The following is a 71,757-nucleotide window of genomic DNA, read 5'->3' as shown; positions in this document are numbered from 1 at the left end:
CCGCCACATACAGGAGCAAGGGTTCTTTCTCGATGGGAGCCGCAAGGACGGGCGACTCAGCTAACTGTTTTTTGAGCTCCTCAAACACCTTATCAGCCGTGTCACTCCAGACAAAATGATTTGTTTTCTTCATCATCTAGTACAAGGGAATGTCCTTCTCTCCCAGGAGGCTTATAAACTGGCTTAGAGTCGCGATATGACCTGCTAGGCGCTGAACGTCATTGACACATGTCGGCTTAGCCAATGAAGTTATAGCCTTGATCTTCTCCGGGTTAGCTTCATTGCTCCTCTCTGAGACCAGAAAACCCAAGAGTTTGCCTGCAGGTGCACCAAAAACACACTTGGACGGGTTAAGCATCATCTTGTAGACCCGAAGATTATCAAAAATCTCTTGTAGATCATCCAGGAGAGTCTCATTTTTCCTGGATTTGACCACAATATCATCCACATAAGCATGCACATTACGCCCAATCTGACTGTGAAAGCAATTCTGTACATATCGTTGGTAAGTCCCCTGGTCACTCTTAATCCCAAAAGGCATCGAAACATAACAGAAGGCTCCAGAAGGGGTGATAAAAGACATCTTCTCTTGGTCCTTAACTGCCATCTTGATCTGATGATAACCAGAATAAGCATCTAGGAAGCATAAACTCTCACAACCTGCCGTGGCATCAATAATATGGTCAATGCAAGGGAGAGCAAATGGATCGGTTGGACAAGCTTTGTTAAGATCTGTGTAGTCAACACACATACGCCAAGTGACATTCTTATTAAGCACCAACACTGGGTTAGACAACCACTTCGGATGAAACACCTCCACAATAAACCCGGATGCCAAGAGCCGAGCCACCTCTTCACCAATGGCCTTGCGTCATTCTTCATTGAAACGACGAAGAAATTGCTTGGCCGGCTTAAATTTAGGATCCACATTAAGAGTGTGCTCAGTGAATTCTCTCGGTACACCCGACATATCAGAAGGCTTCCATGCAAAGATGTCCTGATTCTCACGGATGAACTCGATGAGCGCGCTTTCCTATTTGGTATCCATATTAGCCCCCATTGTGAACTATTGAGATGAGTCGCCAGGGACAAAGTCAACCTGTTTAGTATCATCATCCGATTTGAACTTCAACAAAGGATCTTGCTTAGTGGTGGGCTTCTTCAAATGGGTCATATCCATCGGGTCAACATTATCCTTATAAAACTTAAGCTCTTCTGTGGCGCAAGCCGACTCAGCATAAGCAGCATCTCCTTCTTCACATTCCAAAGCAATCTTCCAATCACCATGAACCGTGATAGTACCCTTACGCCCTAGCATCTTAAGTTGTCAATAAATATAACAAGGCCGAGCCATAAACTTGGCATAAGCCGGACACCCGAACAACATGATAAGTACTTCTGCTCTGTAGTCATGTTCATCACCAAAGGCTACCTCTAAGGATATTTTTCCCACAGGATACACCGACTTACCAGGCACTACCCCATTAAAGACTGTTTAAGATGGCTTGAGATCCTTATCGGTCAAATTCATCCGCTGAAACATGTCATAATATAGGATGTTAATATTGATGCCACCATCAATGAGCACTTTAGTGAATTTATAACCCCCAATCTGAGGGGCTACCACCAACGCTAGCTGACCAAGATTATCAACCTGGGGCAGGTGATCCACCCGACTCCATGTTATTGGATGCTCTGACCATGGCATGTACTGGAGTACCGCCGACTCAACTATATTGACCACGCGTTTATGAACCTTCTGATCCCGCTTGCAGAGGTTGGTTGTGAAAACATGGTATTGACCCCAATTGAGTTGCTTCGGGTTACTCTGATATCCTGACTGATGTTGCTGGTTACCCCGACCAGACTGCTGGTTATAACCACCTTGGTTACCCTATCCTTGATATCCAGAAGTTGAGCTGCCTCCACCAAAGCCGGGCCCCTGCGAGCCGGATCCTGACCCGTGAGGTGGGCCATTATTGTTGCCATGATTTTGATTGCTGTTGGAATTCTTGTACTCTTTCATGATGAAACAATCCTTCCAGGCGTGAGCCGCCGGCTTATTGGGTAGACTGTGTTTTGGGCAAGGTTCATTCATCATCGCCTCAATATTAAATCTTGGCCCTCCAAAAGCCTGCCTACCATTGCGGTGCTGGCCTTTATACCCAGTGTTGGTGTTAGCTACAAGATCTAACCCGCCATCGGGGTGCCTGTGTTTAGCACCGTTACCTTGGCTGTGACCGTTATGCCCTGTTGCGTTCTACTACTGACCCTTACCATTACCACTCTTATTGCCCTTGTTGGATTTTTCATAATCAGATCCAGGATCTTTAGTGGTGTCTGAGTCAGAATACTTGATGAGAGCCTCCATGAGTTCTCCCATGTCCTTGCAATGATGCTTAAGCCACCCAAGCTTCTGCTTAAGAGGGGTAAAACGACAATTCTTCTCCAAGACCAAAATAGCTGAACCTGTCGCTATGCTATCTGATGAATGGATAATAGTTGACATCTGGCGAACCAAATGGTGGGCCGACTCATCCTCGTGCTGCACACATTTATCCAGATCAATAATCGTCAGAGGCTGCTTACATGTTCCCTTAAAGTTCTGAATGAAGCGTGCCTTCAACTCGGCCCATGAATTGATGGAATTGGCGGGTAATCCTTTCAACCAGGTGCGAGCCGGTCCGTCCAACATCATGGTGAAGTACTTGGCACATACATCATCATTGTCATCTAGCATCTCCATAGCTAGCTCATAACTCTCAATCCAAGCCTCGGGAGGAAAATCGGCTGTATAACTAGGCACCTTACGAGGGCCTTTAAAATCCTTGGGCAAACGTTCATTGCGGAGAGTCGGCACAAGACACGGCACACCAACTGTTCTAGAGATCATCCCAGCCTCAACAGATGTCGAGGGGTTTACTGGAAATTGCTAATGAGCCCCCAATTGAGCCGCCAATTCCGCCTCACGACGGGCTCTAGCCCGATCCACAAGGGCCTGAGCATTGTTTAGCATGTTGTCATCCTGGGGCGGGTTAGGTCCCGTGGGTGGGTCTGCATTACGAGGCACGTTACGACACCACTCGCTGCGGGAAACCGACGGCGACTCAACGCGCCGGATGTAGCTTTGACTTGGGAGGGGAGTTGAATGAACACGCTCATGACTCTATGAATAAGCCGACTACTGTTCCACAGCCGTTTGAAGAAGTTCCACAGCATTTCGGGTCTCTATTGCAGCTGGAGACTCGCCTTTGATTGGGATAACCGCCAACCGTGTGGCCGATGCTATCATGTTATCCACCGGGTTAGAATAATGACTAGAGGGCGTTGGAACCTGTTGAGGTGCGTCTGGTACACGAGGTTGAGCCGCCGCCCTAGTCCCTGGTGCCTCGGCAGCCCGGATTACAATGGGCAGGTTACTCGGTCTTGTCCCGGGGGTGTTAAAAAGATCCCGTCCCTCAAACTACGAAGGCAGGCGGCTCTGGCGCTTCCTTCGAAGAACAACATTGGACACACTCTAATCCAGGCTCAGACGAAAAGCTTTTGCCCTTATTCTCTGTGACTCGGCCTCTGTCGAAGCCCGTTTCATCGCCATCCTGGTGTTTTCTGCATTAAGATCTTCTTGGGCTTTGGCCAGCTCATCTCTCACATTTGCAACTTCTGCATTATGTTGTGTTTGATTTGCTGGAGTCACTTCCTTGGCTAACAGAGTCGCCATAGTACCCAAGAGTTCAGACAAAACTTGAGCCGCCGGCCGAACTGAGCCGCCGCCCCAACTGTCACAACAGCCGTTGACCTGGATGTCATGGCAGCAGTTGTTGATGTATTTACCATCGGTTGCATACCAGCCATAAAAATAGCAGACCTACTTGGCGGTTCATAAGGGTACGAAATACTATCGTTGTCGGAATAGCCCCCAAGCCCGCTGTTTTGAAGCTGATAGATAGATTCCGTCTCTCTGGTCGAGGACTCATCACTTGAGTAGATGGCCGTCTCACCTTCAGATGTCGACTCTTCCTCAAGATCCATCCCATGAACAAAGCCAATGAAAACGTTGTTCGGCCGGGTTGAACCTTGGCGGGTCGCGCATGCTGAGCCATCTCGACGATGTTGGTGCAGATGTCCGGCTCAGGCTCTGACTTGTCGATCTTGCCGATGAAGACGTGAATTCCGCCGAAGGGGACCCGGTACTCGTACTCGATTGAGTCGGCCTCGGGGCCCCAACCAGCGTCGTTGAGGTAGATTTTGCCGTGGCAACTCTTAGTCATCTGGCCCACGACATATCCTTTGATCCATGAGAAGTTGCCTCAAGAACTCGAAACCACCGTGCTATGGCCCCACGGTGGGCGCCAACTGTCGTGGTTTTGTCACGACAGATGCACTTGTGAAAGGACTTAGGTGTAGAGCCATCGCAACGTAGGTTAGCTCGAAGGGGTTGAACGGGACAAAGGACACATAGGTTTACCCAGGTTCGGCCCCTCGCAATGAGGTAAAAGCCCGTGTCCTGCTTCTAGTTGTATTGCTTGAGTTTCAATTACAAGGGAGCGATCACGCTTGACCTAGTTATCGATCCGTTGTTTCTTCGTCCTAACCCGCTGCAGGGTCTCACCTTTATATACACAGGTCGAGACCCTAAGGCTTACAAGAGTCGAAGTCAGATCACACAACGTGACCAACCTGATTTCTAAGTCGCCTTGCCTTGTAGGACAAGTCGCCCCCATGGCGGCTCACACCTTTCGGGTCTTGGTAAATCGCCGGGTCTTGGGCCTTCAACCGGCCCACCTTGTAAGCCGCCACCAATCTCCACTTCCCATCTTGATTCTACCTGGGCCTTCTTCATATTGAGTCGCTAACGGTGTGACCCGGCCCCTCCTGGGCGGCTTATACCTCAGGGTTATATCCCCAACACATGGCGAGTTGTTACTGATTCTCTACCTACTTGGGAAAATAAGCACAAAAGAACTCTGGAGATTACGAGCGTATGTCCGATGTGTGGTCTGGAACCGAGGGACAACTTTCATCCAATGTGTCACTTCCCTATAGCTCGCTATCTTTGGAGATACATGGCGGAGGTTTGAGGAATCTACTAGACGTTGATAGAGTCGAACACACAGGGAAGAATTTTCATGTGTTGGAACCCTTGCACGATATTGAAAGGAGCATGCTGCTCATGACACTTTGGCGATGTTGGTTCATACACAATGAGATTGTTCATCAGAAGAAGCCTCCCCCACTGGAAGTATCAAGGAAGTTTCTCGTCAGTTATCTTGAGTCCTTAATTGCTGTTAAGACTAACTCGACTGTTGATCTGAGGAAAGGGAAATATGTTATTAGCTTTGATTGCATGTTGCACAATACAACAGATCGAAGTGTGGAACCATCGCCTTCTTGGGCGCCACCTCCTGCTGGTTGGGTGAAAGTTAATTAGGATGGATCCTATTCTGGGGAGAATGCTGGAGCTGGCATGATTTTGCGTGATTCCCAGAGAGCCATTATCTTTTCTGCGTGCAGGTCATTCTTCTCGTGCCATGAAGCTCTGGAGGCAGAGCTGGGCGCGTGCATGGAAGGCTTATCTATAGCGATCCAAAGAAGCAACCTCCCGGTTGTCATTGAGATGGACTCACTAGTGGCAGTAAAGATGATCAAAGGATGAGAACAAGATAGATCGATTTGTGCTTCCCTAATTAAGGAGATTAGATATGTCATGTCCCTTTGTGAAAGTTGTATTACTCATGTTAGTTGCCTTCAAAATAAGGTTAGTTATTGCATAGCGAATTTTGCTCGTATAGAGGGAAGAACAATGACATGGGTAGGCTTTGGTCCCTCTAATGCAGTTGAGCTAGCGGTCTCTGATCGTAATTTGTTGGTGGTTGAGTAATAAAATGTTTCACTCGCAAAATTATTTTTTTTATAAAAAATCTAACCTATGCATGAAAAGTTAAGAGCAAAAATAGCGAGACTTCGCCTTATTAGAAATTATTATTTTTTGTAAATTGGTGATAGGTTTCGGATGAAGATAATTACCATATATTTGCATTGCTCACATATCCTCATGTCTAGATCGAAGTGGTGATTCAAGGATACAATAGTTATATTAGTTTTTGTTTGAACATGAGAAATAGCAAAACGATAAGAGATTGCAATCTTTTTTTTGAGGGGGTAAAGAGAGTTTTATTGCAAGATTATAGAGTTACGGTCTTGAGGCCACAAATCCTCAATACACGGTGGTACAGAGCCCAACCACACAACAATAGTCCGCTCAGTGCGGCTGTACATGGCCAGTCGGTCGGCAACTCTATTTTCATAACGGCTAATTTTCAGAGGAAGAAACTCCCTAGTACCTAACAAGTCCTTAATTTCCAATACTAAGTGGCCATAAGCTGACCTACAAAGCGCATTACTAGACAGGCTGGATAACGCTTCAGAGGAATCCGACTACACCACCACCGGGAGGTCTGAATGTTGTATTGCCAGAGCCATGCCTTGCATTAACGCATGCAGTTCCGCCTCCAAAGAGTCATTGCAGTGGAAAATAAATCGATAAGCTGCGAACAGGATTGCACCCTCACTGTTGCTGAGAACCATACCAGCGGCAGTAGATCCGTCGTCCTCGTGGAAGGAACCATCAACAGATAGGGCCACTGTTCCGCCCGCCGGGGCCGGCCATGGAGCTGCAGGTGTATTGTCAACATTAGCCGCCAAGGTGACATCTAGGGTAGGCATCTTACCCTTTAAGATTTCTTCTGTTGAGAACCTCCCGGCTAGCTTGATTGACTTGTAGTAACTGTCCAAAAATTCAACGGTAGCAAGGGCGGAGTATCTTGTCCATGTAGCAGATCATTTCGCAGCTACCAAATCCTCCATACTATCATAATCAACATATCGCTAACATCTCCAGAACACTTGCTAAGTAAAGTCATGAGCCATTCCTTTCCAGAGTCAAGCAGGAGACCATCAGTTGGTAGTGGCCATCGTCGATGCATATTCACCCAAAGGATTCTAGCATGTGTGCATGCTACCATGGCATGGAACGTGCCTTCCTCCTCCACACCGCATAGAGGACAAGTCGACCTTGTCGATAAGTGTCTATAACGTTTGTATTGCTGTGTTGCCAGTGTCCCGGTCACAGCCTTCCAAGCGGTAATCTTCATCTTCTGTGGAACATTAGAGTTCGAAACCAGATTCCACAAGGAACGTTCACCATCAGGGTTAGTGCTGGATGAGCCATCAACAAAGGCATTATTGTGTTCGTGTGTGGCCAGCCTAGCTATAAGCACTTTTCACCGTAAATACTCTGCTCTTCTCTGGGAACCATGATAAGAAATCACATCATTGGCGTGGTGATGTTCTAATTTTCAGAATGTGGCTCACATCCATTGGCCAGAAGAACTCATACAGTTGGTCCGATCTCCATGCACCATTATCATCCAAGAAGTCTGAAGCCCAATTTAAATGACAGTTTCTTTTAGGAGTAATTGGAAGAAAGGAGGTAGGTCTCGGGATCCAAGGGTCCCTCCACGTACGTATTGTTGTACCATTCCCCACACTCCATATCACCCCTTTCTTTACCAGCTCGAGACCGTGTAGAATGCCCTTACAAACCTCTGAGCCAATGCTCGGGAAAACAGTGTCCAAAAGCTGACCATGAGGGTAGTACTTTGCCTTTAACAGCCGTGCGCATAAGCTGTCCGGAGAGTCCAGCAGCCTCTAGGCTTGTTTAGCTAACATGGCTTGGTTAAACGCCCTCATGTCTCTAAAACCCATACTCCCCAATGATTTAGGAAGTCTTAAGTTGTCCCAACTCATCCAGGCCATTTTCCTCTTTCCATTCTCAACTCCCCACCAATATTGGTGAATCATACGTGTAAGTTCATCACATACTGATGCAGGAAGTTTGAACACACTCATCACATAAGTTGGAATGGCCTGGGCAACAGATTTGATTAGAATCTCCTTATTGCCTGATGACATATATTGCTCGCTCCAATCTATAAGCCTTTTCATCAATCGTTCCTGGATAGTTTCAAAACTACCTTTGTGCATTCTTCCCTCAGGGATCGGCAAGCCCAAATATTTGGGTTCAAACACCTCCTGAGTAATCTCCAATACATCCTTCACCTCCTGAGACACATTAGGAAGGCAATGATTCGAGAAGAGGATGGAACACTTCGACGGATTAATTAATTGGCCCGTCGCCGTCGCGTATGTGTTCAACAAACCTTTCACAAAAATTGCATGCTGCTCTGTTGCATGGAAGAATAGGAGGGAGTCATCCGCAGACAAAAGATGAGAAATCTCTGGAGCACTTCTGCTAATTTTTACCCCCTTGAGACCATCCTCCCTCATAGCTTTGTTAATAATAGATGAGAGAGCATCAGATACAAAAAGGAAGAGGAAGGGCCACAACGGATCACCTTGGCGGAGTCCCTGGAAAGGGAACAAGCCTCCAATAACTTGCCATTAAACTTAACAAAATATTTCACCGATGATACACATGCCATCACACGAGAAATCCAAAGTTGAGAGAAACCCCATTTAGCTAGAGCCTTCTCCGAAAAGCCCCAATCCACCCGATCATATGCCTTAGATAAATCAAGCTTGTACGCACATAAGGCGGGTGAATTATTTGTTGTTGTTTGTATGTGATGGATACATTCAAAAGCAATGATGGAATTGTCCGATATGAGCCTCCCCGGGATAAAGGCACTCTGATTCTCCGAAATGAGCACAGCTAGAGGGGGCCGTAATCTGTTCACCATGCATTTAAACACAATTTTGTACACCACATTACACAGGCTAATTGATCTGAAATCTTTTAGTTCCTTTGGATGAGGAACCTTAGGGATTAGCACAATCGCCGTGTCATTAACTCCATCTGGCATGATACCGCTGACAAAGAAATCCTGCACCGCAGCCACAATTTCATCCTTCAACATCGCCCAATTCCGCTCGTAGAATCTAGCCGGAAATCCATCACACCCCGGGGCCTTCAAAGGGCCGATTTGAAACAGGGCATCCGAGATTTCTATCTCAGAGTATGGTTTACAGAGTGATTCGTTCATCTCATCCGTAACCTTAGGCATAATACACTCAAGAACCTCCCCTGGGGACAGGGTAGGGTCTTTCGTGAAGATCTCCTTGAAGTATGATTGCGTCATCCGTTCCATATCTGTCGGGATGCTGCACCATGACCCATCAATATTCTGCAGCCGCTAAATAAAGTTTCTGTGGGCTTGCCACACTGCCCGTCGATGTAGATACTTTGTGTTGCATTCACCTTCCTTCAACCAGGCAATACGGGATCGCTGGAGCCATAACATTTCCTCTCTATAGAGCAACTCATCAAGCTGGTTCATTTTTGACCGTAAAAGAGTGTGGTCTTCCCCCGACAATTGTAGTTCTGCTAGCTGTGACTGAAGCGACTCAATTTCCTTCAAAACATTTCCAAAGTGTGTGCAACTCCACTTTTTGAGATCCTTCATCAACTCCTTCAGCGATTTTGCCACCGACCCAAGGTTGCCAGTGGGTCTATGTTTACTCCAGCTCCCGACAATCATATCCGGAAGTGTCAGATCATGTTCCCACATAATTTCATAATGTTGAGTAGTTGCCCGACGTCGCTTATCCTGCACCCCCTCAAATTGGATCAAGAGAGGACAATGGTTAGAGCAAGAAGTGGCAAGGTGAAGGACTCTCGCCACTGGAAACATGTCACGCCATGCTTTATCCACACATGCCCGATCCAAGCGAACTTGGACATTACGGTCGGATGCCTGGCCATTATTGTATGTGAAGGGGATGCCGCAGAAACCGAGATCCTCCAACTCACACACCTGAAGGCAATCTCTGAATGACGACATCTGAGATTCAGAATGTAGGGACCTGGAAAGATGCTCGTGCTGCCACACGGCTTCATTATAGTCACCACAAACTAGCCAAGGCTCTCTAGAAGTCGCCCGAAGCCTACACAAATGTTCCCACATACGGTACCTGTACTCCACTCTCGGTTCACCATAAACAAAAGTACCTCTCCAAACAATGCCAGTACACCCATCCTTGACACTAACATCAATGAATCGGCTGTAAGAATCCAGAACTATTACCATCAGCGACTCATCCCAGAAAAGGGCTAAGCCGCCACTTCTACCATCACTGTCGACACCATGGAAGCCCTTTATGAAGGAAATATGCCCTAGAGGCAATAATAAAGTTATTATTTATTTCCTTATTTCATGATAAATGTTTATTATTCATGCTAGAATTGTATTAACCGGAAACATGATACATGTGTGAATACATAGACAAACATATAGTCACTAGTATGCCTCTACTTGACTAGCTCATTAATCAAAGATGGTTATGTTTCCTAACCATAGACATGTGTTGTCATTTGATTAACGGGATCACATCATTAGGAGAATGATGTGATTGACATGACCCATTCCGTTAGCCTAGCACTTGATCATTTAGTATGTTGCTATTGCTTTCTTCATGACTTATACATGTTCCTGTAACTATGAGATTATGCAACTCCCGTTTACCGGAGGAACACTTTGGGTGCTACCAAACGTCACAACGTAACTGGGTGATTATAAAGGAGTACTACAGGTGTCTCCAAAGGTACATGTTGGGTTGGCGTATTTCAAGATTAGGTTTTGTCACTCCGATTGTCGGAGAGGTATCTCTGGGCCCTCTCAGTAATGCACATCACTATAAGCCTTGCAAGCAATGTAGCTAATGAGTTAGTTACGGAATGATGCATTACGTAACGAGTAAAGAGACTTGCCGGTAATGAGATTGAACTAGGTATTGGATACCGACGATCGAATCTCGGGCAAGTAACATACCGATGACAAAGGGAACAACGTATGTTGTTATGCGGTTTGACCGATAAAGATCTTCGTAGAATATCTAGGAACCAATATGGGCATCCAGGTTCCGCTATTGGTTATTGACCGAGAATAGTTCTAGGTCATGTCTACATAGTTCTCGAACCCGTAGGGTCCGCACGCTTAACGTTACGATGACAGTTTTATTATGAGTTTATAAGTTTTGATGTACCGAAGTTTGTTAGAAGTCCCGGATGTGATCACGGACATGACGAGGAGTCTCGAAATGGTCGAGACATAAAGATTGATATATTGGACGACTATATTCGGACACCGGAAGTGTTCCGGGTGATTTCGGAGAAAACCGGAGTGCCGGAGGGTTACCGGAACCCCCCCCCCCGGAGAGTTAATGGGACACATGGGCCTTGGTGGGAAGAGAGAGGGGCGGGCAGGGAGGGCCACGCACCCCCTCTCCCTCTGGTCCGAATTGGACTAGGAGGGGGGGCGGCGCCCCCCTCTTTCCTTCCCCCCTCTCCCCCTTCCTTTCCCCTCCTAGTAGGAGTAGGAAAGGAGGAGTCCTACTCCTACTAGGAGGAGGACTCCTCCTCCTGGCGCGCCCACAAGGGCCAGCCGGCCTCCCCCCTCCCTCCTTTATATACGGGGGCGGGGGGGGGGGGGCACCCCAGAGACACACAAGTTGATCTACGGATCGTTCCTTAGCCGTGTGCGGTGCCCCCCTCCACCATATTCCACCTCGATCATATCGTCGCGGAGTTTAGGCGAAGCCCTGCGCCGGTAGAACATCATCATCGTCACCACGCCGTCGTGCTGACGAAACTCATCCCCGAAGCTTTGCTGGATCGGAGCCCGGGGATCGTCATCGAGCTGAACGTGTGCTGAACTCGGAGGTGCCGTACGTTCGGTGCTTGGATCGGTCGGATCGTGAAGACGTACGACTACATCAACCGCGTTGTGCTAACGCTTCCGCTTACGGTCTACGAGGGTACATGGACAACACTCTCCCCTCTCGTTGCTATGCCATCACCATGATCTTGCGTGTGCGTAGGAAATTTTTTGAAATTACTACGTTCCCCGACACTTTAGGCCTAGCCTCCATCGCAATTTTTCAATCCTCAAAGACACTTGTCTAGTCTCACAAAGGAAGACTAGCTTGGGGTTATTGGCTTTTGAGAGGGCCAAAACCTCATGAACTGTCCAGCGCCCCCCCTCCCCCCCGGCAGTTCCAAGAAAGGATATTCATTGCATCCGACGGTCCTCCTCGAGGGAGGCCGCCGATGTATCATTGGTATCATTATCCTTTGTGAGTTTTGCCCGCTTACTGCTTGAAGAGCTACTAGTAGGTGAGTTACCCTTGCCAAGATCGTTCCCACTACCGTCGGTAATGGCAAGTACTGGCTTCGGGGAGCCAGGGTTTCTATTTACATCCACCAGAGCACTATCCATGTTCAACCTCTTCCTTGCATCCCTATCCACTTCCATCCTAGCCCCTGAGTGTTTCAAGGGGCTTGTCGTTGTGTCCAACGTTTCCGGGTCAATCCCTTTCTGACTAGGGTATGGAGTACCTGCAGGGCTGCCCTTCTTCTCCGGTTGACGAGGACCGGACGACTTACCCTGATTGGGATCTAACCTTGATCTGTTCGGGCCATCAGCATATAGCCAATCCCCATACTTGAGCTTTTTTTTTCATCATGAACTCCCAGCCCACACTCCTTGTGCTCATGACCAATCAGACCACAAACCTTGCAGAACCGAGCCAATTTCTCATAACGTACCAAGTAAACCTGCCGCTCCTTGGCACGGACAATGCTCATAAATTTGTAAGGGGCTGTTGGATATCATGGTTCACCCTCACCCTTACGTAGTCTCCACGGGTATTCCCATTCAGGTGCATCTCCAGAATTTCACCAGCCCCCTTCAATAGTTTCTCAACGATGTTTTCCTTACAAAAGGGGTTTGACAGCTTATGGACCTGAAGCCAAATCGGCATATGGACGAACACAACGTCCTCAGCTCTACTGAATCCATCATACGGGCATAGCAGCACCGCCATGTTGCGAAAGAGTCATGGCCCCTGCATCATTCTGCGTTCCCAATCCCCCAAGCAAGAAGCTTAGACAACAAATCTATTAGGACCAACAGGCCAGAATCTCACCAGTTGCGCAGGGTTCCAAGCAGCCCTCATATCCTTGTAGAAGGCAGATGGAGAGAAGTTTTTCTCGATATGAACCCTAGCCAGGGCTAGCCATCGAACGCTTTCCTTGATCTCCGGGTCATCCTCATCAATTTCCACATCATTAAACTCTTCGTCATTGAGATCAAGCTGATCGAAGAATTCTTCCAGATTAGGGTTTGCCGCCGCCGCCGTGCCGCCCCTCGTGGTCGAGTTGGCATCCGCGGGAGAAGCCATCGTAGTGCAGACTAGGGAACCACCAACGACGCAGGCCGACGTCTACGTAGATCGCTAGAGGGATGAACTCAGGGCGACCGAATCTCCATAGAGGAAGAAAAACCTAGCCGTGGGAGCGTAGGGGAAAAAGAAAGTTGCATATGATAAGAGATTGCAATCAAAGGACCGCTTTCCCGCACCTCATTTTCGAGCGGTTTAAAACATGGATTGACATAGACCTCATCTTTAATTTACTTTTTGTACCGTGAAGGCGCAACTTCTCCGCAATCCGCAGTGCAACTTTTGTTGCACCATCGGCGTCACCTCAGCAGCCACATCGCACATATATTAGACCGTCCATCCCATCCCAAGAACAACCGTGTCGCCGTCAAAAAAAAAAAGTAAAAAAAAAAAGGAGAGCAGCCGTGTGGAGAGCGCAGCGCTACTAGTCAGACCGAGGTCAGCATGGCAACCACAGGAAAAATCACCACCAACCAACCAGGCCAAAACCATGGCCCGGCCCCAACCCGTCGCGTCGGATGATGGCACGGGTGCGAACGGGAGAGGCAACCGCAACAATCCACCCCGACACTTTCTCCCTCGAGGAAACGAGAGATTTGCGTGGGGGCACCGGGCACGCGGTCCCGGCAAGGCAATCCAGGCTTCCGGGAGGTTTGAAAGTCCAACCCCGAGCCATATCGGCACGGGCAGCAGCGGTCGCCCACCCGTTGAACCGCGGCGGACGCCTCCTCCCTCCTTCCTTCCTCCTCCGCGCCACCCCGACGCTACCACAGTCAATAGAATAAAGCCGCGCGAATAAACTACTGGCGCTGCTGCTTACTAGTAGTGCCAGCAGTGGCACCGGTCAAGGCCCTTCGCTCCTCCTCTCGCCCCCCTCCCACCTGTTCGTCGTCCGAGCCCCACCAACCCACTCGCTCGCTCGCCGCTGGCCGTGCCCCGGACGCCGCAATCGTGAAGGAGCGGGTGGAAAGCGCCGCTGGGCGGCAGCAACAGTGGCTTACAAAAGGCGGAGGCCCCCCTTTCCCTAGCGGGTAGCAGTCGCCGTCGGGGAGGGAGCGTCCGCGTCCGCATTTGCTCGCCCGCGCCCGACCTCTCCGGTCGCCGTCGCCGTCCTCGGCCAGGTATCCATCCGCCATCCCGCCCGCCGTCCTCCTCCTCCTCTCTGCTGTGTCGGCCGAGCTGCGCTGAATCAATTCAGTTCAATTTGCTGTTTGGGAGTGGGGTTTGAGGCCGGTTTCTTCGGTTGGTTTGTTACTGTCTCTCTTCCCCTCTGCAATTCTTTCTTCGCGATTTTTCTGCCGGGGAAAGGAACTCACTGAATTTCCGGTCGCGAGTTCGCTACAGTTTTTTTTTCCCCTTCAGAGTAAAGTTTCAGTCTGCAGGTTAAGGTTACAGTTTTGTTTCCCCTCTCTTCTTCTTCTTCTTCTGTCCATTCATCATAGTTTTCTTGGTTCCTTCTCATTTTTGGATTCTCGTACTTTTCCATTTCCACCTTCCATTTTTTCAAAGGTAATCTATCCGTGTGTGTCTGTGTGTGTGTGTGTGGAAACTGAAAACTAACAAAGTAACTTTGGGAGATGCCGGTGATATCAAGGCCAATACTTTGCGGAAACGTGCATGCTCTTGCCGTGACAAAATCCACCTGCTTTTAGCCCTTTGTTTACCACCCACTCTGTTTACCTTGTGCGCATACGCGTCATCGACCTTATTAGCACGTCGGCTCCAAGTCTGGATTGCTGATTAGGATGGTCTTGTTGTCACTGTCAATGCTTTAATTATATTCACCCGCGGTGTTTAACAATTAGTAGTATGCGAGTTGCCTTATTTTTCTCTGGTCAATGAAAGAGAGTTGCTTCATTTTGATCAACCCTCCCTCCGGGCCAAAGCAGAGCTGGGTCAGGCACGTTGTTAGTATTTGTTCTTAGAATCCGGTTCTGTCGAAATGCTTTCACAACTTGCTTCTTCGGAGGCATCAATCTTTTGCCACTGATACCAAGCTGCTCCTAATTCTTTTGAACAGACATGGCCAGCTTCGGAGGGTTCCCGTATGCGGCAATCCTGCTTGTTTTGTGCATTCTCCATGTGGACGTCGTAAGGGGACAAATCACTCACCCTACTGAAGGTAACCTCTCTAGTTGTTACTTGGAAATTGCTCATCCCAGAAAAGAATTTGAATTGGCTCCTGATTGGTCACTGTCAGCTTATCGAAGCATCGGATCCCTTTAACTTCTACATGCCTTGCCTGCACAGATTTAGTTAGATTTATTTGTTTGTATGTTTGGACATATTGAAAGTACCTTTGAAGAGCTCATTCTTCTCATCTTGTGAAGATTCCACTTATGCGATGTATACTCCAGTAGTATTCAGTTATGCTGATGAACTAATCAAACTAGTTCACAGACTGCACCCTAACCATACATATAGCTCTCAGTGATACACATATTATTCTAGTAGTAGTTAGTAGCCTAGTGGACATGAGTTTAACTACATGATGATTTTTGTTGAGATCACACATTAATATTATCCTGCTGAAGACTAAATAATTGTCTCTTTTACATGCAGTAAGTGCTCTCAATGCTATCAAAGACAGGTTAATTGATCCTATGAACAAGCTGAAGAAATGGAATAGAGGAGATCCATGCACATCAAATTGGACAGGAGTCATCTGCCACAAGATACCCAATGATGCATATCTTCATGTAACAGAGCTGTATGATTGACACACCATCCTTATTTATACCGCACTTTCCTTTTTTTCTCCACCATGTTAATGGTTACCCACAAAAAAGGTATTCCGTGTACTTGTACAGTGAGCCCTCTGCTGAAGCAACTAATCTTGCAAGTCGTAACAAACTGCTGCTCACAAATAATAGCAACAACCACAAAAGGAGCTCCCAAGTTAAATTATGACTGAAATATCAATCGTTGTTACCTAGAGATCTTCCACATCTCCAATTTTATTTGAAGGATATTACCGAAAAAGGGTTTCCCCCCGCTTTGTATTACAAAGCACCAACACCGATACATAGGAATGCTCGGGCGAGAAGCACAACAAGCCCAAAGGAAAGAGAAAGAACAAAGAAGAAGAAAGAAATGCCAACAACGGCAGCGCGACAAAGCGCGGATGACCCGCCACCGCTGCGCCCTCCGAAATTGACCCACCACAGACCCAGGATCCAACCCGCCGCGTACCAAGCAGCACCTCCAGCAAGGGATGCGACGTCGACGACGCTGCTGCCCGGACGTGTCCTAGGGTTTCCCCCGGCACGCGAAAGGAAGTGGGGGATGGATACATCCGACACCCTCCAAGAAGGGATGGTGGCAACCTCAGCTGTCACCGCATCGGAGCCGGAAGAGAGCCGGCAAGGGATTTCTCCCGCACTCCAAACCCCACCGCCCAACCAGGCCGGAACCAACCAGCCACCTCGCCGCCCACCAGCATGCGCCACCGCGGTCTTGACGCCACCCACGCCGCCTCACCGAGATCACCACCACGAGGCCAAGAGGATGGAGAGAGACGCACGAGGCAACAGGAGCAGCGGCACCGGAGCCACGCGGGAGGGAACTACCTCCACCGCCATCGTGCGGGAGGCCGAGTCTCCGGCACCGTCGCGGTCGCCGTCCGGACGCAGCAGCAGGGCATACCAGGCCACCCCTGGCCCGGCCAGGCCCGATTTGGGCTCGTAAAGCCCCGCCGGCCACGCTGCAGCAGGGCGGCACCAGCACCGCCAACATCCACCCGCCCATCGCCGCTCCCCTGCCTCCCGGAAGCCACACCGACAACCCTCCCCGCCGCCGGCCCGCCCAGACCCAGTTGGGGCCCAAAGGGCCCAGATCTGGGCCGAGCGGGCGCCGCCAGATCGCATCGCCGCGCCGCCCCGCCGCCAACGGCAGCGCCGCCGCCCAGAAGATCCCCCGCCACCATGCCGGAGAGCACCGCCGCCGTGCCGGACCGCCGCCGCCTGGGAGCACCCCGCAGCGCCGCACCGCCCCGCGTCGGAGCGACCCGCGAGGGGAAAGGCCAGAGGCCGCCGCCGCCAGCGCCGCCCGGGCCAGGCCCGGCGCCGGACGCCAGCGACGGCGGCAAGGAGAGAGGGGAGGGGGAGGGCTCGGGGAGGAGGGGCCGGAGGCGCGACCGGTCGCCCGCGGGGACTACGCGGTTGCGGGAGCTCTCGCTTTGGGTCGCTGATAATCGAAGGATATTTTCTTACACCAAAGACTGCTACACTCAAACTTTGTACCAAACCTTACAAGTCACCAAATTCCCCCAATATTTAACACTGTTTTTAGCATTACAGTACTGTACTCCTCTTGTTTACTGTTTCAGACTAAGTTTGCAATTCCTGGCCAAAATAGTGGTCATTGGCTGATGCTTTTATTGCTTTAACCTATTCTGTCTCTTAAAATCTGCTTGTTATTCATTTATCTATCATTTCTGTATAATGCATAATATAATGATCATGTGTCATATTCCCTTCTGCTTAATAATGCATACCTTTTGCCCACGTAGGGAGTTGTTTAACATGAATCTTTCTGGAACTTTGGCACCAGAGGTTGGTCTTCTGTCTCAGCTGAACAAGTTGTAAGTATAAAAAGCTGCTAACTGAATTTAGTGCATTCAAGTGGTTCTTTAATATTACCTGAAAAACAAAACATGTTTTCCCCCAATATTGCACATCATGGCCTCCACTTAATGTTTTCTTGCTGGAAGGGACCACTTCATGTTTTTTTAATGTAAAGTGGCTTTTGAGCAAGACTCGGATTCTCTGGCAAAATAAGCTTACTAGAGTGACATATAACAAGACAAAAGAATTGATAGATCTTGTCCCATTTGAACTGTTTCTTTCTTTATTCTGCATCTATGCTTTTCAGGCTGTTCCATTAGGTACCCAACATATATTGAGCTAACTTCTATATTTTTCTGTTTTGGAAGGGATTTTATGTGGAACAATTTGACTGGTAACATCCCGAAAGAGATAGGCAATATCACAACACTCACTCTTATGTAAGTTCCTCTTATCTAAACTAACTTTTGTACTCTTTTTTAGTATGATATGACCACGGTACTGTTTATCTTGCAAGGCTACAGAAGTTTAAGCACTGAACCCTGCATGTTGAAAATGGCACAACATTTACCGTCCTTTTCTCCATCAAAACAAAAATATGGGCCCATGTATCTGATTCAGCATTTGGGGTTAGCATTTGTGTTTTGGTCTCATCCTTTTTTATTGTTTACACAGGCACAGTGGTCCAATCTTCTATTTTTATTAAAAAAAACCAGTAGATGGGCTAAAACAACGTGGCTTTGGACTACACATATTTTCTCTCAAATATACGTGTACACTAGCACTGAGCCCATGCGTTGCTACAAAACCAGAAGATAGGGAGTGACATGGATGATCGTTGGGGAAGCATTTGTGTCGTCAGGTCACTGCATGGTTCCAGTGAGGGAAAATAAAGCAAAAGGATGTGGGGGAAGTTGCAGACAGAGATGCCCCGGAGCAACTGAAATGGCCATGTGAGAGCCATTGTTGAAGAGAGATGAATTTCCAATTTTGAAACATCGGGGGGGGGGGGGGGGGGGGGGGGGGGAATAGGGGAAGAGATACGGCCCGAGGAGTGGTTGGGTAAGAAAGAAGGTAGCAGGACGTATGAGGTCTTTCGTTGCGTTACAATTAAGTAAAATTGTTCGCTCCTGTATGCTACAGTATACCCCATGGAGAGTTGGTTGGGTGGAGGGCTCGAACCCAGAGAACTATTTTTAGCTGGTGTCTCATCCTGCATTTGTTTAATTGTGCAATTTACATGAGTGTTGCGAGTAAGAACACAGTGTACCACATCTTTGAATCTTTCCTCGTCTTGTGGCAATATTTGTTGTGTGGGTTAATGTCCTTACTCTTCTATATTCACTTTTATCCAAACATAAATATGTGCTATTGGTAGGGCTAGGGTTCCTACCGGCTCTACTCCGTAGGTTATACGGGCAGAATAGCGAGGGTTGGGGGCGAGGGCGGCGGCTCCGGCGTGTTGGCGCCGTCGCGAGGAAGAAGAAGGCCGGCGGCGGCTAGGGTTTGGTGCGGCTAGGGTTCCGGCTCCTCTGGAGCCGGGCAATATGATAGAACTATCTTTATTGCTTAATCTCAAACGATGTCTTACAACTAGTATTTATAACTTTAGCCTAAGATAACTTTCCTAAAATAATTTGCCTAAGATAACTTGTGGGTCAAGCCCCTAATACTAAGGCCCGGTGGGCCTCTTTTGGTTATAGACCAAACCGGTCATAACATCTCTCCCCGCCTGCGCAAACAGCTCGTCCTCGAGCTGAAAATCTGGATAGTGTTGGCGGAATTCTTCATGCTGCTCCCAAGTAGCCTCCTCCTCCGGAAGGCCTGTCCACTGAACGAGGATGAACCAGACGCCACGACGAAGCTGTGCCTGCAACACCTTTGCCGGCTCTGGAAGAATGCGTCCATCGGCGATGGGAGGAAGCGCCGGAGGAGCCGTCGGTGGCTCGCCACGGAAAGGCTTGAGCAGCCCCACATGGAAGACGTCGTGGATGCGAGCGCGAGCTGGAAGCTGAAGACGATAGGCCACCTTCCCAATGTGCTCCAAGATAGGGAAGGGCCCGGCGTAGCGTGGGCCGAGCTTGCGCCTTGCTCGCGGGTCGAGTGACTGCGTAGAGCGGTGGAGAAGACGCAGCCACACCCAATCACCCATTGTGAACTCCGCCTCGCGATGATGATCGTCGTAGTAGTGCTTGGCCAACTGCTGGGCCTGAAGGAGACGCTAACGAACCTCAGCAAGCATCTCGTCACGAGTGCGGATGAGTTCACCCGCAACCTCTGTCCGAGCTGTCTCCGGATCCACCGGAAGGATAGGCGGGGGTGGTCGCCCATAGACCACCTCAAATGGCGTAGCGCGCAGGGCGGAGTGATAAGAGGTGTTGTAGCAGTACTCCGCCCAAGAAAGCCAGTCCACCCAAGCGCGAGGCCGATCACCTGTCACACAACGCAAATACATGGCAATGACCTTGTTAACCACCTCGAACTGTCCGTCCGTCTGAGGATGGAACGCCGTACTCAGGCGGAGCTGGACACCCGCCATCCTGAAGAGGTCGCGCCATACATGGCCCGTGAAAACTGGGTCCCGATCACTGACGATCGAAGTAGGAAATCCGTGTAGACGGACGATGCCGTCGAAGAAGGCCCGAGCCACTGATGCCGCCGTATATGGATGGCCGAGCGCGATGAAGTGGGCGTACTTGGAGAAGCGGTCGACCACCGTGAGGATGACCGACTTGCCACCCACCTTGCGAAGGCCCTCAATGAAGTCCATGGATATATCCGCCCAGACCTGAGATGGCACCTCCAAGGGCTGGAGTAACCCGGCCGGCCTCAGTGTCTCGGTCTTGTTGCGCTGGCATGTCTGACAAGACCGAACCCAGTCGCGGACCAGGGCGCGATCGCCAGGGATGTAGAAGTCGATGCGAAGACGATGAAGGGTTTTCTGCATACCCTCATGGCCCGCCGAATGGGCGAGCTGTAACACCTGGTGACGGAGATCATCATGCGCCGGAACAAAGACCCGGCGCCCATGTAGGAGCAGTCCGTCAGAGAAGCGCCAAGGCTCCTCCAGGTCGCCGGTCGTGAGCTGCTGCTGAAGACGGACGGCGTCGTCGGCCGTCGCAGTGGCGCGGCGAATGTCGGCGAAGAGGCCGAACGTCGGCCCAGAGCGTATGCACAGGGCCGCCCCGGCGGACTCGTCGGTGGAGGAAACAAAGTCGGAGTCGCGACGGGACAGTGCGTCAGCCACTGTGTTAAGGCGGCCCGGTCGATACTCGACGGAAAAGTCGAAGCCGAAGAGCTTGCTGATCCACTGATGCTGCGGCACGGTCGACAGCCGTTGATCCAGCAAGAACTTTAGGCTGTAGTGGTCGGTGCGAATGAGGAAGGACCGGCCCCACAAGTACGGCCGCCAATGACGAACGGCCTGTACAAGACCATTGAGCTCCCGCTCGTATGCCGCCAGCTTAAGGTGACGTGGAGCGAAAGGCCGGCTGAAGAAGGCGAGGGGCCCATCGCCCTGATGAAGCACGGCGCCGAACCCTGCGCCTGAGGCGTCACAGTCCACCACGAACGGGCAGTCGAAGTCGGGCATCTGGAGGACGGGGCCCGTCGTGAGGGCCCCCTTGAGGGCCTCGAATGCCGTTGTCGCCTCGTCGTCCCAGGCGAAAGCGTCGCGGCGAAGCAACCGCGTGAGGGGTGCCGCGATGAGCCCGATCTCCCGAATAAATTTCCGGTAGTAGCCGGCGAGGCCGAGGAACCCGCGGAGAGCCCGCGGCGAGTGAGGCGTCGGCCACGCGGAGACGGCTGCCACCTTGTCGGCGTCCATAGCCACCCCGTCGGCGGAGATGACGTGGCCCAAGTAGGCCACCGAAGGCGTCCCGAACGAGCACTTCGAGTGCTTAAGGTGGAGGTGGTGCGCTCGAAGCTCGTTGAAGACGATGGCGACGTGCTGGAGGTGCTCGGCCCAAGACGCGCTGTAGATCAGAATATCATCAAAGAAAACGAGCACAAAACGGCGTAAGTAGGGCCGGAGGACGTCGTTCATCAGAGCCTGAAAGGTCGCTGGGGCGTTGGTGAGGCCAAAGGGCATCACCAAGAACTCGAAGTGGCCGTGATGAGTCCGAAACGCCGTCTTGGCGATGTCATCCGGGTGCATGCGCACCTGGTGGTACCCCGACCGAAGGTCGAGCTTGGTGAAGAAGCGCGCCCCGTGTAGCTCATCGAGGAGCTCGTCGACCACCGGAATAGGGAACTTATCCTTAAGTGTGATAGCATTAAGGGCACGGTAGTCGATGCAGAAACGCCATGTGCCGTCTGACTTGCGGACGAGAAGCACCGGCGCAGTGAACGGCGAAGTGGAGAGCCAGATGATGCCGGCTGCGAGCATGAGCGCACACTGCCGCTCCAACTCATCCTTCTGCAACTGCGGATAGCGGTAAGGGCGGACCGCCACCGGCGCGGAGCCTGGCAGAAGATGTATACGATGATCATACGTGCGGGCGGGCGGCAGCCCCTGTGGCTCGGTGAAGATGTCATCATGCTGCTGTAGGAGGTTCTCCAAGAGTGGGTGCTTGGCCGTTGCGGTGGTCGCGGCCAGCTGGAGGGGTGGTGAGGGTGCGGTACCCCCAATGCCGTCCCACCGAATGCGGCGGCCCAACCGCCAGAAGGTCATCTTCAGCGCATCGAAATCCCAGAGAATAGGACCAAGAGTGCGCAAGAAGTCAACGCCGAGGATGAAGTCGAAGCAGCCCAAGTCGATGCCAGCGCATGTGATGGAGAAGTGCTCGCCGCCGATAGTGATGGGCACGTCACGGGCGAGCCCATGGCAGTGGAGACGGTCGCCATTAGCGACTGTGACTCGCAACTGCTCGCCGCCGGTGGGCTGTAATGCAAGGCGCCGCATGGTGGTCTCTGGCAGAAAGTTATGAGTGGATCCCGTGTCCACGAGGGCCACTAAGCGCTCGCCCTGGATCATGACCGGTAAGAGCATCGTCCGTTCATCACGGATACCGGCCAGCGCGTGTAGGGACACCACGAGGGCGGTGGCCGGGGCGGGCGCGGGCGCCGCTGCGGTCTCCGCAAGGGCTGGGGTGCCGAGGCCATCCTCCAGAGTCTCCTCGCCCGTCTCGTCTGACGTCTCCAAGTAGAAGAGGCGGGGACAGACATGGCCCGGTGCATAGGGCGCATCACAGTTGAAGCACAAGCCCAGGCGCCGGCGTTCCAGCTGTTCCGCCTGAGTGAGACGCCTAAATGGCCGCGTCGGAGCCGAGGTGGCCGCCGGGGCGGCCGTGGATGGCGTCGGTGCTGCCGGAGACGGCCGAATAGGCTGTCGGCCCCCACGTGGCGCGGATGGACGCGTCAAGGCCTGGGCGCGTTGTTCGAACGCTCGGGCATAGTACATGGCCGTCTGAAGGTCTTGGGGCCCCTTCATCTCGACGTCCACGCGAATGTGGTCGGGAAGGCCACCGATGAAAAGCTCCGCCCGCTGTAAGGCCGTCACACCGGGCGCGTGGCACGCCAGGGCCTGGAAGCGGTCGGCGAAGTCTTGTACCGTGGAGGTGAATGGCAGGCGGCCCAACTCGGCCAGGCGGCTCCCGCGGACCGGTGGCCCAAAACGAAGAAAGCACAACTCCCGGAAACGATCCCACGGGGGCATGCCGCCCTCGTCCTGCTCGAGGGCGTAGTACCATGTCTGGGCGGCCCCGCGGAGATGGTAGGAAGCCAGCCAAGTGCGCTCCGACGCAGGCATGCGCTGTCCGCGGAAGAACTGGTCACACTGGTTGAGCCAGTTAAGCGGGTCGTCGGAGCCGTCGTATGTGGCGAAGTCGATCTTGGCGAACCGGGGCGGCTGCTGGTGTGGCGCGCCCTGGCCCACTGCCTCGGCGGTGCGGAGGGCGGATGATGGTGCGCGGTCCATGTGGGAAAGCCCGGCGTAGTTCCCGGTGGCGCCCGACGCCTCGGGCTGCAACGGAAAACCGGACGGTGGACGAGCCTCCGGGTAGGCCGAGGACGGCCCGTGGAGCCAGCCGGGAAGTGGCGAGGGTGACGACGGGAAGCAGACCTCTTGGATCGGAAGCCCGCTCGGGGACGACCGGCCCAGGTTAGGGCTGGGCGGGGGCGGTGGAGGACCCTGCTCCAGGGCCGCTGGCAGGGACGGCGCGGCGGAAGACGGCGCGGCCGGCGCAGTCCAGGTGAGCCACTGCGGCCCCGTGGTGGCGGCGAGTGGCGCGGTTGGCGCCAGCTGCGGCGGCCATGGTGGCCACAACGGCGGTGCGGCCACCTGGGCTGGGAGCGCCGGGTAGCCTCCGGTGACGGCCCCCGGTACCGAGTACCACGGCAGCGCCTGCTGAGTTGCGGCCATGGCTGGATGGAGTGGTGGCGGCGGCCCATAGGGACTCGCCAGGTAGAGACGGATGCCTTGTACCGCGGCGACGAGGTCGGTGAGGACGCCGGCCATGGCCTCCGTGGTGAGCTGCGTCTGCGGGGGAGGTGATGGCGGCGGCGTAGGTTGGACGGGGGCTGGTGGCCGCCCGTGGCCCGGCGCGGTGCCGGGTGCCTGGAGGGGCGGCGCCGAGAGCGACGCCGTGACGCCCGCCAGGAGCGAGTCCGTGGTGCCCGGCGTGGAGGCAGCGGCGGTGGAGGAGTTAGCGGCAGCGGCGGTGGTGGAGTAGACGGGTAGCGGCGGTGGTGGCGGCGGTGGATGCGGAGGTGGAGATGACATGGTCGAAACCCGGGTACCTGATACCAAATTGGTAGGGCTAGGGTTCCTACCGGCTCTACTCCGTAGGTTATACGGGCAGAATAGCGAGGGTTGGGGGCGAGGGCGGCGGCTCCGGCGTGTTGGCGCTGTCGCGAGGAAGAAGAAGGCCGGCGGCGGCTAGGGTTCCGGCTCCTCTGGAGCCGGGCAATATGATAGAACTATCTTTATTGCTTAATCTCAAACGATGTCTTACAACTAGTATTTATAATTTTAGCCTAAGATAACTTTTCTAAAATAATTTGCCTAAGATAACTTGTGGGTCAAGCCCCTAATACTAAGGCCCGGTGGGCCTCTTTCGGTTATAGACCAAACCGGTCATAACAGCTACTGTCTAGTATTTTTCTTCAATTCTAGCATGGAAGATGAGTAGAATTTTTCGGGATACAAGTAAACATTCATAACCCTTCGTAATAATCTTCACTGTTGCTACCTCATTTTTATGCAGAACTCTGAATGGTAATCAACTATCTGGTTCCCTACCAGATGAGATTGGCTACCTCCAGAAATTAAACAGATTACAGATTGACCAAAACCAAATATCTGGACCCATACCTAAATCATTTGGTAATTTAACAAGCATGAAGCATTTGTAAGTTTCAGGATCATAATCTTCTCACTTTCATTCCTACGCTGCCTCTTATTTAAGCATTGTTATAATCTTGACTCTTCTTTTATCTCTAGTCACATGAACAATAATTCATTGAGTGGGCGAATTCCAACTGAGTTGTTCAGATTGCCTGTGCTCCTTCATCTGTAAGTGGGCCTCTGCTTTTATTTTGAGTTCTGAGCTTTTTTTTTTCTCCCTGTTATGCATTATTCAGCATGAGTTTGTGTTTTAAATTGTCTCATACTATTAACTGTGCAGGCTTGTGGATACCAATAATTTATCTGGGCCTCTTCCTCCAGAATTAGCGGAGACACGTAGTTTGAAAATACTGTAAGCCCATCTTATATACCCAATGAGATTTCTTTGACATAGAGAATGTGTTCTGGTTTCTCTCAGAGAATATATGTATGCTGGTTGCCTGATGGTTACTTTAGTTTTGCTCATCTGAGGTGATTAAATAATGCTGCAAATTTCAGGATTATATTATGATATAACTTTACTGGTGTATTAAATGTCATTTAAATCTAATTTATTCTGCCTACTAAACAATAACAAATATTTTTCTCACTCAGAATGCTTCTCTCCATTAAGATTAACTTGATACTGCTATCAAGCTAATAACATGCATTTCTTATCTGCATCTTTCTACTTCTAGTCAGGCTGATAATAATAACTTCAGTGGAAGTTCCATCCCTGCTGTATACAACAACATACGGACACTTTTAAAGCTGTGAGTACAACACCTTTCTTCATACCGTCCTATCCTTTATTTTAGTGTTTGAGTAAGATGCAGGGGACTGCATATCATACATAATCATATTAAGAAATATGCTTACATAGGTAATCATAAGTTGAGTGAATACAAACTTTGTTTGAAATGTATGTGTCGAGACTTGAGATATGAGTAAGCCAGAACCATATCTGTGCACTGAGGCTTCAGGTGTACTAGTGTACTAGAATCCAAATTAGCACCTCCGGAAGTATTGAAAAACTCCAATGGAGAAGTCGGTAACACTAACACAACCTGCATCTAAGCTTGTACTCAAGATCTTATATAATCACGGAGAAACAAAAAGGGAAATCATGCTATGGATGCTGGATAGTACTAAACTAAAAGTTCTTCTGGGTATGTACTATTAGCAGGATTTGTAGTTTTCGTTTCTCGATGTGGATAATTCAGATATGAAAAACTGAGGCATGGTAGATGATGTCTTCTGTGTCTGTTGTGGAAAACTTTTCAATTTTTTCTTGACTTCTAGACATGCTAATATTTTGGGCATCATTTAATTAAGAAGAGAAGTTTTCTAGTTACAAGTTGTTTGGCTGTGTGGATTACATGATGCAGAGGCCGGAGGTTATCCTCCTCGAAATTTTTTTTACAAGAGCTGTGCAAAGATACTCCAGGGTCTGATAAAAGGGAATAAAGCATTGCTCTCATGGCAAGCATATTAAAGGCTACTCTCATGGCGGTTCATGAAACCGGTGGTGTAATGCACTCCGCCAATGCTCGGTCCCCACCATGATGTCTAAAGCCACTGCCTCATATCGCAGTTCTTCCCCTGGAAGACCCTCATATAGCAGCCAGATCAGGATGCACTCGGTCCACATCTCTAGAGATCTCTATGATTGTAGTTACATAGGTTATTTTGTTTCTCTCGAGGGGCAAGCGTTTGGATGGACGTAATTTCTTTTGGGTTTGTTGAGTTCAATAAAAAGTACTCCCTCCGTTCACTATTATAGGATGTTCTAACTTTTTTCTGTTTCGGATGTATATAGACGCATTTTAGTGTGTTTGTCCACTCATTTAATTCCGTGTGTAGTCCATATTGAAATATTCAAAACATCTTATATTTATGAACGGAGGGAGTATATCTTAAGTATTTGTGGACAAGTGCCTATCCAATTAGGCCCTGTTGGATAGGGGACTTTTTCCCAAATACCTAATATTTTCATTTTGTATGAACTGAATCTCAATAACGTGCATTCTCTATCATACTTAAATTCAAAAATGGAGACATATATTGAAGTTCATAATCCTTTTTCATCTCCCCAGGAGTCTTAGGAATTGCAGTTTGCAAGGAGTTATTCCTGATCTAAGTGGCATACCCGACCTTGGCTATTTGTAAGTCCAGATCAAATAAATGCTGCACTTCATTTTTCATTCTTACTGTTTCTGACCCTACTATCAGAGATTATCCTTTTTATTGTTAGTTCATAGCACCAATTTTGGAACAATTGCTTTGTCCAGAATATGTTTTCTAAGTAATTATCTTTTAATAAGAAGATTAGTCATTCAGCTTATGATATCTAGGAGATTATTCACATCTCTTTGCTAATTCTGGCATCCACCTGCAGGGATCTTAGCTGGAACCAACTGACAGGATCTATACCAACTAATAAACTCGCTTCAAATGTCACCAAGATGTATGATGCTCTTAGTAACTTTTTATACCTTTTAAAATAACCAAATTAACTTATATTTTCTGACAGTGATTTGTCGCATAACTTTCTTAATGGAACTATTCCGGCAAACTTCTCCGGGCTGCCTAATCTTCAGTTCTTGTAAGTAACTTGCTTTTCTGCTTAGTGAAAAGATGAGTAAAGCTTTTGCACAACCTCTAAAAAGACCGGTCCTACTTTACAATTACAAGTATGTCTGCCAGCACTATGCTATTTATTTTGTTAGAGATATATGAAGAAGTCGTTTTACAGGTCGTTTGAAGCGAACAATCTCAGCGGCGCTGTTCCATCGACAATCTGGAGTGGTATCACTTTTACGGGAAACAGAAGCCTTCTTCTGTATGATACTCTTTGTGTATGTACTTTCTACTAATCTGTTTGTGGTATGCATGTGTAATGTATTCTCTCCAATAATGCAGGGACTTCCAAAACAACATCCTTGACACTATTCCAGATGCATTTGAGCCTCCAAAAGCTGTCACTCTACTGTATGTTCTTTGCCATGGAAAATTTCGTTGACAGTTTGCACTTCCTGCACATGCATACACATAGCCCAGGTTCAGCTGTATAATTTGTTGGGAGTATGGAAATTTGATTGCTACTAGCTAGTGCATACTGATAAAAGAAACGGATTCCTAAAAAATGATTCCTCATAAAAGAAATATTAAGGTTAATAAATATCAAATAATACAGACAAATATAATATTGATAGAGAGAACTCCACTCTAACCCATGAACTTGCCCATGGGTTCACATTACAAGCCTGAAATTTGGTTCAGTTTACCCCCCTGAACTCGGAAAAACGTTCACAATACCCTCTCCTTCTCAATTGAGAGTTTTACCTGTTTCACTCTGGTTTCATGTTGGTCAACAATGCCACGCCAGACTCCCTCACTCCCCCCCCCCCCTCCACTATGCTACGCCATCTCTTTTCTCTCGTAGGTAGATTTTTTTTTGAAAAAATCGAGTTGTGCAGGAAAATTGTAAACATTCCAGTAAATCAGAAATAATTCAGTGACAAATCTGGTAAAATTCAGCATAAATTGACATAAGGTTCGAGAGAAATTTGTTGTTTGAGTTCCAAAACTGAAACTGCATAAAAATAATGAAACAATTCTAGTAAATCAGGAATATTCAGTGACCAATGTGTTAAGATTTAATCTAAAATTAACATATGGCTTGAGAGAAACCTTATGTTTTAGTTTGAAGTTCAATTTTGGGTCCAAAATTCAAACTGCACACAAAAAATTGAAAAATAAAGCAGTAATCAATAGTAATTCAGTTACAAATCTGTGAAATTTCATCTCAAATTGTCATAAATTTTGAGAGGAACCTAGTGTTTTTGTTTCAAGTGCGAGGAGAGAGAAAATAGATGATGTAGCCGAGAGGAGAGAGAAAAGATATGTTGTGACAGAGAGGACATTGAAAAATCTGCTGAATAGTCTGAAACCGGTCTGTTGAGAAGGAAGGGGTATTGTGAACATGATCAGAGGAGCTTTATAAATCAAACCATTTCTCTTTCTGATGTGACAAATAATCGTTACCATCATTGTGCTGCAGGCTTTTTGGAAACCGCGTATGTGACACTTCTAATCCAGCTCGAGCAGCCGGACTTTGTCAACCCACATTTGTAAACGACGCACCATCTGGACATGGGCCACAAGTTAGTTTGAACTGCGCTCCTTGCCCGACGGATAGAAATTATGAATACAGTCCATCATCCCCTCTACCTTGTTTCTGTGCTGTGCCTTTGGGAGTTGGATTTCGGCTGAAGAGTCCAGGGATCGCAGACTTCCGCTCCTACAAAGAAGCCTTTGAGATCGACTCGACCTCTGTATTGGACCTGAGTGTTTACCAGCTATACATTGAGCAGTACACATGGGAGGCTGGTCCAAGGCTGAATATGCATTTGAAGTTATTCCCAAATAACACTAATTTATTCACGATATCGGAAGTTATGCGGCTCAGGCAATTACTTGCTGGATGGCAAATTACTCTATCAGACATTTTTGGTCCGTACGAGCTTCTCAATTTCACGCTTGGTTCCTATGCAGATGGTATGTAAACTTCACTTTGCACCAAGGGATGCCATTCGTAATTCTAACATACTAGTGTGTTCCTTGTCTGTATTTATTTTTCTAAGACAGGCGATGGGATATTAGCAGAACTTCTGTTGCTGTTTATATGCTAGTAGAATTAGAAATCCATGAATTATTAACTGATTCTCCTAGCACATGGAATAATATGCGTTATTATGTTATTACAAGTGTTTAGCGCTATTATGTTAAATATTGATAAGTATTGCATGCAACATAATAATATTATTATTTTTGCCTTCATCTGCCTATATGCCATGAATTTTATGGTGTTTTTATTAAGGTATTTTTCATAACATGAAAGTTTGAAAATGGGCGTACCCTTGTTAATATCTCTAGAATTTCTCAAAGAACGGTCCTTCACGAGGCGCTTCGGAAGGTAAGGGAGATTGAGGAATTTAGGATCCATACCCTAATATGTTTCCACGGAAATGAAAAATTCTGAGATCTTCTCAAAAGGCATACTAACTTAATGAGGAATTAGATTATATTTTTCTTATTTTAAAATTCACCACTCGATGCTTCATACTTGCACTGAAATACTCCATCCAGTTCTATGATCCACTTGTTTATTGTTTTGCCTCTGTTTTTTTTTTTGCAGATTTTCCAACTGTGGTGTCATCAGGTTTAAACAAGGGCGCACTAGCTGGGATTTTGGCAGGAACAATAATTGCTGCTATCGCAGTTTCAGTGGTTTCTACACTTTTTATAGTGAGAAGACGCTCAAAACGTCGAACAGTTTCGAGGCGGTCATGTAAGTCGGTATATTTGTTTAGCAAACATAGCTTTTCACGTGCTGTGTATTAAAACCTTATTGTCTGACAGATTAGAAATTCCTCGCTGCTTTATCTGGTCACTGGTGCTTAGGAGCATCTTTATTTTAGTATGAAGTTACTCTTTTACAGTCTTTTTGTAATACTGGAAATTGTATTTAAGCTGTGAATTTATCACATCATTTCTGACTTGACCTCATCAAAATGCATTCCATGGCAAGTAAACTTTGAAATTGCAGTGGACATTAAAATTCAATCCACAACATCTGAAGAAGTTGATAATTTTGCAGTACTGTCGAGGTATTCCGTCAAGATTGATGGTGTGAGATCCTTCACATTTGAAGAAATGGCTACAGCAACAAATGATTTCGATGATTCAGCTGAAATTGGTCAGGGAGGTTACGGAAAAGTCTATAAAGGAAAACTAGCTGATGGAACAGCCGTTGCAATCAAACGAGCACACGAAGATTCTCTGCAAGGTTCAAAGGAATTTGTCACAGAAATAGAATTGCTGTCAAGATTGCATCATCGTAATTTGGTATCTCTGATTGGCTATTGTGATGAAGAAGATGAGCAGGTGTGTCTCAATTTACGAATCATTTACATAGGATAAAATATAGTGTTGAAATTCTCTCACAATCCCGCACATTATGTTAGAACAATATATTCGTTATGTTGTGCTAAACGTGCTTATGGTTAGGGTTCTCCAGTTACCTCAGAGTTGGTGAGCTTATAATATATGGAAGAGTATCTGCAGATTGCAGTAATTGTTGCTCATAAATGATTGTGTTTTGCAGATGCTGGTGTATGAATTCATGCCAAATGGCACTCTACGTGATCATCTTTCTGGTGAGTAAGCGGGAAGTTGCACATTCAAGTTTTCTTAGCTTCTTTTCGCCCCATATGAACATCTTTGTGTAGTTGAAGTCGGTCATTATCCCAGCCCGTCTCCCGGAATTTATAGTTATTGTGTTTATCAGTGATGCATTTTGGTATATCGTGTTCTTTTGTTTGATCGTTGATAAAATGAAGTCCTAATCTAATTTAACACCTCCTGCAGCAACTTGTAAAAGACCTCTTAACTTTGCTCAGAGGTTGCATATTGCACTGGGTGCTGCAAAGGGAATCCTCTATCTACACACCGAGGCAGATCCTCCTATATTTCACCGTGATGTTAAGGCCACCAACATTCTATTGGACTCCAAGTTCGTAGCGAAGGTGGCTGACTTTGGTCTTTCAAGGCTTGCTCCGTTCCCAGATATTGAAGGAAAATTGCCAGCTCATATATCCACTGTTGTTAAGGGCACCCCAGTAAGTCTCATTGTCAATGTACCAAGATCTGCACCCACAACAATCTACTTACTGCTGTTCCATGCCACACAATAGGAAACAGCTGAGCATACTTACTCAACTTGTAGTGTGCAAGTTTGGCTCATCGTATCTATCCTGTTTCCTTTTGCCAGGGATATCTTGATCCAGAATACTTCTTAACTCACAAACTGACAGAAAAAAGCGATGTGTATAGCCTTGGTGTTGTACTGCTTGAACTATTGACCGGGATGAAGCCAATCCAGTTCGGTAAAAACATCGTTAGAGAGGTACGGAGGTTCCCACCCTGATCCGTATCTAATGTACAGTTCAATTTAACTGTTTGCAGGTGACAAACAGGGTACACAGCCTTACATTTTAGCTTTTGAGAATCTTGTTTGACCGTTCAGTAGTTTTACTAGTGACCTATTTAACCTGATCCTTAATGTAGGTGAACACGGCTTACCGATCCGGAGACATTTCTGGAATCATCGACAGCCGAATGTCCTGGTGCCCTCCGGAGTTCGCCACGAGGTTCCTCTCGCTGGGCCTGAAATGCTGCCAGGACGACACCGACGCGAGGCCTTACATGGCCGAAATCGCCAGGGAACTCGATGCCATCCGGAGCGCTTTGCCCGAGGGAGAAGAGCTCATGTCTGTAACCTCCATGGAGATGAGCTCCTCAGGCACGCTGACCCAATCCACGTCGAACTCCTTGATAACGACCACCGGGGAGCATTTCGATATATCCCACGCCTCCAGCAGCGGCGTCCCTTCCAGAATGGCGATGAATCCTCGCTAGCGTCGCCGCGCCGATGTTCTTCGCTTTTGTAAATGGGTGTGGACAGTAGGCGTGCAAGTGATAGCTTTGTAGAATTAACGCTGGTCCGGCCTGCCCGGCGGTTTCTTCTTCTGTACATGAAGTGGGCGTTGTTGTTGATGATGTGTGTTTGAAGATCAGGGGGTTAACTTATTGTAGGAGGTGTATTTGGTAGACACTGTTGACGAGTGCACGAATGATGAACGCTAACTAATGCTTTTCAGCTATGATCATATCTTGGCTGGAAACTCCTTTCATTTCTCTCTGCTTTCGCGGACTCAAGTGAGGTGTACAACCTCGTCAACCGCGCGCCCAATCATCGGCAACCTTCTCTCGAATCCTACCCGCTTGACCTAATGGCATGTATAATAGTTCTATCTTAAGACTGTCACGTATGATAAATGATGAGGTGGAGGAGAGAGAAATCATAAGAGAAGGTTTGTCTTATCTTATTTAAGAGAAGACAAAAGATGATCTCTCAGCACAATTTTGTCTCACCATATTTTTAAGAACATTTATAATTATTAAAAATAAGACTAGAAGATGACCCATTGTAGACATGTTTTTTTGTCATCTCTAATTTACATGTAAAACTTAAGATAAGACTATCTTATCAATCATTGTACATGCCCTAAAACCTCTTGAACTGGAAACGCCGTCCGGGAAGGAGGGTGTGGCGTGCAGTCAAGAAAGGAGCAATGGTCGGACATAACGGTAGAGTAGACAAGAATCTAGCAGCTTGGGTGCGGCTCCTCCCGGTCCACCATGCATAACAACCGGTCGAGCTTGACCGGCATGGGAGCGCCACGCCCGTTAGACCATGTATAGCGACGACCGTGAAGATACAACTCTTTGAGCTCGCAATCATTTGGGAAGCGGCAAAATCTCCCCGAAGGTTGTCACTGTTTTTGTCCTCGCCGTGCTAGCTAGTTTGTGCTCGCAATCATTTGGGAAGCGGGGAAAATCTCCCCGAAGGTTGTCAACTGGTTTTTGTCCTCGCCATGCTAGCTAGTTTGTGCTCGCAATCATTTGGGAAGCGGGAAAATCTTCCCGAAGGTTGTCACTGTTTTGTCCTCGCCATGCTAGCTAGTTTGTATTAAAGTCATCGGAGGCCCGGATAGACAATTTGCACCCCTCACATCTCATCGAGGAAAGCGATCTTGTCCGCGTCCTCCTGCGGGCCGTACATGCAAGTCAACCCCAGTGCTCTCCTACGAATACCATCAAAATTCTGTGTCTAAGGCTTCCATAACGAAACACGAGAAATATCCGACAAATTGGTTTCCTGGAGACACACAACATACGCGCATGTCGTGGTGAGCGGTGGTAATATAAGCCGCGATGACCTCGCCAGAGATCTTCTCCTCTCCCTCCACCAAGCCCAAGGTTTAATTACTGAATTGTGAATTCTCCAAGCTCACAAGGAGGATCTTTTTTTTTTTTGTTCTTTCTTCCTTTTGCTCCTCCCTCATTTGTAACATACTTTTGTTTATGTAATGAGAAATACCGTTGAACTATTGTTCTACGATTTGCGGCTCAAAAAGAGAAAAAAAAACCCGGAAGAGTAGTACAGGATCGTACTATGTATCGGAGTGTCATTGTCTTGGACTGATCAGAGGCGCCGTTACTAAAATGCAAGTGGCGAAAAAACAGGCGGTGACGCCAACAGTTGTTCCTTGGCTGGGCCACACTCAACTTACGCAGCCTGTCCTCGCTGACTTGGTAAAGCCAGTTGTTTTGCCGGGAGACCAGTTAGTAGGGAGCACATGTGGCTGCATCGTCAATTGGCTCCTTGCATTCACTGGGTATCGCCCTACATTTTTCTAAGGCGCGTGCTTCATTCAACGAATTGAAGCAAGTATGATATGACTCCATCCAATATTATCTGAATTTTGTGTCATCGATAGATGGTGTGAATCCACAGCGCCCGTGTGAGGCGACCCCAAGAGCGCGTACACGAAATTAGTAGCTGAACTTTGTGTTCATAAGGTGAATGTTACGTGTGTGCGTTGTATACAGGGTTGGCGGTTTTGAAAATTAACCTGCGGGAAGGGAACGTCAGCCAGATAAGATTTCGAAAAAAGAAAAAAGAAAAAAAACACGCCCAACGCCTTCATCCTCCTCCTCCTCACCTCGCCGCCCCCGACGCAACAGAATAATAAGCCGCGCGGAATAAAACTACTCCAGTGATTAGTTCTAGTGTCAAGGCCTTGTTCCTGTTGCCCCCACACCTGTTCGTACTGCGTCCAAGCTCCACTCGGTCGTGCCGCGGACGCCGCAATCGCGAACGGGCGGTCGGGTACAAAAGGTGGACGCCTCCCTCACCCGTAGTCGCCGGCCGTCAGGGAGGAAGCGTCCGCGACCGCGTCCGCATTTGCTCGCCTGCGCCCGAGCTCTGGAGTCGTCTCCGGCCAGGTATCCGCCGGCCGGCTGCTGCTCCTCTCTGCTGGCTGTATCGACCGAGCCTTTTGTGTTGAGTCGAATCGATTCAATTGCTGTCTGGGAGCAGGGCTTGAGGTGAGTTTCTTCTCCTCTTTCCCTTCTCAATTCTTTCTACGCTAATGTTCTGTTGGGTAAAGAAGAAACTCGTTGATTTTCCGGTCGCTAGTTCACTTCATCACCTTTCTTCCTCTTCTTGTTCTGATTGAAGTTTCTTTCACTCGAATAGGTTATAGTCCTTCCTTTCATCATAGTTTTCTTGGTTCTTTTTTTTGGATTCTCGTGCTTCCCGGTTGATTTCCACCTTCCATTTTCCAAAGGCATCTTTGTCTGTATAAACTGAAAACTGACGTAGTGCCCAATGCTTTGCGGAAACGTGTATGTTACTGCTGTGCATAATTTACCTACTTTTTTGTAGTCATTTACTCTCCAATTTACCTTCTCGCAAAAACAACATAAAAAAACTCCAATTTACCTTGTGCACGGCCTTTAACACGCCCGGTCAAGTCTCGATTGCTGATTTGGACACTGTTAATGTAATTTTTATCATCAGTTCTGGAGAAATGTTTAATACTCCCTCTGCCCTAAATATAATGCTTATTAGAATTTCTAGAATCAAATCTTACAAAATTTTATCAAATTTCTGGAAAAAATTATAGAGTACCAAATCAATGCCATTAGACTGATCATGAATGGTATTTTCATAAACTTGGTCAACATTTGTGTAGCTTGACTTTTGCAAAAAAAAAAACTTTGTTATTATAAGACGGTGGGAGTAGTAAGTATATTGTGAGTTGACTTACTTTCTCTAATGATTTGATTCTATCTTTTACCCCCTAAGTTTCACATTTGTGTCAGGTCTTATCCCATTTAAAGAAATTCCTCTATTTAACTCCATTTAACCAAACTGCACGCTGTCAGTTTTACCTTTAAAAAAATGTCAATCTGACAAGTCAGACCCACAAATCACTGCTTATGTGGCATTCCTATGTACCCCCTCCGTTTCAAAATAACTGAAGTTCTAGGATTGTCTTAAGTCAAGCTTCATTAAATTAACCAAGTCTATAGAAAAATATACAAACATCTACAAAACCAAATTTACTTCACTAGATTCATTATGAAATGCATTTTCATTAATATCGTAGATCATTGCGGACTTTTCTATACACTTGATCAAACTTCAAAATGTTTGACTTAAGAAAATCATAAAACTTCAATTATTTTGGTGCGGAGGAAGTAGATGGTAGTCCGGTTTGATGGTGGTTGTGTTGACTGACTGCCACTAGCGTGGTAGTCCGGTTTATTCATGGAGAAGTTATTCTTGGAGGTCCGACCCTAGGTTGGTGTATGAATAGGTGTTGTACACTTTTGCTCTATTCGGTAGATCTTAGGTGCATCCGCAACCTGCTATTGCAGCTACCATGGATAGTATGGGCAGTGGACCGCGAAGGATCCCATAGTGTGACTGGGTCAGTTTATGAGTTTCGAGGGATATATGTGTGTGCTGCGGTAGACAAGGGATGCAGCGATGTGTGGTCGTGTAGTGTTCTGAACGCGAGTGGCATCTGGCACCGGTTCGAGGCGACCGGCTCTTGACCGCGTCTGTCTTCTCCAAAGCGGGAGCGACCCAACCTTGCCTTCTCCCCAGAGTTGTTAGACAAACATTACAACCGGTGTTTTGGCCTAGTCTTGGTTTTATACAGTTGAGGAAATTGCACAAATATACAACTTTTGGGGCTGGGGTAGCACAAAACCACAACTCCAGAGGATTTTAGCAGAAAACCACAACTCCAGGACTCGGTAACAAGAAACACAAATTTGTTCTGCCTCATGATTCGACCATGTCCCTGAGATTTGATAAAAAAAAGGTGCATTAGTGGTTAATACATTGTAATTAGATCAGTTGTTTGGAATATGACGGAACGAAAGACCAAGGAAAGGAAGAAGAACGAACCAAAATGCAAGTGCTGCACCAAACGCTGGTGGTTGTTTCTTCTTGTAAGTGAATGCAACGAAAAGACCCGGAAATAACGGATAATGAGAAAATTCATTTATAGACATTTCATGCTCATTTCCAAAATTCTGCTTAGTTATTCCCATCAGTTAAGGAGAATTATGACATGTGGGTTCAATCTTAAATGATCAATCTAGGAAATTTTCAGCCAATTTAGCCCATCCATTTTAAAATCTAAACAGCTTTTGTAAGAATGGATCAAGTTTTCAAAAAAAGTACAGCAATTCGAAACATCTTAAATGATCAATCTGGGGAATTTTCAGCCAATTTAGCCCAACCATTACCGAAAAAGGGTTTCCCCCGCTTTGTATTCCAAAGCAAACCACCAAAGTACACATCGCAATGCTGGGGCGAGCAGCACAACAAGCCCAAAGAAAAAGAAGAAGAAAAAATGCCAACAACGGCAGCTCGACAAAGTGCGGATGACCCGCGACCGCTGCGCCCTCCAGAAACAAACCACTACAGCCCAAGGCTCCGAACTACCGCGAACTAAGCAGCACCTCCAAGGGATGCGACGCCGATGACGCTGCTGCCCGAACAAGTCCTTGGGTTTCCCCCAGTATGCGGAGGGAGGTGGGGGATAGCTACTCCCGACGCCCTCCAAGAAGGGATAGTGGCACCCGCTGGTGTCAGCGCATTGGAGCCGGACGAACCGGCGAGGATTTCTCCCGCACGCCAAACCCCACCAGCCAATCGAAGCCGACCAGCCAAACCACCGCCCAACTATGCACCACGACGGTTGCGCCGTCACCAACACCGTCTCGCTGCGAACACCACCACGAGGCCAAGAAGAGCGGAGAGAAGATCTGAGCGACGGGAGCAGCAGCATCAAGGCCGAGCGGGAGGGAACCACCTCCACCGCCATCGTGCGGGAGGCCCGCGCCTCCGGCACCGTCGCGGTAGCCGTCCGGACACGGCAGCGGGGCATACCAGGCCACCCCGGCCCGGCCAGGCCCGAAACGGGCCCGCTAAGCCCCACCGTCCACGCTGCAGCAAGCTGGCGTCGACGCTGCCAGCCCCTGCCGATCATCGATGCTCGCCACCGCCTCCTGGAGGCCACGCAGCCACCACGCCTGTCGCCGGCCCGCCCCACCCAGATGGAGCCCGAAGGGCCCAGATCTGGGCCGGGCGGGCGCCGCCAGCCCGCGCCGCCGCGCAGCCCCGCCGCCAATGGCGGCGCCGCCGCCCGGAGCTCGCCCCGCCGCCGCGCAGGACCGCCGCCACCTGAGGACACCGCCCGGAGCCGCTCCGTCCCGCGCCGGAGAAACCCTAGAAGGAGAAGGGCTGGGGGCCGCCGCCACCAACGCCGCCCGGGCCAGGCCCGAGGCGGGCGCCGGCGACGGCGGCGGGGAGGAGGAGGAGGGAGGGGGACGCGCGCGGGGACGGAGGGAAGGCGCGGCCGGCCGCCCGCGGGGGCGGCGCGGTCGCGGACGAGAGAGAGAGGCAAATTCTATCTTAGCCCAACCATTCAAAAACTTGGACAGTTTTTGTAAGATGAAACTAATTCATTTGTGTTTCTTTCGGTGTGTTTGGTTCTCTAGCTAAACATGCCCGGCCAGGCAATAGGATTCTAGCTCACCCGAGGCATAGCTCATACAAGCAAGGCCACTTGTTTGGTTTATTTGCCTAGCCTCCACTAAACCACGATTACACGATTACAGCGGCAGTTACATGCTTAATATGCTTGTGTTCAATTCTTGCCGATGGAGGCAGAGCCAAATCGGCTCTCCTGTCCGGGCAAGGATTTTCTAGCTCACGCAGGCGAGTTTGCTAGGCAAAGCTAGCTTCTTTCTACTCCACCAAACAACTATCCTGGCTGGGCGAGGCTAGAGTAAGGTTTGCTTAAGATCCAAACACTTGTTACCAATTAGTCCTGGAGTTGTGGTTTTGTGTTACCTCAGCCCCAAAAGTTGTGTATTTGTGCAATTTCCTCTATACAGTTATACATCTTCCTTTCCATCAATGCATCGAAAAGTAAGCTTTGCGTTTTCTTGGAATAAAAACCTTAGATGGCGGGAATAAGCACCTCCATTTTGGAGGCATCAATCTATTGAATGGTCCTAAGCATTTTTTTATGCCTGTTTGCGATATCAGATTTTTAGCAATTGACACCGGTACCAAGTTGCTGCCGGTTCTCTTGTACAGACATGGCCAGATCTGGAGGGTCCCCGTATGCAGCAATCCTGCTTGTTCTGTGCATTTTCCAGGTGACAGACGTAAGGGGACAAAGCACTCACCCTATTGAAGGTAACCTCTAGTTAGTTGGAAGCTACCCTTTGGCTCCTGATTGTTCACTATCGGCTTATTGCACGCTACCTTATTGTACTAGATCCCATTTTCTTATTGCACGCTCTGCTTGTGCAGATTTTGTTAGATTTATTTGTTTGTATGTCTGGACATCTTCAAGAGTTCCACAAGTAATCGGTTTTCTCAGTTTTCTCAAGATGTGATGTATATTCAACAAGTAATCAGTTAATAATCATGGACTAATCAAAGTAGTCTCGCATTTCTTTGCGTAATCATCGGGGGGAGAAAGTAGTTTCGCATTAACACGCATGATATCCTATTAGTTAGTAGCCTAGTGGATATAAGCAAATGCTACAGAGATAATATTTTAATATTATCCCTCTGAAGATTGAAATTGTCTCTCCTACATGCAGCAAATGCTCTCAATGCTATCAAAGCCAGGTTAATTGATCCTATAAACAACCTTAAGAAATGGAATAGAGGAGATCCATGCACATCAAACTGGACAGGAGTCATCTGCCACAAGATACCCAGTGATACATATCTTCATGTAACAGAGTTGTATGATTAACACACCATCCTTATTTAAATAAAATTTCCCTTTTTCCCATTCCCATTCATGTTAATGGTTAGCTGCGATGTTTTTTTCCTGTGTAACAGTGAACCCTTTGCTGAAGCAATTAATATTGCAAGTTGCAACAAACTTCTGCTCACAGATAATGGCAACAGCCATAAAAGCCTAAAAAGAGCTACCAAGTTAAATTATAACTGAAATAGCTAGAGATCTTCCACATCTCCAATTTTCTTTTAAGGACATATCCATGGATTTCATATAAGTTTCTCCCATATTTTGTTGGACCAAAGGCTATAAAAGTCAAACTTTATTACTGAAACCTTATAAAGTCATTAAATCCCCCTCACACCCCTATTTAACATTGTTTTTAGCATTATCTGTACTGTACTGTACTCCTCTTGTTTACTGTTTCAGACCATGTTTGCAGTCCCTGGTCAAAATAATGGCCATTGGCTGATGCTTTTGTTGCTTACTCTATTTTGTGTCTTCAAATCTGTTTGTTATTCATTTAACTACCATTTCTGTATAATGCATAATATGTTGATCGGTTACCAATTACCATGTCCTGTTCCGCTTAATAATGCATACTTTTTGCCCCACGCAGGGAGTTGTTTAAGATGAATCTTTCTGGAACTTTGGCACCGGAGATTGGTCTCCTGTCTCAGCTGAGAAACTTGTAAGTGTAGTATAACTCTATTATCAGTTAAAGTTGCTAACCACTCCCTTCGTTCATAAATGCGAGATGTTCTAACTTTTTCTGAATCGAATGTATATAGACACATTTTAGTGTGTTTGTTCACTCATTTTAGCCCGTTTATAGTTCATACTTAAATATTCAAAACACCTTATATTTGTGAACAGAGAGAGTAAATTCAGTGCTTTCAAGTGGTTCTTCAATATTACCTAAAAAAAGTGTTTTTGTTTCAACATTGCACTTCATGTTTTCTTGTTAAAAGGGAACCACTTCATGTTTTAGATGTAAAGTGGATTTTCATTAAGGCCCAGATTATCTGACAAAATATATTTATGGAAATGACATAACCAGATTGTTCCATTTGAACTGTTTCTATCTTTATTCTGCATTGTGCCATAAGGTACCAAACGTATGTGAGCTAACTGCTATATTTCTCTATTTTGGAAGGAATTTTATGTGGAACAATTTGACTGGTAACATCCCGAAAGAGATAGGCAATATCACAACACTCAATCTTATGTAAGTTCTCTTATCTAAGCTAACTTCCATACTCATTTGCCAGTGTGGACATGAACCCCTGCTACTGTTTGTCTTGCTAGGCCACATGTTGAAAATGGCAGAATATTTATATCATCCTTTTCTCCTTTTTGTTCTCCAAAACAAATAAAAGTCGATGTATCTGATTCAGCATTTGGGGTTCTTTTTCCTCATCTTTTACGAAAAAGGGTTTCCCCCCGCTTTATATTTAAAAGGGGTTAGCATTTGTCTTTTGTCTCATCTTTTTAATGTTAGACAACACAATGGGTCAATTCTATTTTCTGTTGTTTATCTAAAACGTGAAGTAAATGGGCTTAAACAACATGGCTTTGGATGTACAAAACTTTCAAATGCATATTTTCTCTCAAATATATATGTACATAACTTCCTAGCCAGTTTTGTATATATCTGATTTTTACCTCATCTTAATTAGTTTAGCACATCTTTGAACAATTTTTCATCTTGTGGCAATATTTGGTGTGGATTTTTCCTCGTACCCTTCTACATTCCCTTTTGTCCAGACATAAATGTGTCACTATCTAGTATTTTCCTTCAATTCTACATGGAAGATGAGTACAATGTCTCTAGATACAAGTAAACATTCATAATAATCTTCATTTTCTGCAGAGCTTTGAATGGTAATCAACTATCTGGTTCCCTACCAGATGAGATTGGCTATCTCAAGAACTTAAACAGATTGCAAATCGACCAAAATCAAATATCTGGACCCATACCTAAGTCGTTTGCTAATTTAACAAGCGTAAAGCATCTGTAAGTTTCACGATCATAACCTTCTCACTTGCATTCGTACATTGCCTCTTATTTAAGCATCTTTCTAATATTGACTCTCTTTTTACCTTTAGTCACATGAACAATAATTCATTAAGTGGGCAAATTCCATCTGAGTTGTCCAGATTGCCTGAGCTCCTTCATCTGTAAGTGGACCCTGCTTTTATTTTGAGTTCTGAGTTTTTTCCCCGGTTATGCATTATGCAGTATCGGTTGTGTGTAAAATTGTTTCTTAATATTATCCGTGCAGGCTTGTGGATGCCAATAATTTGTCTGGACCTCTTCCTCCAAAATTAGCGGAGACGCGTAGTTTAAAAATCATGTAAGCATAATTTATATACCCAACGAGACTCTTATTTGACATAGGAATTAGGAAATTGCTATATTTCAGAATGTGTTCTGGTTTCTTTCAGAGAATATACATATCTAATGCTGGTAGCGTGATGATTATTTTAGTTTTGCTCGTCTGAGACGATTTAGTAATGCTACATTTTCAGGAGTATACTGTATGATATACCTTTACTGGTGTATTAAATATCACTTAAATCTAATTTGATTTTGCCTTTCTTGTGTTAGTAAACAATAACAAATATTTTCCACTCAGATTGTTTCTCTCATTTAAGATTAATTCTATAATGCTGTCAGATAACAACGTGCATTTCTTATATTTGTATCTTTCTACTTCTAGTCAGGCTGATAATAATAACTTCAGTGGAAATTCCATCCCTACTACATACAACAACATACCGACACTTTTAAAGCTGTGAGTACCAACACCTTCCTCCTTATCATCCTTCCCTTTGTTTTACACATGGTCAAACAAAGAGAGAAATTAGCATCTCTGGAAGTCTTGAAAAACTCCGAGAAGTCAACAAGTCAACAACTTGTATCTACCTCTCACAAAACTTCAACTCCAAAGGTTATTTACACATGGTCAAACAAAGAGAGAAATCATGCTGAGGATACTGGATAGTACTGAACTAAATACTATGCCGCGTATCTACTATTCGTAGCAGGATTTGTAGTTTTCATTTCTTGATGTGGATAAATTAAATTTAAAAATCTGAAGCATGGTAGTTGTCTATTGTGTAAATGTTGTGGGTTTTTTTTTTCAGTTTTTTCTGACTTGTAGACATGCTAATTTTTTTAGCATCATTTAGTTAAGAAGTTGTTTAGTTACAAGAGTTGTGCAATGCTATGGCAAACATATGCCAAGGCCTGTTAAGGGAATAAAAGACAGGCAACAGGTGGTGGAATGCACTCCGCTTGTGTGAAGCCACTGCTTGCATATCGTGGTTCTTCCCCTGGAAGACCCTCTCATATAGCAGCCAGATCAGGACGCACTGAGTCCACACCTCTAGAAACCTCTATAATTCTAAATTTTAAGTTACATAGGCTATTTTGTTTTTACTGAAAAAGGCTTTCGCCCCGCTTTATAAATAAAGCAACCACCAAGCACAAAGTATCAAGGTCACAACAACACAACACACACACTCACTCAAAGCCATCGCAGGCACCGTCCAACACAAACACACAGACAAAGAGACCCAAGTTTCGCTGTGGGCACAGCACAACAAGCCCAACACAAGCACACGACGAGACAACAGAAAAACGGCAAGGCGGTGGCGATGGCGATGGCGACGAAGATCTAATCTGGTTCCGGAGGTGGTGGGGGAAGCGGTGGAGCCATCCGGAGAGCCATCGCGCGAAGCTGGGTGATGGAGGTGATGGTGTCTCTCTCCCTGGGGCGGCTAACCGACCGCCAAAGCTGCAAGTAACCAGACCATTTGAACAAAGCGTCAGTAGCACGACGAAGAGGGATGCGCTGAATCACGAGTTTATTCCTAACAGTCCACAGCGTCCAGGCCAGCACCCCAATGGCCAGCCACCTAATGTGGCGCACTGCGGGTGGGATTGCCTGGAGTTCGACGAAGAGAGCGGGGAAGTTGTTGTGGTCCCAGCTTCCACCCTCTATCCCGCGGAAACAGCTCCATAGGAACTGTGCGGACACGCAGGTGAAGAAGATATGATTCGAATCCTCTTCCGGCCCGCAGAGCGGGCATCGCCCATCACCCGGACCATTGCGCTTCAGAACCTCGACGCCAGACGGGAGGCGGCCGCGGATCTATTGCCACAAGAAAATCCTAATCTTCAGGGGAAGGCGAATCTCCCAGATGAAGGTGAGCGCCTCATGGCCAGGCGAGGGAGCAATGGCCTGGTATAGGGACTTGGTGGAGAATTGTCCAGAAGGCTCTAGACGCCATCTGGAGCTGTCATCCTCGGTCGTAAGATCAGGCGCGTGCAATGCAATGCAGTCAAGCAGCTCCTGCCAATCGGCGGTCTCAGCCAGACCAAAGGGCCTCCGGAACGCGAGCTGCCCTAAGTCAATAAGGGCTGCCGCGATCGAAATCTGAGGGGCCACCGCAATGGAGAATAGGTCGGGAAAGCGGGCCACAAGGGGCAAGTCGCCAGACCATCTGTCGAACCAGAACAAGGTGGCGGTGTCTGATCCGACCTCTATCGAGGTCCCAATCCGGAGGACAGGGAGGAGCTGGATGACGGATTGCCAGAACTGGGATCCCCTAGACCGCTGGCAGAAAGCGAGAGGCTGGCCATGGAGGTATTTCTGCTGAATGATGCGGAGCCACAGGCCACCATCTCCGTTGGCAATCCGCCAAAGCCACCGAGTCAGGAGGGCAATGTTCATGCGTTTGGAAGACATGATCCCGAGGCCGCCCTGGTCGCGAGGCTTGCAGATTTCTGACCACCTAACCATGTGGTACTTCTGCTTGTCTCCCTCACCGGCCTAGAAGAAACGGCCCTAAACAGTGGCGATCTCGTGATGAAGCGTCTCCGGAAGGCTGTAGAAGCTCATGATGAACAAGAGCAGGCTGGAGAGGGACGAGTTGATGAGCACCGTACGTGCTGCTTTGGAGAGCCACCAACCTTGCCAAGGCTCGATACGGTGCTGAAGCTTCCCCACCGTGGGGTGCAGTTCAGCCACCGTGAGCCTAGAATCACTAATGGGTATCCCCAGATAAGTCGTGGGGAAGCTCCTAAGATGGCAGTTAAGCCGATCCGCTATACTCTGGCGCTCGTCTTGGGAGTACCCCAAGACCATCACCTCGCTCTTGTCGAAGTTGACCTTGAGGTCAGACATCTGTTGGAAGCACAGCAGAAGGAACTTGAGGTTCAAAATATCACTCTCCGAGCCCTCCACCATGATGATGGTGTCATTCGCATATTGGAGAAGGGAGATCCCGTGCTCCCCAACAAGATGCGGGACTGTCCCCTTAATGTGGCCCGCCGCCTTGGCCTTATCCAAGATGGCGGCTAGGGCGTCGACCACCATGTTGAACAGGAACGGGGAGAAGGGGTCGCCCTGGCGCACCCCACAGAAGGTGGGGAAGAAAGGGTCGATCTCCCCATTAATGTTCACCACGGTTCGGCCTGAGGAAACCATCTGCATCACCCTAGTCACCCGCTGATCATCGAAGCCCTTCCGGAGAAGACATTCCCGAAGGAAGGACCAGCTAACCGTGTCATATGCCTTGTGGAAGTCTAGTTTCAAGAAGACTGCCTTGAGGTGTTTGGAGTGAACCTCATGGAGTGCTTCGTGAAACACCAGGACTCCGTCAAGGATATAACGGCCCTGGATGAAGGCTGACTGATCCGGGTGAGTGATCCGGTCGGCAATAGGGGCCACCCTAATGGCATACCCCTTTGCGAGGATGCGGAAGATGACGTTAATCACCGTAATCGGGCGGAATTGGCGGATCTCCGAGGCCCCCTTCACTTTGGGGATGAGGGTGATTACACCAAAGTTGAGTCGGGCGAGGTCGATGGACCCGACCAAGAACTCGTCAAATAGTGCCATCACCTCAGGTTTGATCACCTCCCAGAAGGTCTGGAAGAACTTCACTGGGGGCCCATCTGGACCAGGAGCCGAGGATGGGTTCATGCTCTTAATAGCCGCCCAAACTTCCGCCTCAGAAAACGGTGCCGTGAGGGCCTCGTTGTCCGCAGGTGAAACACAACTGTGGGCAGGCCAAATATCTTGCGCCAGGGCAAGACCTCCCCGAGGGGAAGCAGAGAATAGGTCTCTGTAGAAGTCGTCTACATGAGCCCGGATGTCCACGGGGCTCTGCAGGAGGGACTCTCCGTCCCAAAGAAGGGGGATGGAGTTCCGGCGTCAGCTGCCGTTCGCAATGGCCTGGAAGTAGGCGGTATTGGCATCCCCTTTAAGGACCCAATTCTGAGTACCTCGCAGATGCCAGTAGGCCTCCTCGTCGGAGTAGGTGACTGTGAGCTGGTCTTCCAAATCATATCTAAGCATCCACTCGTCAGCCAAGAGGCCAGCGGCATCAGCCCGAAGGTCGAGCGCCTGGATGTCATGAAGGAGAGCTTTTTTACGCTCCTGGATGTCGCGGCCTACGTTTGCGCCCCGGCCCTTCATGAATTGCCGTGACCGCTTGGCGCAGAAGTACCAGTCATCCACGGCCGAAAGGGATCGATGGGGGGCCTCACGCGCCCCGCACCATCGCGTTCCCACCGCGGCAGAAAACCCAGGCTGGCGCAACCAGAAGGTCTCGAAACGAAATCGGGGCAGAAGGGGAGGACACTCATTCTCTGAAGAGAGGAGAAGAGGGGCGTGATCTGAGCCAATCTGTGTAATCGCCCAAAGCGAAGCTAGGGGCAACGAATGTCCCACTCAGGGGAAGCAAGGACCCTATCGAGAACGGAGCGAGTCGGCTTAACCTGTCGGTTTGTCCAAGTGAACCTGGCCCTGACACGATCGAGCTCGCGAAGCCCCATGTCCGCAATGCAGTCATTAAACATCTGCATCCGCGGGAAATTCACCAAGTTATTACTCTTGTCTTCTTCCGACCGAATGAGGTTGAAATCACCTCCCACCACTACCGGGAGCTGCGCGGCTGCTACCTTCCTACTGAGCTCAGCGAGGAAGGCCTCCTATTGGTGGTGGTCGGCCGGCCCATAGACCGCAAAATTTTCCCATTTAAAGTTCAGTGCGCGCTCGAAGATCTCCATGCTCACGAAGAACTCGCCCCGATCCATGCTGCCTACCTCAAAGGTGGCATCCTTTACCCCTAGGAGGATGCCACCCGAGTGGCCCGCACTCCCACTAGAAGGGAGCCAGTGCCAAGCAAATAGGTCGGAGCTCAAGTGCTCAAGCTTCGACAGGGAGAATTCCGTGCGCATGGTTTCTTGAATGGCCACAATGTCGATTTGCTCATTTCGCATGTATTCGATTAGTTGGCGGTGTCAGCCATCTTGACTGAAACCGCGGATGTTCCAGAAGAGGGTCCGCATCACTCATCCATCGTGATGGGGAACGTAGTAATTTCAAAAAATTTCCTACGCACACGCAAGATCATGGTGATGGCATAGCAACGAGAGGGGAGAGTGTTGTCCACGTACCCTCGTAGACCGTAAGCGGAAGCGTTAGCACAACGCGGTTGATGTAGTCGTACGTCTTCAAGATCCGACCGATCCAAGCACCGAACGTACGGCACCTCCGAGTTCAGCACACGTTCAGCTCGATGACGATCCCCGGGCTCCGATCCAGCAAAGCTTCGGGGATGAGTTCTGTCAGCACGACGGCATGGTGACGATGATGATGTTCTACTGGCGCAGGGCTTCGCCTAAGCTTCACGACGATATGACCGAGGTGGAATATGGTGGAGGGGGGCACCGCACACGGCTAAGGAACGATCCGTAGATCAACTTGTGTGTCTATGGGTGCCCCCCCGCCCCCGTATATAAAGGAGCCAGGGGGGAGGAGGTGGCTGGCCAAGGAGGGCGCGCCAAGGGGGGAGTCCTACTCCCACCGGGAGTAGGACTCCCTTCTTTCCTAGTTGGAATAGGAGAAGGGGGAAAGAGGAGGAAGAGGGGAAGGAAAGGGGGGGGCGCCGCCCCCCTTCCCTTGTCCTATTCGGACTAGGAAGGGGAGGGGCGTGCGGCCCCCTCCTGCCTCCTTCCCTCTTCTCCCTCGAGGCCCATGTAGGCCCAATAACCCTCGGGGGGGTTCCGGTAACCTCCCGGTGCTCCGGTAAAATGCCGATTTCACCCGGAACGATTCCAATGTCCAAATATAGGCTTCCAATATATCAATGTTTATGTCTCGACCATTTCAAGACTCCTCGTTACGTCCGTGATCACATCCGGGACTCCGAACAAACTTCGGTACATCAAAACTTATAAACTCATAATAAAACTGTCATCATAACGTTAAGCGTGCGGACCCTACGGGTTCGAGAACTATGTAGACATGACCTAGAACTATTCTCGGTCAATAACCAATAGCGGAACCTAGATGTTCATATTGGTTCCTACATATTCTACGAAGATCTTTATCGGTCAAACCGCATAACAACATACGTTGTTCCCTTTATCATCGGTATGTTACTTGCCCGAGATTCGATCGTCGGTATCCAATACCTAGTTCAATCTCGTTACCGGCAAGTCTCTTTACTCGTTACATAATGCATCATCCCGCAACTAACTCATTAGTCACATTGCTTGCAAGGCTTATAGTGATGTGCATTACCGAGAGGGCCTAGAGATACCTCTCCGACAATCGGAGTGACAAAACCTAATCTCGAAATACGCCAACCCAACATGTACCTTTGGAGACACCTGTAGTACTCCTTTATAATCACCCAGTTACGTTGTGACGTTTGGTAGCACCCAAAGTGTTCCTCCGGTAAACGGGAGTTGCATAATCTCATAGTTACAGGAACATGTATAAGTCATGAAGAAAGCAATAGCAACATACTAAACGATCAAGTGCTAGGCTAACGAAATGGGTCATGTCAATCACATCATTCTCCTAATGATGTGATCCCGTTAATCAAATGACAACACATGTCTATGGTTAGGAAACATAACCATCTTTGATCAACAAGCTAGTCAAGTAGAGGCATACTAGTGACACTATGTTTGTCTATGTATTCACACATGTATTATGTTTCCGGTTAATACAATTCTAGCATGAATAATAAACATTTATCATGATATAAGGAAATAAATAATAACTTTATTATTGCCTCTAGGGCATATTTCCTTCAGTCTCCCACTTGCACTAGAGTCAATAATCTAGTTCACATCACCAAGTGATTTAACACCAATATTCACATCTGTATGTGATTAATACCCATAGTTCACATCTTCATGTGACCAAAAACCCAAAGGGTTTACTAGAGTCAATAATCTAGTTCACATTGCTATGTGATTAACACCCAAAGAGTACAAAGGTATGATCATGTTTTGCTCGTGAGAGAAGCTTAGTCAACGGTTCTGTCACATTCAGAGCCGCATGTATTTTGCAAATATTCTATGTCTACAATGCTCTGCACGGAGCTACTATAGCTAATTGCTCCCACTTTCAATATGTATCCAGATTGAGACTTATAGTCATCTGGATCGGTGTAAAAGCTTGCACTATTGTAACTCTTTACGACGGGCTCTTTTATCACCTCCATAATCGAGAAATATTTCTTTAGTCCTCTCTAAGGATATTCTTGACCGCTGTCCAGTGATCTACTATTAGATCAAAATTGTATTCCTTTGCCAAACTCAGAGCAAGGTATACAATAGGTCTGGTTCACAGCATAGCATACTTTATAGAACCTATGACTGAGGCATAGGGAATGACTTTTCATTCTCTTTCTATTTTCTGCAATGGTCGGGTCTTGAGTCTTACTCAACTTCACACCTTGTAACACAGGCAAGAACTCCTTCTTTGACTGTTCCATTTTAAACTATTTCAAAAATTTATCAAGGTATGTACTCATTGAAAAATCTTATCAAGCGTCTTGATCTATCTATATAGATCTTGATGCTCAATGTGTAAGCAGCTTCACCGAGGTCTTGCTTTGAAAAACTCTTATTCAAGTATCCTTTCATGCTATCCAGAATTTCCATATCATTTCCAATTAACAATATGTCATCCACATATAATATTAGAAATGCTACAGAGCTCCCACTCACTTTCTTGTAAATACAGGCTTCTTCAAAAGTCTGTATAAAACCATATGCTTTGATCAACTCATCAAAGCATATATTCCAACTCCGAGATGCTTGCACCAGTCCATAGATGGATCGCTGGAGCTTGCACAATTTGTTAGCACTTTTAGGATTGACAAAACCTTCTGGTTGCATCATATACAACTCTTCTTTAGGAAAACCATTAAGGAATGCAGTTTTGTTTATCCATTTGCCAGATTTCATAAAGTGCGGCAATTGCTAACATGATTCAGACAGACTTAAGCATAGATACGAGTGAAAAACTCTCATCGTATTCAACACCTTGAACTTGTTGAAAACCTTTTGCGACAATTCTAGCTTTGTAGACAGTAACACTATCAGCATCCGTCTTCCTCTTGAAGATCCATTTAATCTCAATGTCTCGCCGATCATTGGACAAGTTAATCAAAGTCCATACTTTGTTTTCATACATGGATCTTATCTCAGATCTCATGGCCTCAAGCCATTTTGCGGAATCTGGGCTCACCATCGCTTCTTCATAGTTCGTAGGTTCGTCATGGTCTAGTAACATAACTTCCAGAACAGGATTACCTTACCACTTTGGTGCGGATCTTACTCTGTAAGACCTACGAGGTTCTGTAGTAACTTAATCTGAAGTTTCATGATCATCATCATTAACTTCCTCACTAATTGGTGTAGTAGTCACAGGAACAAATTTCTGTGATGAACTAATTTCCAATAAGGGAGCAGGTACAGTTACCTCATCAAGTTCTACTTTCCTCCCACTCACTTCTTTCGAGAGAAACTTCTTCTCTAGAAAGGATCCATTCTTGGCAATGAATGTTTTGCCTTCAGATCTGTGATAGAAGGTGTACCCAATAGTTTCCTTTGGGTATTCTATGAAGACACACTTCTCCGATTTGGGTTTGAGCTTATCAGGATGAAACTTTTTCATATAAGCATCGTAGCCCTAAACGACAACTTGGGTTTCTTGCTAAACCACAGTTCATATAGTGTCGTCTCAACGGATTTAGATGGTGCCCTTTTAATGTGAATGCAGCTGTCTCTAATGCATAACCCCAAAATGATAATGGTAAATCAATAAGAGACATCATAGATCGCACCATATCAAATAAAGTGCGGTTACGACGTTCGGACACACCATAACGTTGTGGTGTTCCAGGTGGCGTGAGCTGTGAAACTATTCCACATTGTTTTAATTGAAGACCAAACTCGTAACTCAAATATTTGTCTCCGCGATCAGATCGCAGAAACTTTATTTTCTTGTTACGATGATTTTTCCACTTCACTCTGAAATTCTTTGAACCTTTCAACTATTTCAGACTTATGTTTCATCAAGTAGATATACCCATATCTGCTCAAATCATCTTGTGAAGGTCAGAAAATAACGATACTTGCCACGAGCATCAACACTCATTGGATCGCATACATCGGTATGTATTATTTCCAATAAGTCAGTAGCTTGTTCCATTGTTCCGGAGAACGGAGTTTTAGTCATCTTGCCCAAAAGGCACGGTTCGCAAGCATCAAATAATTCATAACCAAGTGATTCCAAAAATCCATCTTTTATGGAGTTTCTTCATGCGCTTTACACCAATATGACCTAAACGGCAGTGCCACAAATAAGTTGCACTATCATTATTAACTTTACATCTTTTGGTTTCAATATTATGAATATGTGTATCACACGATCGAGATCCAACAAACCATTTTCATTGGGTGTATGATCATAGAAGGTTTTATTCATGTAAACAGAACAATAATTATTCTCTAACTTACATGAATAACCGTATTGCAATAAACATGATCAAATCATATTCATGCTCAACGCAAACGCCAAATAACATTTATTTAGGTTCAACACTAATCCCGAAAGTATAGGGAGTGTGCGATGATGATCATATCAATCTTGGAACTACTTCCAACATTCATCGTCACCTCACCCTCAACTAGTTTCTATTTATTCTGCAACTCCCGTTTCGAGTTACTACTCTTAGCAACTGAACTAGTATCAAATACCAAGGGGTTGCTATAAACACTAGTAAAGTACACATCAATAGCATGCATATCAAATATACCTATGTTCATTTTGCCATCCTTCTTATCCGCCAAATACTTAGGGTAGTTCCACTTCCAGTGACCAGTCCCTTTGCAGTAGAATCACTTAGTCTTAGGCTTAGGTCCAGACTTGGGCTTCTTCACTTGAGCAGCAACTTGCTTGCTGTTCTTCTTGAAGTTCCCCTTCTTCCCTTTGCCCTTTTTCTTGAAACTAGTGATCTTGTCCACCATCAACACTTTGATGTTTTTCTTTGATTTCTACCTTCGCCGATTTTTGCATCGCGAAGAGCTTGGGAATTGTTTTCGTCATCCCTTGCATACTATAGTTCATCACGAAGTTCTAGTAACTTAGTGATGGTGACTAGAGAATTCTGTCAATCACTATCTTATCTGAAAGATTAACTCCCACTTGATTCAAGCGATTGAAGTACCCAGACAATCTGAGCACATGCTCACTAGTTGAGCGATTCTCCTCCATCTTTTAGCCATAGAACTTGTTGGAGACTTCATATCTCTCAACTCGGGTATTTGCTTGAAATATTAACTTCAACTCCTGGAACATCTCATATGGTCCATGACATTCAAAACGTCTTTGAAGTCCCGATTCTAAGCCGTTAAGCATGGTGCACTAAACTATCAAGTAGTCATCATATTGAGCTAGCCAAACGTTCATAACGTCTGCATCTGCTCCTGCAATAGGTTTGTCACCTAGCGGTGCATCAAGGACATAATTCTTCTGCGCAGCAATGAGGATAAACCTCAGATCACGGATCCAATCCGCATGCTACTAACATTTTTCAACACAATTTTCTCTAGGAACATATCAAAATAAACATATGAGAGCAACAACGCAAGCTATTGATCTACAACATAATTTGCAAAATACTACTAGGACTAAGTTCATGATAAATTTAAGTTCAATTAATCATATTACTTAAGAACTCCCACTTAGACAGACATCTCTCTAGTCATCTAAGTGATCACGTGATCCAAATCAACTAAACCATGTCCGATCATCACGTGAGATGGAGTAGTTTCAATGGTGAACATCACTATGTTGATCATATCTACTATATGATTCACGCTCGACCTTTCGGTCTCCGTGTTCCGAGGCCATATCTGTATATGCTAGGCTCGTCAAGTATGACCTGAGTATTCCGCGTGTGCAACTGTTTTGCACCCGTTGTATTTGAACGTAGAGCCTATCACACCCGATCATCACGTGGTGTCTCAGCACGAAGAACTTTCGCAGCGGTGCATACTCAAGGAGAACACTTCTTGATTATTAGTGAGAGATCATCTTAAAATGCTACCGTCAATCAAAGCAAGATAAGATGCATAAAGGATAAACATCATGCAATCAATATAAGTGATATGATATGGCCATCATCATCTTGTGCTTGTGATCTCCATCTTCGAAGCACCGTCGTGATCACCATCGTCACCGGCGCGACACCTTGATCTTCATTGTAGCATCGTTGTCGTTACGCCATCTATTGCTTCTACGACTATCGCTACCGCTTAGAGATAAAGTAAAGCAATTACAGGGCGTTTGCATTTCATACAATAAAGCGACAACCATATGGCTCCTGCCAGTTGCCGATAACTTCGGTTACAAAACATGATCATCTCATACAATAAAATAAAGCATCACGTCTTGACCATATCACATCACAACATGCCCTGGAAAAACAAGTTAGACGTCCTCTACTTTGTTGTTGCAAATTTTACGTGGCTGCTAGGGGCTTTAGCAAGAACCGTTCTTACCTACGCATAAAAACCACAACGATAGTTCGTCAAGTTGGTGCTGTTTTAACCTTCGCAAGGACCGGGCGTAGCCACACTCGATTCAGCTAAAGTGAGAGAGACAGACACCCGCCAGCCACCTTTAAGCACGAGTGCTCGCAACAGTGAAACCAGTCTCGCGTAAGCGTACGCGTAATGTCGGTCCGAGCCGCTTCATCTCACAATACCGCTGAACCAAAGTATGACATGCTGGTAAGCAGTATGACTTGTATCGCCCACAACTCACTTGTGTTCTACTCGTGCATATAACATCAACGCATAAACCCTGGCCCTGATACCACTGATGGGGAACGTAGTAACTTCAAAAAATTTCCTACGCACACGCAAGATCATGGTGATGGCATAGCAACGAGAGGGGAGAGTGTTGTCCACGTACCCTCGTAGACCGTAAGCGGAAGTGTTAGCACAACACGGTTGATGTAGTCGTACATCTTCACGATCCGACCGATCCAAGCACCGAACGTACGGCACCTCCGAGTTCAGCACACGTTCAGCTCGATGACGATCCCCGGGCTCCGATCCAGTAAAGCTTCGGGGATGAGTTCCATCAGCACGACGGCGTGGTGACGATGATGATGTTCTACCGGCGCAGGGCTTCGCCTAAGCTTCGCGACGATATGACCGAGGTGGAATATGGTGGAGGGGGGCACCGCACATGGCTAAGGAACGATCCGTAGATCAACTTGTGTGTCTATGGGTGCCCCCCCACCCCCGTATATAAAGGAGCCAGGGGGGAGGAGGCGGCTAACCAAGGAGGGCGCGCCAAGGGGGGAGTCCTACTCCCACCGGGAGTAGGACTCCCTTCTTTCCTAGTTGGAATAGGAGAAGGGGGGAAAGAGGAGGAAGAGGGGAAGGAAAGGGGGGGCGCCGCCCCCCTTCCCTTGTCCTATTCGGACTAGGAAGGGGAGGGGCGCGCGGCCCCCTCTTGCCTCCTTCCCTCTTCTCCCTCGAGGCCCATGTAGGCCCAATAACCCCCGGGGGGTTCCGGTAACCTCCCGGTGCTCCGGTAAAATGCCGATTTCACCCGGAACGATTCTGATATCCAAATTTAGGCTTCCAATATATCAATCTTTATCTCTCGACCATTTCAAGACTCCTCGTTATGTCCGTGATCACATCCGGGACTCCGAACAAACTTCGGTACATCAAAACTTATAAACTCATAATAAAACTGTCATCGTAGCGTTAAGCGTGCGGACCCTACGGGTTCGAGAACTATGTAGACATGACCTAGAACTATTCTCGGTCAATAACCAATAGCGGAACCTGGATGCTCATATTGGTTCCTACATATTCTACGAAGATCTTTATCGGTCAAACCGCATAACAACATACGCTGTTCCCTTTGTCATCGGTATGTTACTTGCCCGAGATTCGATCGTCGGTATCCAATACCTAGTTCAATCTCGTTACCGGCAAGTCTCTTTACTCGTTACATAATGCATCATCTCACAACTAACTCATTAGTCACATTGCTTGCAAGGCTTATAGTGATGTGAGTTACCGAGAGGGCCCAGAGATACCTCTCCGACAATCGGAGTGACAAAACCTAATCTCGAAATACGCCAACCCAACATGTACCTTTGGAGACACCTGTAGTACTCCTTTATAATCACCCAGTTACGTTGTGATGTTTGGTAGCACCCAAAGTGTTCCTCCGGTAAACGGGAGTTGCATAATCTCATAGTTACAGGAACATGTATAAGTCATGAAGAAAGCAATAGCAACATACTAAACGATCAAGTGCTAGGCTAATGGAATGGGTCATGTCAATCACATCATTCTCCTAATGATGTGATCCCGTTAATCAAATGACAACACATGTCTATGGTTAGGAAACATAACCATCTTTGATCAACAAGCTAGTCAAGTAGAGGCATACTAGTGACACTATGTTTGTCTATGTATTCACACATGTATTATGTTTCCGGTTAATACAATTCTATCATGAATAATAAACATTTATCATGATATAAGGAAATAAATAATAACTTTATTATTGCCTCTAGGGCATATTTCCTTCACATCGGGGGGCTGCTTGACCCCAAGACACGAGAGGCGCTCTAGGCGCGGAGGGCAGCGGTGCGAGAGCGAGTGCGGCCGCGGATCTCAACTGGGGCGGCAGCCATGCGAGGCGGAGGGTTCGGGGCCGTCCCCGGCGGGGCGCCCGACGTAGAGGGGTCGCGTGCATGGGCCTCTGCGAGGCGACCATCTAGGATTTCCCGTGCACTGGTAGCCTCAATTTGAACTAGCGGGGGGGGGGGCAACCTCTCCCCGAAACACAATTGCCGAGTCCGCTGCCACCTTCGCGAGGTGGCCAAGTGGAGCCGACTCCAAGGCCGAAAAGGAACGAGTACCTGAGGAGGCAGGAATGTGTGGTGTACCTGGCTCGAGGTTCCGGGCAACGGCCCTGATGTAAGGACCGAGAAGAGGTGTCTAGAGGGGGGGGTGATTAGACACTAAGTGCCAAAGGTTGCAGTTTTTAATTTCTTTAAGTTTAAGTGGAGTTTTGGCACAAGTTTAACAATCACAATACATAACAAGCAAGCATGAAAAGAGTATATGAGCAGCGGAAAGTAAAGCATGCAACTTGCAAGAATGTAAAGAGATGGGATTGGAGTATGCAAACGCAATTGGAGACACATATGTTTTTGTCGTGGTTCCGATAGGTGGTGCTATCGTACATCCACGTTGATGGAGACTTCAACCCACAAAGGGTAACGGCTGCGCGAGTCCACGGAGGGCTCCACCCAAGAAGGGTCCACGAAGAAGCAACCTTGTCTATCCCACCATAGCCGTCACCCACGAAGGACTTGCCTCACTAGCGGTAGATCTTCATGAAGTAGGCGATCTCCTTGCCCTTACAAACTCCTTGGTTCAACTCCAGAATCTTGTCGGAGGCTCCCAAGTGACACCTAGCCAATCTAGGATACACCACTCTCCAAGAAATAACAAATGGTGTGTTGATGATGAACTCCTTGCTCTTGTGCTTCAAATGATAGTCTCCCCAACACTCAACTCTCTCTCACAGGATTTGGATTTGGTGGAAAGAAGATTTGAGTAGAAAGCAACTTGGGGAAGGCTAGAGATCAAGATTCATATGGTAGGATTGGAATATCTTGACCTCAACACAAGTGTAGGTGGTTCTCTCTCAGAAAATGTAAGTTGGAAGTGTAGGTTTGTTCTGATGGCTCTCTCCACGAATGAAGAGAAGGTGGAGGGGTATATATAGCCTCCACACAAATTCTAACCGTTACACACAACTTACCAATCTCGGTGGGATCGAATTGAGAAACTCGGTCAGACCGATTCAGTAAATCTAGTGACCGTTAGGATTTTCGGTGGGACCGACATGCAACTCGGTAGGATCGATATGGTTAGGGTTAGAGCATAACGTAATCTCGGTGAGACCGACTACACAAACTCGGTGAGACCGATTTTGGTAATAAGCTAACCAGAGAGTTGGTCAGGTAAACTCGGTGTGACCGATTCGCTCATCTCGGTGGGACCGAAACATTACGAAAAGGAAACAGAGAGTTTACATTGCAATCTCGGTAGGACCGATTACACAAACTCGGTGGGACCGATTTTGGTAATGGACATACACAGAGAGATTACAATCCCATCTCGCTGAGACCGAGATCCCTATCGGTGAGACCGATTTGCCTAGGGTTTGTGGCAGTGGCTATGACATCTGAACTTGGTGGCACAGGATAGAAAGAATCGGTGGGGCCGAGTTTGACTTTTGGTTTAGGTCATATGTGGATGTGAGAAAGTAGTTGAGGGATTTTGAGCATATCACTAAGCACTTTGAGCAAGAACCTCATTAAGCAACACCTCATCCCTCCTTGATAGTATGGCTTTTCCTATAGACTCAATGTGATCTTGGATCACTAAAATATAAAATGTAGAGTCTTGAGCTTGGAGCTTTAGCCAATCCTTTGTCCTTAGCATCTTGAAGGGGTTCCACATCCTCTACTCCATGCCAGCGCCATCTCCAGGGCGGTATCCCCAGCAGAAGGGCCCGAGGGGGGCGGGTCCAGGGCCACCACGACCGCCCCCGGGATCACCGCCAAAGGCGCGGGAAGCATGGGCGCGGCCGAGCTGGGCGGGTCCGGGACGGCCCTAGAGGAGAGGTGGTGAAGACATCAAGGAGCGGACCGTCGGGGGAGCGAGGCGATGAAGCTGGGAAGACCTGAAGGCTGGCGTCCGAAGCGTAGAGACCGACATCGGGGGACAGAGGAGCGGCCGAGGAGTGGGAGCATCTGGTCCCACCGCCACTCCTAGCAGCAGGAGCGGGAGGCTGGTCGTGAGGAGGACTGTCCTCGGAGTCATCGTCGTCCTCCTCCGAACTGGAGCAGCGTCCGTGGCGGGGGTCTCGGTCGCTGCGGCGATCCCCCTCACCATCCCCGTCTGGCCCTCTCCCCAAGAGGCTGTCGCCGGCGATGCGGGGGCGGCCAATGTGGTTGGGCGGCTCGGGGGAGATGCGGAGGTCAAAACCCTGATCATTGAAGAACACCCGGATTATGGCGCGAAGCTTGGATGAGTCGAGGCATTTGACCTTGACGCGAACCTCCTCCTCCTTGCGGAGGGACAACTCGTCCACCACCACCACCTTGTCGAGGATGCAGGACATGCTCCGAATGACCCGCTCCGATCGAGCGATGTTGGGTAGGCCACCGATGAGGATCCAAGCCGTGTCCAAGACAGCCACCGCCAGGGGTCCCGCACCGGCACAGAGATGTCCACCACTAGCTTGTGGAGAGCTAGAGTGATGTCTCCGCTGCGGGTGCCGTAGCCGTGGCTGACAGCGTCGGGGAACACGATCGAGAACTAGCCTTCAGGCAGCATGGTGACCTTCCAATCCCAGGAGCAGTGGTAGAGATGGTTGAGCTCGGCCTCTATCATCTCCGGCGAAGCGACCCCATCCTTAACGGTGACAATCGCCATGAGCGATGGTGAGGGGAAGGGGATGTCAGGCACCTCGACGTGGAAGAAGCCGAGGCCCTCAATCCCATGCCCGAACATCACCGACTCCTCCGCCACCGAGCGGTCGGGGCAAAGGATCGCCGGGTGGTCAGGATCCGAGCAGAGGTAGCAGCCCTAGGGTCGAGTACATGCCACCTGGGAGTGGTCGGAGAGGCCGCAGTTGAAGCACTTGACGAGGTCGGAGATGCGCTCATCAGAGAGAAGCGCGGTCGTGGCAGATGTCGCCGGGTCCCAAGTAGAGCCAATGGTCAGGGCCGCGACATTGGGACGCCCCAAGCCCCGCTTCTTCTTGCGCTTGCCGCCCGTCCGGCCCCGGCCAGCGCCATTGCCCGCGGGGGGGGGGGGGGAGTTCGGTTCCCCACGCGAGGGCTGGTAACGGCGAGACATGCCAGCGGGGGGCGGAGGGCCTTGCGGGGCAGCGGGCTGGGTGCGGTCAGGGGACCGAGGGCGACCGTTGCGTGCCGGAGATCGGCTGGACTCCCGCCTGCGTACCGGGAAGGGCGAACGGCGGCGCTGGTCGCGCCACTCAGCGACAGGAGGAGGCGACCGGGACCGTCCCCGGTGGTCCGACCGACCGGGCGAGCGGTGAGAGGGGGACCGGCAAGCCTCGCGGGGAGGTGACCGGCGATCTCCGCGGCCGGAGAGTTGCCGGCGGAGGTCGGCCTCGTGTCGGAGAGCATCGGAGGAGGGATGGGAGGGGTCGTGCCGGTCGCCGCGCCGGTCGTCCATGCGGGAGTCGTCGGGCCGACGCTCATCAGCGCGGCGCTTGGGGCGCGGGGCTGCGTCGTTCCAGTCCCGAGGCATGCCGACGGAGGGCGACGACGGGGAGGAAGGGGGACGGCGCCGGCAGCTGGAGGAGATGGGGCGCGGGTTAGGGCTAGAGCAGGGGCGGGAGGGGGCGAGATGGGATGCCGGGGGAATCCAGCTGGCGCCCAAATAGGCCGGATGGCCGGGCAGGCCGGCTCGGTCCAGGATAGCGCCAAAGTGGGCTAGCCCGTAGGCGCAGCCGCACCAGGGGGTGGCCCAGCGCCAAGCCCAGATGCCCCGAGGCCCACAGCGGCGCGGCCCAGCCAGCGGGGCGGCGCGGCAGCACCTAGGGTTTCCCCCGATGTTGCGGCCACCGCCGCGACGGTCGCCGGCGTCAGCGCAGGGGCAACGGAGAGCCAAGGACGTCGGAGGGACTGGCTGGGGGAGAACCGGAGCGACGAGGAGCCGAACGCCGCGATGAACGGGCGGAAGGGGGATCGACGGGCGACCACCGACGAGGCAGCCGGCGGCGAGGGAGCGGCGGGCCGGACGGCGGTCACGGCGGGGCGCCAAGAGCGCTGGGCACGGCCCAGGTCGGACCGCCCCGCGACGCCCCACGCCAGAGCGCGGCGGCGGCGAGCGGTCCTGGACCCAAGGGCGTTCCTTTTTCGCGGGGTCGGCAGAAGGGGGAGCGGGAGGGGCCGGCGAGCCGAAGGTGGAGATGGACATCCGTGTCGCGGCGAGTCCACCATCCCCGACCGAGTCGCCGCTCTGCGAGCCGGCGGGTCTCGCCGGACGATGGGGGGCCGACAGCGGCGTCATCATCCTCCGCCACATCGGCCCAGCGCGGCGGCGTCACCACCACGGCGGGGGCGGCGACGGCCTGGGGGAGCGGGGGGCGGCGACGGCCTGGGGGAGCGGGGGGCGCGAGGACCCGACCAGAGGAGCAGGGGCGACGGAGGGCAGCGCAGCAGCGCCGGCGGCCAGGGCGAGGCCGGACAGAGGCGCGAGCGTCAGATTCGAGGCTGCGGGCGGCGCGTCACCATCAGGGTCGCAGGAGCGCTTCGCCATTCGCTATTTTGTTTCTCTTGATAGGGTTTTGGACGAAGGGATTTTTTTGGGGGGTTGTTGAGATTTAGTTCATACAAATAGTAAATCTTCGGTATTTTTTATCATACTTAAATTGAAATCAAGATATATGTTCAAGTTCGTGATCCTTTTTCATGTAACCAGGAGTCTTAGGAATTGCAGTTTGCAAGGAGTTATTCCCGATCTGACTGGCATACCTGAACTTGGCTACTTGTAAGTCCAGATCAAAATAAATGCTGCACTTTCTTTTCATTCTTATTACTACCTTTGTCTGGAAATAGGTATGATATCCATTTCAGCGTCAAGTAATTCCGGACGGAGGGTATTTTTGGCATCCTACTATCAGAGATTATCCTTTGTTTAGAAGTTCATAGCTTTGTCCAGAATATTTTTCTAAGTAATTATCTTTCACTAAGAAGATCATCGTCCATTCAGTTTATGATAGTCATAGTCCTCTAGGGAAGTTATATAGTTCGCCTTCTTTTCTCTTTCTTTCTTTGGCTTTATTTTTCTTTTATTGTTGTTGTACTTTCGCGTCTTCTTGGCACCTTCTTCTCATATACAAAGATCCACACTTAGGTGTGTGTTCGAGAAAAAAAAGATATTCATGAGATTATTCTGCATCTCTTCGCTAATTTTGGCATGCACTTTCAGGGATCTTAGCTGGAACCAACTGACAGGATCTATACCAGTTGATAAACTCGCTTCAAATATTACCACGATGTATGTTGCTCTTTAGAACCTTTTATACTTTTTACAATAACCAGACTAACTTCTAGTTTCTGATAGTGATTTATCCCATAACTTTCTGAATGGAACTATTCCGGCAAACTTCTCCGGGCTGCCTAATCTTCAGTTCTTGTAAGTAAAGTTGAACTTAAAGCACTGCTCCAATCCATAATAAATGTGCTTTTATGTAGTGCTAGCTAACTTGTCATGCCATTGAAGATGAATGCTTTCCCTATTGAACTATATATTACTACCATGTTCTTTCTGCAAAGCAATTAGCGACTGAGAAAATAGGTTCAGAAAACTGTTACTAGTGTGTCTGTGTTCTCTAGGTATGTGGAGGTTTTTCCTTATCTTGTGATCAAAACCTTTTGACATTTTCTTGTAAATTAGCTTGTTTTTCTGCTTAATGAAAAGATGAGCAAAACTTTTGCACATTATCTGAGCATACTTACTTTACAAGTACAAGTATGTCGTCCAACACTAGTTTGCTACTTATTTTGTTAGAGATATATGAAGATGCCATTTTACAGTTTGTTTGAAGCGAACAGTCTCGACAGTGCTGTTCCATCAGCAATATGTTTGTTATATGCATGTTTAATGTTTTTTTTATAATGCAGGAACTTTGAAAGCAACTCCCTTGACACAATTCCAGCTGCATTTGAGCCTCCAAAAACTGTCATTGTACTGTATGTTCTTTGCCATGGAAAATTTCCTTGTCAGTTTGCACTTCCAGCACAAACAGCTGTATAGTTTGCTGAGAATATGGAAATTTCATTGCTATTACTAGTGCATACAAAATATCCAATAATACGGACAACTACAATATTGACCACAGGAGCTTTATAAATCAAATCATTTCTCTTTCTGATGTGATAAAATAATAGTTGCCATCATTTATTCTGCAGGCTTTCTGGAAACCCCGTATGTGACAATCCAGCTCGAGCAGCGGGACTTTGTCAACCAAAATCTGTAAGCGAAGCACCATCTGGACAGGGACCACAAGTTAGTATAGACTGTGCTGCTTGCTCGACGGATAAAAATTATGAATACAATCCATTATCCCCTATACCTTGCATTTGTGCTGCGCCTCTCGGAGTTGGATTTCGGCTGAAGAGTCCAGGGATCTCAGACTTCCGCTCCTATAAAAAAGCCTTTGAGATGGACTCAACCTCTGTACTGAACCTGAGTATTTACCAGCTATACATTGAGCGGTACACATGGGAGGCTGGTCCAAGGCTGAATATGCATTTGAAGTTATTCCCAAATAACACTAATTTGTTCACTATGTCGGAAGTTGTGCGGCTCAGGCATTTACTTGCTGGATGGGAGATTACTCTGTTAGACATTTTCGGTCCTTACGAGCTTCTCAATTTCACGCTTGGTTCCTATGAAGATGGTATGCAGAATTTACTTTGCACCAAAGGATGCCATTCGTAACTCTATCATATTAAACAAATAGTTGAAATGTGTGATCCTTGTGTACATTTATTTTGCCAAGACAGGTGACAAAATATCAGCAGAGCTTCTGTGGCTGTTTTATATGCTAGTAGAATCAGAAACCCATGAATTCTTAATTTGATTCTCCTAGCATACGGAATATGCGCTATATAGTTCATACGGTTGTTTAGTGCTATTATGTTAGAAATTGATAAATTATTGCACACAACAGAATATCTTGGTTGTTTCTTTGCCTTCTTCCAGCCTGTATGCCATGTTTTTCTATTGTAATTTTTATGGTAATTTCATAACATGAAAATTGTAAGTGGGCCTACCCTTGTTCATATCCCTACAATTTCTCAGAGGGGGTCCTTCACAAGGGGCTCAGGAAGGTAAGGGGGATTGGGGAATTTAGAATCCATACCCTAATATATGTTTCCTCGGGTTCATAGCAACCCAAACTATCCTAAGAGATGGGAGGGACTAACAACAGAAATGAAAATTTGTCAAGATCTTTCCAAAGGGCATACTAACTTAACGAGGAATCAGAACATATTTTTTCTTAAAATTCACTACTGCATGTTTCATACTGATACTTTAATTCTCCATTTAAGATCCACTTGTTTACTGTTTTGCCGCTATTTTTAATTTTTATTTGTCGCAGAATTCCCAGAAGCGGGGTCATCAGGTTTAAGAAAGGGCACACTAGCTGGGATTTTGGTAGGAACAATTATTGGTGCTATTGCAGTTTCTGTGGTTGCAACATTTTTTATAATGAGAAGACGCTCAAAACGTCGAATAGTTTCGAGGCCTTCATGTAAGTCACTATATTTGTTTAACAAACATAGTTCTTCATGTGCTACACATAAAATCCTTGCTGTCTGACAAATTAGAAACGCCTTGCTGCTTTGAACTAAAACCATGACAACTATTCTGGAACGGAGGGAGTAACTAGTAACATATCGAAGCATCATTATTTTAGTTGGAAGCTACTCAATCACAATCTCTGTAATACTGGTAACTAGATTTAAACTGTGAATTTATTATATCAGCCTCATCCAAATACATTAGATCCGTGTTCTGAAGAGACAACATCTGATATGTTTCAACTCTATGGCAAGTAAACTTTAAAAATACAGTAGACATTAAATTTAATCTACAACAGCTTAAGAAGTAGGTAATTTTGCAGTACTGTCGAGGCTTTCTGTCAAGGTTGATGGTGTGAGATCCTTCACGTTGGAAGAAATGGCTACAGCAACAAATAATTTCGATGATTCAGCTGAAATTGGTCTGGGAGGTTATGGAAAAGTCTATAAAGGAAATCTAGCTGATGGAGCAACCGTTGCAATCAAACGAGCTCATGAAGATTCTCTGCAAGGTTCAAATGAGTTCTTCACAGAAATAGAATTGCTGTCAAGATTGCATCATCGTAATTTGGTGTCTCTGATTGGCTATTGTGATGAAGAAGTTGAACAGGTGTGTCTCAATTTTCAAATCATTTACATAGAATATAATATATTATTGGAATCCCCCCGCAACCCCATACACATTATGTTATAAAAATATATTGGTAATGTTGTACTAAACGTGCTTATGATTAGGGTTTTCCAGTTACCTCAGGTTTCCTGAGCTTATAATATATGGAAGAGTATCTGCAGACTGCAGTAATTGTTGCTCATAGATAATTATGTTTGCAGATGCTGGTGTATGAATTCATGCCGAATGGCACTCTACGTGATCATCTTTCTGGTGAGTAAGAGGGAAATTGCACGTTCAAGTTTTCCTAGTTTCTTTTCATCCCATATAACCATGTTTTTTACATCAAGGTTGGCCATGATCCCAGCCAATCTCCTAAAATGTATATTTAGTGTGTTTATAAGTGATGCGTGTTGGTATATTGTGTGCTCTCTTTTTTATCATTTATGCAATGATCCCGTTTGGAACAAAGGAAAATCGGAGGAATTTCAGAGGATTGAATTCATATCCGTTTGGAACAAAGGAATAGCTCACCAAGATTCCTATGTATTACTATGGAATGGGGCAATCCATAGAACTTTTGAGGAAAACAAACATGAGGTCTTAGCTTACCTCATGTTTTCTCCGTGTGTCTAAAATTCCTACGGTTTTATTCTGTGGTATCGAAATGACAGTTTTGGAGTATTCCTCTGTTTCAGATTCCTGTAAGAATTTAGATTTACAAGACATCTCATTTCCTGCTTTTTTTAATTTCTCGAAGCGCGTCATTCTATAACTTGTGTTGGATGTAAAGCACCTAATGTAATTGAACACTTCCTGCAGAAACTTGTAAAAGACCTCTGAACTTTGCTAAGAGGTTGAATGTCGCGTTGGGCGCTGCAAAGGGAATCCTCTATCTACACACCGAGGCAGATCCTCCTATATTTCACCGTGACGTTAAGACCACCAACATTCTGTTGGACTCCAAGTTCGTAGCGAAGGTGGCTGACTTTGGTCTTTCGAAGCTTGCTCCGATCCCGGATCTTGAAGGAACATTGCCAGAACATATCTCCACTGTTGTTAAAGGCACTCCGGTAAGTCTTATTACACCTAGCAATGTAGCATGATCTAATTACTGATGTTCCATGCAACACAATAGGAAACATCTGAGCCTACTACTTATTCAACTTGTAGTGTGCTAGTTGGGCTCATCATATCCATCATGTTTTCTTTTGGCAGGGTTATCTTGATCCAGAATACTTCCTGACAAATAAGTTGACAGAAAAAAGTGATGTTTATAGCCTTGGTGTTGTGCTTCTTGAACTATTGACCGGAATGAAGCCAATCCAGTTCGGTAAAAACATCGTTAGAGAGGTAAAGAGGTTCCCGCCCTGATCCGTATCCAAATGTACAGTTCAATTATCTGTTTGCAGATGACAAGCAGGGTACAGATAGTACCAACTTTTAGCTTTTGACGCTTTTCTAACCGTTCAGTAAGAGTGTTGGTAATAATTTGGTAACCTGATCCTTGTTGTAGGTAAAGGCAGCTTACCAATCCGGAGACATTTCCAGGATCATCGACAGCCGAATGTTTTGGTGCCCTCCGGAATTCGCCACGAGGTTCCTCTCACTGGCCTTGAAGTGCTGCCAGGACGACACCGACGCAAGGCCTTACATGGCCGACATCGCCAGGGAGCTCGACGACATCCGCAGAGCTCTGCCTGAAGGAGAAGACCTCCTGTCTGTGACCTCCATGGAGACGGGCTCCTTGGCCACACTGACTCAATCTACATCCAACTCCTTCATAACGACCACCGGAGAGCATTTCGATTCGTCCCACGCCTCCGGCAGCGGCCTTATGGACAGCGGCGTCCCTTCCAGGATGGCGGTGACTCCTCGTTAGCGCTGTCGCGCCGATGTTCTTTGCATTGTAAATGGGTGTGGAGGACAGTTCCTGCCGGGCAATTTCTTCTTCTGCACATGAAATGGGTGTGTTGTTGTTGATGATGTGTGTTTGAAGATCACGGGGTATAGACACTGTTGGCGAGTGCAAATGATGGATGCTAACTATAATTCTTTTCCGCCACAGTTATATTGGCTGGAAACTTTGTTGATTTTTCAGAGGCCTGGCTAACCATATTTCTCCAAGGAGAGTTTGTGAGCGACATAATCGGTGGTTCTGATAGTTACATTTACACTGTAAAACACTGAGTCTCACAGAAATGAACACCCAAAACAGCTTACCTTGTAAAACTGCAAACCCTGGGTCTGCGTACCAACACTTGAAGTTAATATATAGGCTAAGGGCAAATACTGTATATATATCAGCTTCTCAAACTATTCCCACGAGAAAAACAAACCAATTCCACTCGAGCTAAACTACTCTCAGAAGGAGGTCGACAAGACCGCGATAACCAACGCATTGCTGCTTTTTACACTAAGGCAAACTTCTCAGACCCCAACTCCTGCCGGCTAAACAACGTCTCGTGTCACCCAGACATGTCGAAGCTTTCGCCCGTCCGGTACTGGAAGAACTGGTCAATTCCTGCAAAAAACCAACCAACATCATATCAGATTCAGTAGGCTTCTATAGAGCTATACTGTCTGCTGAAGAAATGGTGTTTTATACTGTCTACTGAAGAAATGGTGTTTTATACTGTCTACTGAAGAAATGGTGTTTTATACTGTCTACTGAAGAAATGGTGTTTGCTGAACATACTTGGATTCGACATGACGTTCTCGTAGAAGGACATCTGGCCCAGACCGCCCGACGGTCTCGCCCCACTGTCGTTGCCGGACCCATACATCGGACCGCGAACCTGCTCACGCTCTGCTGCGTCGAAGTGACGGTGCATCTCCGAGATCCTCTCGGGGTTGTGAGCCCTCGCAGCCATGCTCTGCTGCTGTGACCCGTCTGATCTAGGCTTCTTGTCGGTCGGGGAATCCTCATCTCCCTCGGCCTCCGATTCGGTGTTACTTGGTAGAGAAGAGGCTGCCTGCTTCCGCTTCGAGCGTGCACGTCTGTTCTGGAACCAGTTGTAGACATTGGTCTCTGAAATCTGGCCGTGCTGCGAGAGCTCCGCAGTGATATCCTTTATCTTTTGCTTGCTTGGTGTTCCATTTCCTTGGTCGAAAATGCTCTCGAGGATCTGCAGCTGCATCTGGGTCGGTGTCCACCGCTGCCTCGCTGTGATCTTGTGCCCGCCGTGGACCATTAGAGGATCACAGTACAGATTACCAAGCCTCATACCTGAAAAGAATTGAAATGTCACTTGAAACAACAAAAATACACTAACTGCTACAGTAGAATAGACCAAGAGAAAAACTGAGAATGTGCAGAAACTGAGCAAACTGTGTGTTAGGAGTCTATCTAAAATAACTATTGTCATAGGTCTGTTTCCGGAGTGTACCATAAAAGCACAATCTTTAAGTGGTACTTGATGAATTATAATAAAAACATATCCTAGGATGGTTAAAAAAACATTGCAAGGCTGTCAAGAAGTTCACAGAAGTTGCTAGTTGAAAAAAAGAACATGCTTAAGTTTTGAAGGAATCAGTTAGTTGACTTGTGGAAGTAAAGTATCAACTGATGTTTCACTACGAGATGGACAAGTGTGCAGTGTGAGTGATAAAATTATTGGAATGGCAGAATAAGAATTAGTGTTGGACCCAGTAGAAAGATAATAAGTAACATGCTATGAGATTCCTGCATGTCAACCTTACATTCTATAGAATGGCAGAAGATTGCGGAACACAAATGGTGGAGCACATGGGAACATGGCACAAATCATAAATGGTCCCACATGACAATCTTGTGTCCCTATATCATTTATTTTGCAGCGTTTAAGGTCCTCTCTGAATCTTAATATAATGTTCCCACAGTGTCACTAATAAAACTTTAACGCATATTGCCCACGCCCCATGGTGATTGATCATACAGTTTTGTACAGTGTGACATAAACAACAAGGCCATAGCCATGAATATAACCTAAAGCAAATAAATTCTTCCAATGCATTGGTGTGAGCCCAGCCTGTTGTTAACTTCATAACAGGTCATCAAATTGATGATCTGGCACTTTCTTGTACTATTTTCCATAGTATTCAGCTTATTTTCACAGGGAGCATGGAAATAACAAATGCAGGGAGTATGGTTTCGCAACAAGCTGTGCGGTAAATTCTTCAGTTATTTACGCAAGAAAAAGCTGGCAAAGCCAGTTAGTAAGACCTCAGAAGACATAATTAATTTTGCACTGTATTTTTTTAAAAAAAATACAGCTAGTCTTATTTGGCAGTTGTGTTCTTTGCCCTGTTCTTCTTCTTTCTTGCAGTTATGTACTTATTGTACAGTTTTGTGGTTGAGCATTTGCTCTTGCTGGTCTGCGCCACCAATGGAGTGTTGCTTGCAAGTTACAATTTAGGTAAGTAAGGGGGTGCTTTCAATGGGCTAATAACACAATCTCTCAAATACGTATCTTGTTACACTAATCAAGAGGATGTCTGTAGCTATCTTCAGGAGTGATGAGTATGCTAAACAAAGAAGACACATTAACAGTGCCCTGCATAATTAATGATAGAAAATGACACACCATGAACCACATCTTAACACCGGTCCCCTGCATTAGCGTCACAGTCATCAACCAATCTATGACAACACCAGATAATCTCAAAGGATGATGCATGGCCACAACTAAGCACCTACCAGCATGGACAAAGTGAAATGGTACTGTCATGTGTCATCACCGACCACAACACAAATAAGCACCTACTAGCATGAGCAAAGTGAAATGGTACTGCCATCAGCCCATCGCCAGTTAAAAACAATTGACTGAACAATGATACGAGCATTAACAAGAAGAGCGGTAGCAATATGTTGGGGCTTGCTCACGCATGAAGTGACAAAACTAAAAGCAGTATTCTCGCCAAGAAAATTGGTGAAATGGATAAAAAGATCCTAATCATACTACTCATTCCATCAGCCCATAGCAAAATATACTAGTACTTTTACAGATCCGACAAAGCCCACATCTGAATTTTATTCAGAAAGAAACAAGGCTGCGGCCTTGAAAGAAGAAAAGAAAAAGGAGAGAGAGAGAGACTTTTACTCGCTTTATTTACGCAGAAAGAAAGAGTAGACGGAGCCGTCAAGCATGTGCTTGCAGTTGGTACCTGCAATGGAGTCCTGGTGCGCGGTGAGGGCGCGGTGCATCTCGACGAGCTGCTCGCAGATGGTGGCGTAGATGGAGATCTGCTTCCGGAGCACCTCCATCTGCTCGTCCGTCATCACCTTGACGTACCCCAGCGCCTCGCCCCTCTCCTCCGCCGGCTCGCCGGCCGCCGCGGCGGCGGAGGCCTTGTCCCACTCCATGGTCAGCCCGCTCACTCGCAAAAAAGGAGGCGCCCAGGCTGTGGGGAGAAAAGAGGCAGGAAGGATGGGATTTTTGGAAAGAAAGAAAAGGATGGGATCCTGGTGCCGTGGAAACGGAAGGAAATCCGCTCGGCCGATCCCGAATCCCGGCTGCGGCGGGGCAGTGGAGACTCGCGAAAGGAAAGAGCAAGATGGATACGGCGCCTTTCCTCCAGCCGTCTGGGGTAGTAAGTACGTAGGTAGAGAGCTCGAACCGCGACTGTTGGGACCGAAGTGTGCTGCCGGAGGTGAACTTGGGGCAGGGGAGGCCGGCGGTGCTGGCGGAGGTCTGGGGCCGGCGCAGGTGGAGCTCGGGGGGCGGGCCGGAGGTGCTGGGGCCGGCGCAGGTGGAGCTCGGGGGGCGCAGGATTGTGGGTGGGCGCGGGCCGGAGGTTGGGCTCGCGGTGGAGCCGCCGGAAGGAAACAGGCCTGCTGCTGCAAGAAGAAGTGCGAGGGAACGGAGAAAGAAGAAGAGGTGTCTGCGACAGAGGAGCCAGAGAAGAAGAAGAAGAAGCGGCAGAAGAAAAAGCCGACAGCTCGTGCCAAGGCTTGCAGCTTTGGATTGGGAAAAGCTGGACACAGAAACCAGGCAGGGAACTATACTCTAGTAATAGTACTCTCTCTCTCTCTCTCTCTCTCTCTCCCTGGCTATTTTGTCTTGGAGGTAGTGGCACTGGCTCAGGCTCAACATTCACTCCCCTCCTCGCAGTGCTGGTGCTGGCTTGAAGGATGCCATGGCCATGCCATGCACGGCCGAGAGATTTAATTTGATTTAATTTCTACTGGTGTTTCTTCAGCTTAATTTGCTCTGCGGGTTCTTGCCTGGTCAAGGCAAGATGTAGGTGGGGAGAGAAAAGACGGTTTCTATTTCAATGGGTGTGTGTGTGGCCGTGTGGGTGTTGATCTCGATGGATAGGGCAGGGAGGGAGGAGGAGTAGAAGGGAAGCGTGGAGAGGAGTGCGTGAAGGGAGGGGAAGCAAGAATGATGATGGCTGGCGCTGGCGTGGGCATGTGGATGTGTGGGGGCACGAACCAAAAAGCTCACGACCAAGACGACTCCACTCCACTCCACTCGCCGGCCACTGTTGCTTGTCTCGCTCGCCTCGATTATATTAGATGCGTGTTCGTGTATATTTATACTGGTACTACCAATTTATAGTGGAGCGCCGGACGGAACGCGCCCGTTAGGCCGAATGGGCTGCGCATTTCCGCGTCGATGTGTTCGTCAACGCATCAACGCCGGCGGAGAATATGGCCGCGTGCGCGCACCGCCGTAGCGTGCATGGCCACGTACTGCGGTGCACCCAATTTTCTTTAAAAAAACGATTTGGCATTTTTAGTTACCAGTCTGAGGCCAACTCCAAAGTGCGACATCAAATTGAGGTCCGTTTGTCCGGATTCTATTCGTTTGGGTCGACAAAGCGGTGTTGTCCGGCTGGCCATGCGCCCAACCGACGGATCTTTCGTCCGACTAACTCATTTTTCATGCATATATCTTTAAACTAAAAAAACTGTGCATATTTACAACCAAATAAAAATCACATGGTAACACAAATAATAAATATTTCACAACCGATTAAGAGTCATAAAATTTACAACCAAATTGTAATTGTCACAAATACATCAAAAGAAGTTGAACCGATACATCTACTGGCTGTCAAGGTGAGTCCACATATGTCAATCACGCATGGACAAAGTTGAATACGAGTTTTCCAATCACGCATTTCATGATGAAATTGGTGATCAAACATTGCATGTTCTTGATTCTCGGGCACAACATTTTCATCCCGAAATTCAAACCCTTGGTCGTAGATGTTGTCGTCATGCTCATCCACCACGGTCATGTTGTGCACGACCACACAACCAGTCATCTCCTCTAGAAACTTCTTCGTGCTCCATGTTCCAGCAGGGCGTCGAACGATAGCCCATAGAGATTGAAGCACACCAAAAGCACGCTCGACATCCTTCCTAGCACTTTCTTGTTCTTGGGCAAATCTCTACCTCTTCTCCCCTATCGGATTGGATATTGTCTTCACAAGAGTTGTCCATTGAGGATAGATACCATCGGCTTG

The 71,757-nt window shown here is 47.6% G+C and overlaps 2 protein-coding genes and 1 pseudogene across 3 annotated transcripts; 2 read left to right on the top strand and 1 right to left on the bottom strand.

Annotated features, from left to right (window-relative positions):
* Positions 1-13,847: 13,847 nt before the first annotated feature.
* Positions 13,848-32,879, top strand: LOC123071208 (probable LRR receptor-like serine/threonine-protein kinase At1g06840). 2 transcript variants are annotated; one of them, XM_044494722.1, is made up of 21 exons: positions 13,848-14,378; positions 15,278-15,379; positions 15,820-15,967; positions 17,768-17,839; positions 18,191-18,262; positions 25,028-25,171; positions 25,264-25,335; positions 25,448-25,519; positions 25,845-25,919; positions 27,243-27,311; positions 27,545-27,613; positions 27,680-27,751; positions 27,902-27,988; positions 28,069-28,137; positions 29,210-29,706; positions 30,347-30,499; positions 30,809-31,095; positions 31,316-31,367; positions 31,579-31,829; positions 31,982-32,116; positions 32,278-32,879. In XM_044494722.1, exons 2-21 carry the CDS (start codon positions 15,280-15,282, stop codon positions 32,626-32,628), a joined length of 2,847 nt encoding a protein of 948 aa, XP_044350657.1. In that variant the 5' UTR covers positions 13,848-14,378; positions 15,278-15,279; the 3' UTR covers positions 32,629-32,879. The 2 variants fall into 2 exon arrangements, with proteins under 2 accessions (XP_044350657.1, XP_044350658.1); XM_044494723.1 differs by lacking the exons at positions 13,848-14,378; positions 15,278-15,379 and having other exon boundaries at positions 17,768-17,810.
* A 6,367-nt stretch (positions 32,880-39,246) lies between these two features.
* Positions 39,247-66,399, top strand: LOC123071206 (probable LRR receptor-like serine/threonine-protein kinase At1g06840; annotated as a pseudogene).
* A 105-nt stretch (positions 66,400-66,504) lies between these two features.
* LOC123071207 (WUSCHEL-related homeobox 8) lies at positions 66,505-70,093 on the bottom strand. Its single transcript, XM_044494721.1, has 3 exons — positions 69,448-70,093; positions 67,001-67,531; positions 66,505-66,826 (listed from the first exon to the last, which is right to left on the bottom strand). Exons 1-3 carry the CDS (start codon positions 69,644-69,646, stop codon positions 66,771-66,773), a joined length of 786 nt encoding a protein of 261 aa, XP_044350656.1. The 5' UTR covers positions 69,647-70,093; the 3' UTR covers positions 66,505-66,770.
* Between the last annotated feature and the right edge of the window lie 1,664 nt (positions 70,094-71,757).

Source organism: Triticum aestivum, chromosome 3B, assembly GCF_018294505.1.
Source record: "Triticum aestivum cultivar Chinese Spring chromosome 3B, IWGSC CS RefSeq v2.1, whole genome shotgun sequence".
NCBI classification, from domain to species: Eukaryota; Viridiplantae; Streptophyta; class Magnoliopsida; order Poales; family Poaceae; genus Triticum; species Triticum aestivum.
The sequence above is the reverse complement of the archived record's forward strand: the minus strand, read 5'-3'. Positions and strand labels throughout refer to the sequence as shown.

Bases quoted from the DNA above. Each gene is read 5' to 3' on its own strand.
- LOC123071208 (XM_044494722.1), top strand. From the start codon at position 15,280: ATGGCCAGCTTCGGAGGGTTCCCGTATGCGGCAATCCTGCTTGTTTTG. The intron at 15,380-15,819 runs GTAACCTCTCTA...TTTTACATGCAG, and splicing joins AATCACTCACCCTACTGAAG to TAAGTGCTCTCAATGCTATC. The intron at 31,830-31,981 runs GTAAGTCTCATT...TCCTTTTGCCAG, and splicing joins CTGTTGTTAAGGGCACCCCA to GGATATCTTGATCCAGAATA.
- LOC123071207 (XM_044494721.1), bottom strand. From the start codon at position 69,646: ATGGAGTGGGACAAGGCCTCCGCCGCCGCGGCGGCCGGCGAGCCGGCG. The intron at 67,532-69,447 runs GTACCAACTGCA...AATTCTTTTCAG, and splicing joins GCACCAGGACTCCATTGCAG to GTATGAGGCTTGGTAATCTG. The intron at 66,827-67,000 runs GTATGTTCAGCA...GGTTTTTTGCAG, and splicing joins GAACGTCATGTCGAATCCAA to GAATTGACCAGTTCTTCCAG.